The sequence below is a fragment of the Coptis chinensis genome, chromosome 7 (genome assembly GCF_015680905.1).
Source record: "Coptis chinensis isolate HL-2020 chromosome 7, ASM1568090v1, whole genome shotgun sequence".
Lineage (NCBI taxonomy): Eukaryota > Viridiplantae > Streptophyta > Magnoliopsida > Ranunculales > Ranunculaceae > Coptis > Coptis chinensis.
Window position 1 is genome coordinate 78,252,174 of NC_141462.1, and position 72,089 is coordinate 78,324,262.

The window sequence follows — 72,089 nt, forward strand, 5'->3', positions numbered from 1 at the left end:
TCACCGCACTATGTGAGCTATAAAAAGCCTTAACTTCAATTCTGATGAGGCGGGTGTCAAGCGCAAGTTGCAATTGAATGAGCTTGAAGAAATCCATAGCGATTCTTATGATCTCGCGAATGATTATAAAGCTAACATGAAACATGTTCATGATAAGCAAATCTTGCACAAAGAGTTTGTGGTAGGTCAAAAGGTCTTACTTTACAACTCCCGTCTACATATTTTTCCAGGGAAATTAAAAACCCGTTGGTCTGGTCATTTTATGGTTACTGAAGTCACCCTTCACGGGGAATTCACCTTGGTAAATCCCAAGGACAACAGTACCTTTCAAGTCAATGGCCAACGATTGGAACATTTCCACGAGCTTTTGTCCCCTGATGTTGAGGAAGTCCTTTTACAGGACCCTATCTATGAGGAGTGACATTTTCGTTGGTGTACTTCCTTTCATTTTCATATATTGGTAAGTGCACCATTCAGGTAACCGGGCCCTCCCTATGGAGTGTGTGGTTGTAAGTACCGGATCCTAAGTCCACGTTAAACATAATTCATGTTTTCCACTCTTGCATGTTTTCTCGGATTTTGAGTCATGCTCCTCTATGGTGTGAATTATGCATTTATTGTTTTATTGTTTTTATATATATATATTAAATATTTTTCATAAAAAATAAAAATTGTTAAAATCATAAACATAGTAATTTAGGAAGTCTCGGGAATCTGACTTTAAAAGACCCACTTTTAAAACAAATTTTCTAAACTCTGTTGTCTAACATTTGTTTGGGGGTGGGGTGTTCGGTTTTCCATACTGGATTGTTCAACTTTCCATTTGTGTTGCTTAGGCCAATTAATTGTATTTCAATTCGGGTTGACATTATCTATGAATTTAGATTTCATTTGTTTGCATAACTTACATCATGCATGCACTGCGAGGCATTTTCCATCTTCTCATATGTCATCCATGGTCGGAATAGAGTGTTTTATGGATCATTGGATTGGAAATTCTCTCCTTATTATTTCCATATCTCATTTGCAAAAATCAGATTGGTAACGAAGCGACAATTTTAGTTTGAAGTTGCGCGAAAAATCGAAAAAAACCAAATTGGGCTTGGGCCCAATCTCGTGCGCACGTGCCACGCACGTGAATCTCCATCTTCAAACCAACAGTCGCGAGTTTCTTTTCTTCACCGCAATTAACAAGCTTTAAACCCTAGAACCAAAAAAAAAAAATAAAAAAAAAAAAAAAAAAAAAACAAAAAACAAAAGAAAACCTAACTACACCCACGCCCACAATACAATCCCAACTTCAAATCTTCTCCAAACCTCTCCTACACCAACTTCAACCAATTTCAACCACCAAAAATTACGAAAATTCAAAAAATTGGAACTGTCGCGCCACCACCATCATTTTTTTTTAGTAAGGTTGTTCACATTGTTTCCTACACCATATACAAACCCACAAATCAGTTCAGACTTTCAATGGCGCAGAGACGAAGGATTTTGCCGGAGCAAGTGTTTACGGTGACCACTTGGGCGGTTTTATGGTGACGAGCTGGTTAGGAGAGATTGGAGTAGGTTGTGGTACTCGACAAACGATTTTTACCACGATGATTTGGTACGACAATTTTATAGGACGATGGAGTTGGATGGGAATAGAATTTTTGTTAAGGTAGCCGGGAGGAGGAGAGAAGTATCTACAAGGTTGTTGGCTGAGATTTTAGGCATTCCACCTAGACGCCATCTCGATGCCACATTACAGGAATCCCAATTTACTGGGATCGAGCCTTTGATGAATCATTGTTTTGGAAGGGGAACTACAATGCGAAGCTCGCATTGTGTTCGCCGATCGTCTCTGCGAACCAACTAGCCGGGTAGTAGCTCGGTGGATTGGTAGGAATGTCATCGGAAGGAGAAGGTCGGTGACATCGGTCGAACTTCCTTCACGTTTCTATGGATACTCCAGGAGCGTAAGTATGAATTACAGATTCGGAGTTTTTGAGTAATATGATTAGGGGAGTTGGGAAAAGTATTGCACCTCTCCCTATTTTGATAACGAAGATCATGATGACCTTTGAGAGCAACTCCGGCGTCCGATATGATTTGGCAAAAGAGCACAAAAATCCTACTATTTATCACGAGTGTATCCAAAAGACATAGAGGTTGCTCGAAGAGGGGTAGTTGAGGAGGAGCTAATGGGAGGTAGACAAGTTTCTTTATACTCACGATATACTTTGACACGGCCCACCTAGTTGGACCGGAATGGACTTGTTATTCCCCCGTTAGAGGAGAAGACGGAAAGGCCTAACATGCTAACACCTTCTTCCTGAAATGAAAACATCTGCAGAGCATATTCTCGTCATCCCATCCCATCTCAGAAGAAGAAGGCGAGTCTCCTCCCACGGGCACATGATGAGGAGGATGAGGAGGACCGCGACATGTCTTGATGCCGATGCCTTGGAGAGATGTAGGTCGGATCGCAGAATGCATTTCGGTGCTTTATCGTGGCATCGCGTTCCCAATACTATTTGCGAAGATCTCCGGACTTCGGCAGGCTACCATGCATCATAACATCGAGACTCATGCCCAAAGACTAGGATGGCGTTGGGAGGAGATGAAGGCGGAGATGGAAGCTCAGCAAAAGTTCCGTGAAAATATGCGTGAACGCTTCCCACCCCAGGGGGGTTCTTCTTCTATGGAGGTTTCTGTGATGCACGAAGTTGTCGTCGCCAGGGATGAATGGCTCGGGGAGTCATCTCCTTCTCATGTGCCATCCACTACAAACAGCGGTAGCGTTGTTAGGAATATTTTGAGTTGATGTCATTTTCTATTTCTTTTTATTTAGTTCGGATGTTGATTTTTGAATTCCGTAGTTAAATTTGAATTTGGTTGTTAAATGTTGTTTGAATTTCAATTTTAATATAATATGGTTCTTTTCAAATTGTGCATTGTTTTTATTGTTAATCCCACCTTCCCAAATTGTTTAGGGGTGGTATTATTTACTATAGCATGATTTGTTATATGATCCTCCATTTTAGAAGTTGTTTTAGAGTGATAGATGAGAATATTGTCGATATGGGCATACCTATGATTACATGTTGTGGTAGGATGAAATCTAAAAGAGTTTAGAAGTTATTATTCTAAATTCAATCTAAAAGATATTAGGTTTGTTTTAGAATCAAGAATATGGGTTGTTTTCGTTTTCGGTTTTGGAAATTTTTTGTTTTCGACAATTGCCTTAAAGCTTTTTGGCAACTTCCCGATTCGTTTTAGAAATTTAAAACCTATATAAACTTCCTTCATTCTACACTCACAACCTACACTACATCTCACTTTCATCTCTCACCTTTCACTCCCATGTTTCCCCTTTTTCTTCTCCATTTTAACAACTCAAGCCATTTCGAGAGCCAAGATATACGTGGAGGAGTGCCACCTGCACCCTAGGCACTGCCAATCAAAATTTTCTTTAGAAGCGACCAGCTACTACCAAGCCCAAACTGAAGGCCACCCACCACCCAAACCACTAGAATTCCAGTTTTCATCCTGAGCGCAACCCGTCCCCATCCCAGGCAAAAAGTGAGTGTGCCCTGCGCCTAAGTGCCTAGAACTCGAAATTCACCAAGGCGTACCCCGCGCCCTACCCAGGCATAGATCGAGTACACCCCGCGCCCTAACCCCCGTGGGCACGAAAAATTCCAATTTTTTGTGGGTTGTTCCAAGATCATTTGCATCTGTTCTAGAGAGTAGTTTGGTGATGACATCTCCTATAGTGATACCTGAGCAGTCTTTCGAAAACTTGTTGGGAAGCGAGACTTATGGACATTGGTTCCGCGAAAGGATCATGCAGTTAGGATGGAGGCATCTACTGGTAAGTGAAAACGACTCGTATTCACTTAAGCTTACTAAATATTTTTACAATAATGTTAGTTTCTATTGTAATCAGGATGGAGAACAAGAATTCTCCGTCATGGTTGATGACACGCCACTAGAATTCAATAAGTATTTGGTACCGTTAGTTTCGAGAATACCAATACTTGATCCTATTCACATGTGGGGATATATGACCCGATAATGCATATCTCTATGACTATACATATTTCCATGAGTATTATGGGGAGGGTGTTTTAGATAATGGACCAAGGGCGTTATAACATAGCCCTTGGTAGCTTGTCCCTCAATGTAGGCACCACCATGTTATTCATCCTGATGAATATTTTAGGGGATTGGCAATTTACCTCTGAAAATAGTACCGCTGGTGACGTTTTCCTTGCTTTAGTTGAGGGACGTCGCCAATATGACATTCCCCGAGTATTAGTGGCTAATCTTAAGATAGCCCAAAGCATGCAGCATAAGTATCTTCTTATGCCTATTTTGGTTTGTCGTATCATGCTCGGTTGTCTACACCTGATTACGTACTCATTTCACGGATTGGAAAAGGGTCGACATTGTGAGACCCACCAATTGTATTATTCAATCGTTCTGTGCAATGACTTGGCAAGGGTGGAGGATACAACCTCATCAGGTTGCACCTTACACCCCATCCGACCAAGTTGCGCTTGACAGGTTAGCTATAGTAGTCGATAAGTGGCGTGAAGCCTGGCAAATTACCATGGCGTGGCAGGATGCGAAGGAACCTCATTTCTTTATTGAAGATGAGGAGGATGAGGCTTAAACAGGAGTTAAGGTTAATTTTTATTTCAGTTAGTGTCTGCTTATGTCCCAAGCAATTTGATTCTTGTTAACCCCTTAACGGGTGGAACTTATATCGAGTTGCATTAATTTTTATTTTCTATATTAGTATGTTTTAACCTTGTTTTGTAGATGTTCCAGAATTTCACGCATTTTTTTATTTAAATACTTTGAAGACAAAACATACTTCTTGTTGGGGGGGGGGGGGGCATAGAAACACGTGTAATTAAGGCATCTGTTAGGATATAGATATGGATAATATGCACTTGTTTTCTAGTTAAAAAAATCAAAAAATTTAAAAATATTAATAAAAAGTTTATGTTGTACACTTAGGAATATTGGTATTGTTTTCCTTCTCGAGGCCCTTGATAATCTAGAAATCTCACGTAGGTTTTGCATTAGAATAGTTTTTAGAAACTTAGGTTAATATGTAGGTAGTAATCTTTGCATCTATCTATAAATATGTTACAAGAGTATCTATGATTGTTGGCAGTAAGTTTCTGAAATCTAGGCTAGAGTACTTATTCTACAAATCCTATGAGAATATAGCCTAAAGCCTTATATGAGTGCAACATTTGAGAAATGACACAAGGGAGAAGTAAAATCCGGATAGAGAAATCACACGTCCACTTGCTTGATCACTATACCATATCCTAAGCGAGAATTTAGGCCCTCTTTGGATCGATATAGCCAGAAATTCAAACCTATGAATTATTTTCCGCTAGTCTCCCCTCTGAGCCTTTCTTTAGCCTTTCATAAACCACAAATCCTTTACCCTGTTACAAAACAAACAAAATAAAAAAAAAAAAAAAAAAAAAAAAAAAAAAAATGAACCTACCCATTATTTGAATGAGTCTGAGAATAGAAATGAAGAATAGAAAAGAAAAAAACCTTTGAAATCAAGAATTTGTTAGTTGCTTCAAATAAGAAAAGAAAGTTTCCATCCAAATAAAAATAAAATAAAATAAAATAAAAAAGAAAATAAAGAGTTAGAACTCCAAAAATAGAATCAAATGAGTCAAAAGCCAAAGAAAAAGAAAAATATGGCTAAGGATGGAAACAAAGTGTAGAAGCAAAAGTAAAGAACAAGGTTTTCTCTAGTTACATAATATGAAGACTTTATTATCTCAGACTTGTCCTTTTTGAATATCCATTTCCTTCCTTCTTAAACCATCTCATAATCCCCACAACACCTAATAAAGACCTCTAGCTCAATTAGGAATAGGTTAGTGTGATAGTGAGTGGCAGATGTGTTTGATCGACTCCGGCTTTCTTGTGTGTCATTGAGATTGTAAGGTAAAGTGTGCCCACTGCATTAATCGGAGTAGCTTAAACTTGAGAGCGGAAAAATCGAGTGGTTTTGTCTTGATATTTATGTGAGGACCTACTTAAGGACGCTTATTCCGAAGTTTTCGAAAAATGGACACACGCTAGTGCATTTCATAGTATTACTCATTGTATATATGTTTATTCAGTAGATGATTGATTATTATGCATATATTAGCTTAGGTTTCGACTTGATTATTCTTTACTTATTGCTAGTGAGATATATAGATAATTGGGAGCATAAATAAGGAAACAATAGTTTTATTTCTTAATCGTTGTAGTATAGATGAAATTTGTGAGTACCTTCACTGGAAAACTCTCACGAGGCTATAACTCATCCACTAGGGAATTTCTAGTGGTTTAAGGCCTTGTTGCATATGTCAATGCAATCGCACTCGGCAAAACGAGATTAGTTATAACTCCATTTTTTGTCACTTATGCTAATTTCTCATATTTGCTTGAGAACAAGCAAAATGCTGTTTGGTATGAGCCCAAAACTGTAGTTTTAACCCTTTAACAATAATACTTTTAGACCAATTATGCGAGTAATAAATAAGAGTTAATGTTGATTACGTGCTTTTATGTATTTCAGGCATTGAAGTCAATTATGTGCGGAAATGTGCCATTTTGGCGAGATAAAGGAGGAAGGGTTAGTTGTTAAGAAGTTTTGTGATTAAAGGCCAAGATTCAAGGAGAAAAAGCCTTTGTAAAGCCCAGTCAAAAGCTGAAAAGTCAAAGTCAACGCCAAGCGTAAAACAAAGACACAAAAGTCAAAAGAAAACTTCAAGACCGGTATATTTGGACTCAAGCCTCGAAATTTGGCCTACTTTAAGTCAAAACGACCGCTCGGAAAGAGCTTTCCAATGGTCCAAACCTTGGCCCAATCAAAGGAGAAAAAGTAGATGAAAATCCTACTGAAGTCAGATCTAGCTGAAAAAATACGTGGACTAAAGAGATTGGGTTTTGGGCTCGATTTTCCGACCCAAAACATGGCTCCTCAGCCCATGCACGAAAAAATGTAGATCTGGTCTCCTCCATTTCAAGACACAAGAATTAACTCTTAAGATATACTTAGGTTAGGTAGCAAGTAGCCATTAGGGATAATTCTAGATCTAGTTTTGAAGTTTTATTCCATTAATTAGTTTTCAATTATTGTTTTTAGATCTAGTTTTACCTTTCAATTAATTAGTGTTAGAACAAGTAGATTATTATTTTAAGATCAATATTAGTTCATAATAAAGTATTCATTTTCATTCCGATTTAGTTTATTGATTAAAGTCTTATTTAGTTTTAGTATTGTTAAATTCATAAATTAGTTGTCTTTATTTTATAATTAGTTAATCATAATCTAGTTTAATTATTAAATTCATTTGAATTAATTTCGATTTTAGTTGTTAATCATTTCATAGTTATTAGTTTAGTTTTGAATTATTGATTAGAATCTTTATATTATTAAAGTTAGAATTTTTATATGATGTCTTGTTTGAATTTCATGAGAAATGATAGTTTTATGAATCAAGACTAAACCTCCATTAGAGAGGTTTGATGAATCATTGATGAAAACTTGATTATGTAGTGTAGAATCGTTGTAAGAGTCTATTCCGCTCTAGAAGGTAGTTGATTCGCCATGAGAATGGATAGAACTTCCTCACATACTAGTCATTAGTTGGTAGAGATTGCCATGAATGATTAGGGATTAGACCAACCAATTCTTATCGTAAGAACGTAAGAATTTGATTACAACAATCTATGCTAGTTTATTAAGTTGGATTCAAAGTTGATTCAATCCCCCCTAATTCCTTATCTAGATTCAAACCTTAGTATTTTTCGTCATTTCGTTATTCGTATCTTGTAGTTGAATTCATATCGTAGTATAATTCCCACCATTACTCCCATTAACTTTGGCTAGGACTAATAATATTAGAAAACATTAAATACTAAAGAACTAGGAGTGGAACGAATCTTTTACTCCAAATCTATTTCGATAGAATCGAGAGTAGAAAATCTTTGATAAATATAGTCTTCGTATAGTTTTAGTTTTAGTTGCGTTTAGAGTTCAATCTTCTATTCGTGAGAATAAATTGTTAATTTTACATTTATCAGCCATCATCTATCTACATCATCCATATACCATCTCATACACACAAAAGGAGCGCTTGTCAAATGGTGCCGCTGCCGGGGATATAAGTTGTTTATGTTTAACATTTTCTTTCAAGATTAGAATTTTGGATCTTGAGGTAATTTTAGCCGCATCATCCATCCTTTTGAGGAAGAGAGAAACTTGAAGGATATCGTGAAGACAAGATCTACCATCCAGGTTAGTAGAATCTTCATTTTTTTTTTTATTTCATTCTTAGTATAGTTGCATCGTAGTTTAGTTTTATTGGTTTCTAGCATAATTGCATTTAGGACCTTTTCAACAATTGAAGTTGCAAGCCAACACAGTAAAACACCAAACTCTAGTGTTTCTTGTCTGAATCTTGACAAACGGACTATCGTCTGTGGGCCGTGGTATTTAAGCAATCCAAGTGATTCACCATAACCCTAGAAGAGACAGCTTTAGACAACGGGAAAGATACTAGTTGCAAAGCCCAACCCAGTTGTAGGAAAGTAGTTTTATTTTTATTTTAAAAAAAATCCAAAAAAATTAGTATAATTGCATTTTAGTATAACTTAGATTAGTTGCATATTAGTTTAATTGCATTCAAGCATAGTAGGATAGTTTTTCATCATCTTCGCATTACATTTTCTAGTGTATGCCTCGTCGTCCCAATCGTTGTCCGATAAGAACACAACAGTGGACAAGGTTTAACAACCGACTCACAAGAATACTAGACGTATAAGATTGATTCAATGGCCGCATGCAATGATGGAGGTGTTGTGGACCTAAATAATCCTGAAGCTATCCCACCCATGCAAGCACAGCAGAGGAAAAAGCTAAATGATTTCTATTAAGCCAATCATTGGAGACCCACTAACAATATTGTTTTTCGGAGAGAATCTAACCAGTTTGAACTCAGAGCATCAGTAATCTCTATGCTTCCAAAGTTCAATGGTTCAGACAATGTTCAACCATATGTTCACATAAACAAATTTATATCAGTCCTCAGAACTTTCAAGAACCTGAATATCAAAGATGGGAGTATCAAGTTGATTCTTTTTCCGCTCTCACTCGAAGGTAAAGCCTCCGAATGGTTAACTGCACAGCCAATCAATTCAATAGACAACTGGGAGAAGTTGAGAACGAAGTTTATGAACAAGTTTTACCCACCCCAGAAGACTGATGCCATGCAGCAAGCTATCAGCAATTTCAAAGAAAAAGCGATTGAAGAATATCATTATAGTTGGGTGCGATTCAACAATCTGCTAGTCTCGTGTCCACATCATAGATATGACAAAGAGCACACCGCTCATTTTTTCTATCGAGGACTCGATAATGAACAAGTAGATGATACAGTCAATGCACAAAGGCAAGTTTACATTAATGGATGGAGAGGAAGCTTACAACTTTCTCAAGAATTTAGATGAAGAAACACAACAATAGACTACTAGCAACGAGGATGTAGTTAGAATGGAGGGGGAGCCAAAGCAATTTGGTTACCAAGCACATGAACAATCAGATCAAGAACTGAAGTCTACATTGGCCAGTCTAGCCACCAGCATTGAAACTCTGAGTAAGAAATTCAACCAGTTCTCCATGAATCCCTCTAAGATCAACAAATCTCAAGCTAAATCTCTCCCAGTCATGCAAGCTAGCCGATACTGCGAAGTCTGTTGGGACACTTCCCATGCAACTCTAGAATGTCCTGGTTCTATCAACATGCATCAGTTAGAGAGTACAATATGAACTCATTTCAGAGGCCCAACCAAGGTGGTAATAACTTTCAAGGTAATTATTAAAGACGAATCTTTGGACCCCTAGGTTCTCAAGATCAAAAGTTATATTCCACAAACAAGTCAAGTTTCACAGTTGGTTCCTCAACAATAATTATACTCTCAGAAAATTTCAATACAAGTGGAAAGTTAGTGCGATCCTATGAGAAAGTATGCCGCGACCCGCCATGGAGAATGCTATTACTTTGCTATCACAGAAAAATCAGAAGTTTGAAAGTGTTCTAGAGCTTATTGCACAGTCTCAACTCAATCTCCAGCAATCTCAGGCAAGTCAATGTTCTAGAATAGAGTCTCTGAGAATTTAAGGTCTCGACCCAACTCACTATTGCTTTGTCTGTAAAGACACAAGCCACTCAACCTAGCTTATTAGAACCAATATTGAAGAGTGAAAATGTATGCCACATTGGGACAACTTCTAGTACTAATCACCTCCATGATCATGTCAGCTCAGTTACTACTCTCAGATCAGGATTGAAGATAGACAACAAGGTTGACTTACCTTCTCATGATGACATTGTTATAGAGCAATCGGTCAAGATTTCAAATGAAGTTCAAGAGGAAGTGGGAGAAATCCTTTCCACTCCCATTTGTCAAGATAACAAATACAAGATATGCAAGAATGCTAAAGAGAAATAAAAGCAGACACATGCTGATGTGTTTGTACCAAAAACACCTTTTCCTATGTTTTTTGCTCAAAGCAAAAAGGACAAGCAATTTTTAGATATGAAGGAGGCATTTGAGAAAGATAAAATAAATATCCCCTTTCTCACAGCCATCAAGCAGTTGCCAACATATGCCAAATTCTTGAAGGATGCATGCAACATGAAGAGAAGTACTCATGTTCTAAAGCGAGCGTTTCTAGCTGGACAAACAACATCTATTATCCATCAGTGAGCTCCAGTCAAGCTCAAAGATCAAGGAAGTCCTACAATATCATGCAAGATAAGAGAAAAATTCACAAGTAATGCTCTTTTAGACCTTGGTGCTAGTGTTAATCTGTTACCATATCATGTGTACCAAGCGTTAGGCCTGGAGAACCTAAAGCCTACAAAAGTCAAATTGAAGTTGGTTGACCATTCTACCAAGATTCCCAGAGGCATAGTTGAGGATGTTCTTGTTCAAGTAGTCAATTTCTACTATCCAATGGATTTCATTGTGATAGACACCCAGGAGGCCTTTGATAAAATTCCAATTATTCTAGGCCGACCTTTCCTCGCTACCGCAAAAGCTTTGATAAATTGTCACAACGGTGAAATGAAGATCAACTTTGGTAAGATGTCCATGGACGTAAATATCTTTCACCTATTGCATAAAGATTGTGATGACGCCGAAGGTGGAGAGGTGTACTTCCTTGATAGCATGATACAAGAATTCTTCCCATTTGAAGATATAATTGAGAGTGCTCAATCTACAGAAAACCGATGAACACGAGAACCCCACCAGAGGTGTTGCTAGCCATGTTCTTGGAATCTCTACAGAAAATTTAGGATTTAAGTGAGGCGAAATGGAAAATTGACAAAGAGAGTATCATATCTTGAGAAGATGAACTTTACATATCGGGATGAATAACGGACTTCTTCCCAAAAAATCAGTTGCTAGAGAATCGAAACCCAAAGAAGTTTTGGAAAAACAAATGAGAATCTAGAAACCTGAAATGAGTCTTCCTCGCGAAAAGTGGACCATATTGATAAGAAGCATTGCCTTTGTTGAAGCTTCTTCTACACCATCATTGTCTAAACGAGAGAAGTATGTGAACCAGTCTACCACCCACCTTGAGCCTTGATCGGCCCGGACATCCATTATCATTCTTGTGGTGGTAAAAGGCACATCGGATACTATTGTCTTGTTAGAAAGAAAAATTTCGTCAATCTTCTACCGCGGAAAACCACAATGCCTATCACACAATCAACAGACCTGAAATAGTTCAAGGTAGATAAGCAACTTCACCAACAATCTTTCCAGCATATCAAGGAGTATTTTTTACGACCCACAAGGTGAGACCTCTTCGTCCTCCAAACATTCGTCAGATTTGGGTAAGAAAATTTGATCTCCTCACTCCAAATTGATAATACATGATATAATATATAGTCTTAGGGATCTGACTTAAAAAGACCTAACAAAATAAATAAATAAATATATATAAAAAAAACAAAAAAAAATACTGATACATGATTATGAGGACTAATGCTGATTATGAGGATCAATTTTGATTTGAACTAATTGTATTTGATTTTCTCTATTTTGTGAGCTTAACCTTTATATGATAGAGAAAGATCAAAATATTGATATTCGGCATCAATGGTAATATCTTACCTTTTTCTCATCCATTTCATTTACTTCTTTATACATTGAGGTCAATGCATGCATAAGTAGGGGGAGGGTATACTTGAGAAATGAATTTCGAAAATTAGTTTTCAAAAACAAAAATATATTTTTTTTCTATATCAGTAGCATGAGAAAAATGAATTTTAATGGTGAGTTTGGGATATATATTCTACATCACATAGTGTTGAGTATAATGGATAGTTGATATTATTGCTTTCATTACCACTTAGACTATTTATTATGCTCAGACATAGTTCTTGTTGATAAAATTTTTTATCAAGGCACCACCATAGTACTTGGTCAGTTTTGTGTACTTTTGTTAGAACAGAGATTTAACCCCTAGTAAACTGGAAGTAGATTTTTTTTAGACTTAGCCCGTGAGACTTGAGCTTTATACCCATTCTTTGGATAATTCTTATGACAAAATCCGAGTCTTAGTGACTCAACATCTTTAAGTTCTTTATGTCGTTATAATATAGTCTCATTATTTGTTGATTTAGTTAATCATGAAATGACATCAACTGGGGAGATAACCATTAGGTATTGTAGTCTATTCGAAACATAGTATCATACTAATAAGTCAAGTAGTGAACCCATTCAGCCTTTATCCCACCTAGTAGGACCATCATGTTAACCCCTTTTGAGCCTTACAATAAGCCATTTTCTTTCATAAAACCCTTTACCCTTTACCCAACTCCAGACAAGGAGTATAGCCAAAAACCTTTATCAGCCATACCCATATATTTTTGAAAATACGAGGGGCACAAGGACGAAGAAAGAACACAAAAGGAAGATTACAACAAAATATCAGAGAGATACAATGAACACCATCATTCTGTTCTAAATGAAAGAAGTTAGTGGAAAACAAGCATATCCAGTACTAATCAAGGATATACCACTGAGCTATATAAGAAGAAAAAAAAGTTGAACAGAATGAATGGAAAAGCTAAAACAAAGGAAAAATTTTCTCTGCAATATAGGATTTGAAGAAATCTTTCAAAGAAAGAAGCAAAACCCTTAGTGTTTTCAGAAACAACCTTTGAATCCTTTTTACCTTTCCTTCATAAACTAATACCCAAGCCAAGTTACAACCCATGACTTATCACTATAGTATGGTACAAAGTCTAGAATAGGTGAGAGGATGCTAAAGTGAAGGACCCGACACTTCATATGTGATTGACATTCTTTCTATGAGACTACTTTCATTCAGAAGTCCGTTTTTTAAGGTAGTATGTGGGATGTTCGTATTCATTATTCTTTTCCTCACATACATAAGGTAAAATAGTAGACCGTCTTTTGAGAGATTCTTTTCTGAGAGTATGACCGGTTAGGATTGAATGTCGAGATTATTTGCCTATGGTAAACTAGGGATTCCATTTCTTGGATAGGAGAGTATGGGAGATTGACTAAGTACACACATAAGCCTTGATTGAGAATTTTGTCAATTTTTACTATCTCCCATCATAATCTATGAGTCTTTGTAGCAATGTAGTTGGTAATAGAAACCCGTCTATTAGAGTAAATACTAAGTTGGTAAGGAAATTTCTCTCTCTGAAAAATGTCATTATTATTGAACATGTTATTGATTGATTTTGTGGGTATATCACCTGAAAACCCTCACGAGACTATAACTCGTCCTTTTTGGGGAACTTAAATGTTTAAAGCCTTGTTGCATATGGTAAATGCAATCGCGATGCCTACGAAAGTGAGTTAGGATTTTATTTTTGTTATTAGGATGTGATTTTAATCACTTATCACTTTTTATCTTATTTGCTAAGAGACTAGCAAAAGGCTAGTTGGGAGTTGGGAGAAGTGCTCAAAAAGTGCATTTTAACCCTCGATTATGTCTCTTGTTTAGCCATCTTAGTGGACTAACAGTTCTTGTAAGTCATGTTTTATGATTCTTTAGGTGAAAAAGAGAGTTTTGTAGAATATTAGAGAAAAAAGGGTAAAACAGAGTAATTCGGAGCATTAAGGATCACATGGGAAGCCCGTGGACAATCATGGAGAAGGCCAAGGAATTGAAGCTATGAAAGATGCGACTTGGACCTATTTTAAAGCCTATTTGGAAGCCCAAGGCAAAAGGATTCGTTGCTTGGACCAAAGCCCGCAAAAAAGAAAAGAAGGATGGAGCAAAATAGGAAAAATAGACTCTCGCGTCTGAGACGCGAGAACCGACAGTGTAGCCACTTCCTTCATAGTTTTGGAAACGAAGTTGGACTCTGAAAGAAGTTGATTTGTATTAGAAAACAAACCACGGTTTGGAATGCTTCTAGAACTCATTGTAACCCCTATAAATAGAGGACTCTAAGTGCCTCATGTAACTCTCCAATTCACTTATATTCTTGTCTCTAGAACTTGAGGCAGAGAAAGATTAATAATAAAAGATTCGGTTTTAACTAGTCGAGTCTTGATAAGTAGTCTTTCTAGTCTTATGTTCATCGAATCTTCTTCTTCTCGTTCTTCGTGTTCTTCCTTCTTTATGGAAGGCTAATCTTCTCCTTCAAGGGATGAGATGAAGTCAGTACTTAGGGTTTGATAATTCTTCTGGTTCATGGTGTTCTCCAACCAGGTTAGTTCTTTATGTTTTTAGTTATTAGTTTCATTGCCCACACCAGGGGATGGAAGTATAGAATAGAATTTATGTTTTGCAATATTAATATTATGTTAGTGTTCTGTACTTTTTTTCTAGTAGTATAATTCTTTAGAGTTAGGAAAGTATTATTTATGTTGCCCTAGAAGGGGTAGCTCAGGGAGTGGCTGCCTAGAGGAAGTATTTTTGTGTTTGTCTTAAGTGGTGATTCATTGAATGGGTGCCCTATTAGGAAGTACTCCTTGATGTTGCTCTCGGTAATATATTGAATGGTTGTCAGAGCTTACATAAAAGAAAAGAAGATATTAATAGTATAAACATAGGAACAACCTTAAGTAGAGTTATTCGTCAATAATGTTTTGTCCAAGAGGGTATCGGCACTCGCTCGATTGCCTTATTGTAGTCTACTTGTGAGAACAACCATGAAACAGAAGATCACATATCAAAGGTAATGGTGGATTCTAATCTCTTGAATTCTCTCTCCTATAAATTCTTAATAGTTCAATTAGTTTAGTTTAACATTAGAATCTAAAATCTCTACAATCATAGTTTTTAATCCCTCAAACCCCCTTTCCAGTTCTGTCCTTCACATAACATACACTTAAAAGTGTAACGATATCCTACTCATATTTTACTTATTAAGGGATAATTAGGTTTTGATACACTTCTATTTTGTTCAACGACTATCATCTATCTACATCATTCATATACCATCTCATACACACAAAATGAGCGCGTGTCAAATGGCGCCGCTGCCGAGGATATAATTAATTTTAGCCCTAGAAGCGCGTGTCAAAAATATGTCCTAGAACTATTCCTTTTGTAACCATAAAATGACATTTTTTCCAATTAAGGACGAGATTTTTCTCTTCACAATACGCAAAAACCTTTACAAGATTTGATAGACATCCATCGAAAGAATTATTATATATTGAGAAATCATCCATGAAGGCTTCTATAAAATGTTCAACCATATCATTGAAAATGTTAAGCATACAGCGTTGTAATGTACCAGGGGCATTGCAAAGGCCAAAATACATTCGTTTATGCACAAAGATCATCTATCGATCTTGAATCCCTTTGTGATTTCTAAACATTGTTTAACTTTGCATGATAATGGTACGGTAATAAAACTTGAACGCCCTAGTCCCTAATTATTTATTGCTAAATCCTAAAAAAATTAAGAAACAAGCCAAGAGAAATTATGACAAGGCCCCACCGATGTCGCCCGGTACCATAGAAAATCTCATCTAGTCTCCACCGCTCCACGACTCCAGCTCTAAACTGATTCAAAGTTTCAAACATGTTTCGCAAAACTCGTCTAAACTTTGATTAGTTGATTCATTTAGGCTGTGTTTGGTTCACTAAAATCTGATTCTAAAAGAAAACAGATTCTTTGATTTGGTTTTCCATGTAATGATATTCCAATAATTTGGATTTTGTGTGTTTGGTTGGAAATGGGAAAATTTGTTGTAGTTGAGTGTAGTTTGGGAGTATGGGATCAAGGTTTGTGAAACTTGCGCGAAGTAGGGAATCAAAACCTTTTGAAGCCTGCGATCTCTAAAATATCTCCCCCTCTCTCTTGCAAGCCTCCTCAAAAATAGAAAACAACTTCATCTCTATTAATCTCTGTTAAAATGGAGGTTGTTTTCTTCCTTTTGAATACATTGAAGAATCTGTTTTCTAGTTTTTCATTTTCCATTGTGAACCAAACATTCAAAAGTTTTCAATTTCTTTGAAAATACTTTTTTTTTCTCAATTTTCTTTGAACCAAACACAACCTTAGTCTCCACGAATCGATCACCTACCCCGTACGCTTTTCGTTTAAGTTATTCAAGATTTCAAATTCAAAGAAGATTCAATCAAATTTTTAAAAATTCTCGAGGAGTCGGTGTCTAGCCGTCTAGGCAAAAATTAAAGATCAACCTATGAGTCAAATACTGTGTCTCTATGCCATAACCATATTCTCGAAAAAAAACTATTAACTTGGCTCGTTCATCGAAGTCATATGCATGTAAATCTAAACAATATAAAAAAATCTAGGGTATGAGCAATAGTGGTTCTGTTTCTGTCACGGTAGTAGAATCGTAATTTTTCCGTTTTCACGTGGCAATTTCGTAGTTTTACAATTTTTTATTATTTCTTTGACTTTTTAGGAGACAAAATGGTTATTTCGCTATTTTCCAAAAGTTTTTTTTTGAACAAATAATTCCACAATTTTCAATTTTGTGTTTTTTTGCCAAATGTGGTGGGCCATGATGCTAGTGGGATATATAAAAAAATAAACACTCACGGCAAGAAGATCCCATATCCCGGTCTTTTTTTTGTTTAATTTTTTTTTTAAACAGTTACCGTAAAAAAAATTAGTTGCCCCGAGATGGTTGTATTCACTAAAATTGAGTCTTTGTTTGTGTTAATTATAAAAACTCTTCTTCATTAATTTGATCACAAAATTTTCTATAGGGCATGAAAATATTTGGCGCGATATAGCAAAATTATGCTTCTTTTCCTTTTTTGGAGTGTATAAAGAAACTCTAAAGAAGAAAATGAGGTATCCATATGTCATGATGTGTGTTAATTAGGCGCAAAATTTGATGTAAAAAAAAAACACACACACACACACACACACAAAATTCCTCCGGCAAAATGGTTATTTCGCTATTTTCCAAAAGTTTTTTTTTGAACAAATAATTCCACAATTTTCAATTTTGTGTTTTTTTTTTGACAAATGTGGTGGGCCATGATGCTAATGGGATATAAAAAAAACACTCACGGTAAGAAGATCCGGTTTTTTTTTTTGAACAGTTACCGTAAAAATAATTAGTTGTCCCGAGATGGTTGTATTCACTAAAATTGAGTCTTTGTTTGTGTTAATTATAAAAACTCTTCTTCATTAATTTGATCACAAATTTTTCTATAGGACATGAAAATATTTGGCGCGATATAGCAAAATTATGTTTCTTTTCTTTTTTTGGAGTGTATAAAGAAACTCTAAAGAAGAAAATGAGGATGTGTGTTAATTAGGTGTGAAAAAAACAAAAACACACAAAGTTCCTCCGCCGCCCCTAAATTAATTTCAATAACTATTTTCTTAAGAGTCTCCAACACTTACATACACTTTGAAGTTTCAACTTGACATAATTTCTTCTTTGTTTATATATTTTGAGGCTTTACATATTGGGTTATTAATTGGACAAAGCTTCATTTCGATCACCTAAGACGTTCATGGAGAAACTGAAAAAAGTGGCCACTGGTGGAAGCTCAAATTCAGTTGAAAAGTCATTAGGGGAACTGGAAAGAAGGAGAATGCAGCGATATTCACACCAGGATCTTATCAGCTTTACCCAAAACTTCACTAGTCAAATAGGTTCTGGTGCGTACGGAGATGTCTTTAAAGGTCAGTTTCCTGATGGTGTGAAAGTAGTAGTTAAGAGATTGAAGGATATCACCACGGATGTTGGGGAAACCGCATTCATGGCTGAAGTTAGAATATTGAGTACTACTTCCCATCGAAATTTAGTAAGACTCTACGGTATTGTGTATGAACTAGTATTACAACCTCTAATCTCACAAGTCTCTCTCTCGTCTTTTCTTTCTCCCCTCTTCCCTCTTTCTCTTTTCCTCTTTTTATATCCCTCTCTCCTCCATGATCTCTCCTCTTTCCACGTGTCGCGGCAGTTACCTTGCAGTTAAGGTTCCGCTCTCCATCTCTCCACGTCTCACAGCAGTTCCAGAACGGTTGGGATACCGCGGATCTGATCTGGTGCAACCTGACTCCCCCAGCTATACCGCATCCAGTCATATTGTTACCACTAACCTCCTATGTCATGTATACGTCCTATACAGATGCCCTCTCTCGGTCGTATTGATGGTCCACGAACAACAATGGGGCCGAGAACTACCCGGTCTTATTTCATACCCCTTTCTTGGAACGCTTCTCTTTCTGGATCCAACCACTCTGTCCTCCTATCTTCTTTCCCTTAGCACGTGCTCCATGTGCTTCCTCTGTACTGCCACCTGGAAATACGGCGCATGCACCTCGTTTCTTGTTCCTTCGAAAATCGAGACTAATACGTGTCCCCATTTCCTTGGTCCTTTGTTGGTTAATACCATTGTGTCCCTGCCCCTTCAAATCCCGCTCAAATCTCTCTCTTCTCTCAAAACCCTCAAAACCCTCATAAACAGTAACCCCTCACCATCTCTTCAAATTCCCTTTCTTCAAACTCTTCCCTCCTCGTCCCCATATCGTTTTCTTCGATAGCTCTCCAGCTCAGTTTGGTTCTACGCCCTCCATATCTTTGGCCCTCTCTCGTTACAGGTTTGTCTTCCCCCTTAAACTGTTTTCCTTTCCTCTCATTATTTGCGTATTCACTATTTTTGGAAGGTTTGCTTCCATCAGTTTCTTTTTTTCTAAGATTACGCATCTATCTTTTTGTAAACTTCCCTCTTAGTACTGTTTCCATTATGTCTTCATCGGAATGTGAGGCTATCTCCTCCACCCAATCCTCCGCCACCAAATCCGGTGAATCTGGACCCTCTAGCCCTAGATCTAGCCAGCACTCCGCGGACCAATCGAGTCCCGGCCGACTCTACCGATCCCACATTGTTCCATCCATCTACGGAAGGAAACCTTCTCTGCCTCCACCGCCATCTTACTACCGCAGACCCAATCTAGATGCCGTTAAAGCCACTTATGGCATACCTAGTGACATTATTCTTGAACACGGTAATGCGGTGTCACCCATTTTCCTCCTTGGTACCACCGCCCTTTATAGGGGAGATTATTGGCGGTTTGCGCGTTCCCCTTGACTCTCCTTGGCGCCGAGGTGCAGTAACCATTTCAACATTCCTCCGTGCCAAGGCATAGGTAACTTCGGCGTGTTATGTATGCGCCAATCACTACAATGTGACTCACTCCCCAAAATCCAACTCCGCGATATCCTTGCCCACTTCTATATAAAAAAGCACTAAACCGGGGGAGTGTGGGATATCAATCCTTACGCACTTTCCCCACAAAAGAAGTCTTTCCTTCTTCACATCACCACTTCTGACAAGGTGTGGCACCAGTACCCGTTGTATGTGTCCAGTAGTTTTTTATCCGCGGACCTCCCTCCGGAAGTTTCTTTGAGGCATCTCCATTTCCTAACAAGTGGTAAGTAAGCCGTTTTGAGTCGCGGTATTTCACTTGTAGTTAACCTGTCTTTATTCTTGGTGATGTAGGTTGGAGACCCGATTCGCGATCCCAGATATACAACGGTGTTTACTCAGAAATTTTCCAATCCCTCCGCGAACTAGGGAGTGCCCAGTGCGAAGTCCGCGGCATTGATCCGGAAAAAGCCACTCCTCTCTTACTTGACCCTTCTTTAAAAGACATTGGCAAATACCAAGGCCCCCTCTATCGTCTGCTTAAAAGAAAGAAAGCCCAAACCATCCCCACCTCAAAAAGAAAGCCTACCTAAGTCTTTCAACTATACCACCAAAATCTCTCATTCATGAGCAGTTTATTGCCAACGTGCCCTTTGCCGCCAAAAATAAGACTACTACCGCGGAGAACCTTAACCCCTCGTACTCCCGTGTGGCTGAGTGGGAGGACGATTTTGTCCATACTTCCGCCCCCTCTTCTGCTACTAAAATGGACGTGAACAAGTACAAGCTTTGGGACAGCGACTCTGATGGAGATGCTCCTATCGAGGTGTCCAACAAGAGCCCTCCCACCAAAAGGGCTAAAATTTCTTCCACTGCTTCTCAACCTACCATTGGCCACAATGAACCTCCGCGGTCTGCTATATCTTCTCGCCGCCCCAGACAAGAGTCTTCTTCAGCTGGTCCTTTAACATCTGGCCCTGTTGAAGTGTGGCATCCCAAGTTCAAGGCTAGGGACCGCGATGTCACTACGCGAGACTCAGCTTTGGACAATCCAGCTGTTGCCGCCTCCTTATTTTTCAGCTCTCATCTCCCTCGGGATCAAGCTTATGGAGATTCTGCTCATTTCCTTCCCATGGGGGCCTCCATTTACACTGGATGGGAAAAGGTATGTGTTTTTTACTCTATTGATCATTATCTTTTGTGTCCTAACTTCATTGCGTCATATCTTTTGTGCTACCCTTTAACCCAATATGTCTCTGCAGCTAAGTCTAGATATCGGCTATGTGCTGCGCGGCCTTACCAGCACCGTGGAGAACTTGGAGACGGCTAAGCAGGAGATACATGGCCCTGATGGCTGGAAAGCAAAGTATGCCAAGCTGGAGAAGGAAAGGGATGAGTTCTGGGATCAAAGGCGATCAAGATCCATAAGGAGCTCCAGGCGGCTGAGGACAAGCACCGCGACTACGTAGCGGGGGTCAATTCTAAAATGGAAAGCCTCAAAGAAAAGGAGAGACTTGCCACTCAAGCTACTGTAGATAAGGCCGTCCAAGAGGCCGCGAATCGATTCCGGAACCTCGCTGCAAAGAAGATTGAACGGGAATTAAAACAACAGCTTGATCAGCTCAGCGCTGCAGGCCGTCTTCTCCCAGCGCCCACTCCTGTTGCAGATACACCGCCCTTGGTATCGCCAACCGTGCATCCTAAAGCTGCTGAGACGCCTATCCCTGACGCGACGACACCTATGACTAGCGCCGACCCCTCACCAGTGGAAGCGAATGAAGACGCCAGTATGGCTGTCGGTGAAAATGAAAATACTTCTGTTCAAGAACCGGCTACTAATCCTCAACAGTGATTTATGTCGGATTTCTTTCTTTGCCGATGTCTTTGGATTTGTAATATACTTTGAACAATTATTATGTGTTTGTGAGAAACAATGTCTTTTGCTCTTCATCGAGATATTACTATTGTGTAGTATTTGTCAATCGATTTGCCTTGTACTCCTTTTGCAGTGTAATTTATTACCTGTTGTATTTCTATATCGGCATATTTCTACTTCGTTATGCATTGGAGCCATTGAGCTACATGGTATCTTGACTTAATCTCTTTTTCATTTGCATTTGCAAACTCGGTTAGCGTAACATTAGCTAGGGTCGCCCCCATGTATTCGGACGTACATGAAATCCACGAAGGGCTCTTCCCCCCGCACTCTCCATTTGTATAGCCGTGAAGCTATTCAGGGTTGCCCCCAGTTTGATTTGGACATAAAGTCCGCGAAGGGCTCTTCCCCCCCGCAATCTCTATTTGTATAGCCGTGAAGCTAGTTAGGGTTGCCCCCAGTTTGATTCGGACACGAAGTCTGCAAAGGGCTCTTCCCCGCTCTCTTCATTTGTATAGCTGTGAAGCTAGTTAGGGTTGCCCCCTAGTTTGATTCGGACATGAAGTCCGCGAAGGGCTCGTCCCCATAATCTCTATTTGTATAGCTGTGAAGCTAGTTAGGGTTGCCCCCAGTTTGATTCGGACATGAAGTCCACAAAGGGCTCGTCCCTCCCACACTCTCCATTTGTATAGCCGTGAAGCTAGTTAGGGTTGCCCCCAGTTTGAATCGGACCGCGCAGTCCGCCCATGAAGGGCTCTTCCCCCCTGCTCTCTTCATTTGTATAGTTGTGAAGCTAGTTAGGGTTGCCCCCAGTTTTATTCGGACATGAAGTCCGCGAAGGGCTCGTCCCCCCCGCTCTCTCTTGCTGTATAGCTGTGAAGCTTGACGGGACAGTTATATTCACGTTTTATTTTATTCATGATCAACTTCTAACTCGTTTGGAAGAATGATTGTTTATATCATAGTCATAAAAATAAATAATACAGATAACGTGCTATCACATACGAAAAGATTAAAGGAAGGTCCTAGACATGGAACTCTTTCAGCATTCTGATATTCCACGGTCTGTCTATCTTTTCTCCTGCTATAGTCTGCAATCCATAAGTTCCAGATGTACCCTTTTTACTGATGATATATGGACCTTCCCAGTTTGGCCCCAACTTTCCGTCGTTTTCTTTCTTGGTGGTTGGAGTAACACGTCGCAGCACATAGTCACCCACATTTAAATTTCGTGGCTTCACTCGTTTATCATATTGTCTCTGCAGAGTCCGAATACGGGCTATCTCTCTTTTCTTCCACAACATTCAAATTCGCGGCTAATATTCTCTCATTCAAGCCGCTTTCCACCGCTTTCGTTCTTGTTGTGGACTCTATCATCTCTATTGGTATGACGGCCTCTACTCCGTATGCCATCGCGAACGGTGATTCATTAGTGGATGTTCTTGGTGTAGTTCGGTATGCCCACAGCACATGAGGTAAGTGTTCAGCCCATGCTCCCTTCCGCTCCTCTAGTTTTTTCTTAAGGTTATCCATGATAACTTTGTTTGAAGCCTCGGCCTGTCCATTCCCTTCCGGATTGTAGGGGGCTGAGAACCCTTGCTTCACTTTGAACGCGTGAAGGAGTTTTCGGACTTTCTTTCCAGTAAATTGTGTCCCATTATCCGCTATGATTGTATGTGGCAATCCAAACCTGCAAATGATATTCTCCCATAGGAATTTGATCACATTTTCTTCCTTGACCTGTTGCAACGCCACGCCCTCAACCCACTTGGTAAAATAATCTGTTGCCGCTAACATAAACCTTCTTTTACCGCTTGCCATGGGAAGCGGTCCAACTATATCCATTGCCAACATGGCGAACGGCCACGGGCTGAGTACACTGTGTAACGGCTCAGCCGGCGCATGAATCAGCGGTGCAAACCTCTGGCATTTTGCGCATCTTTTGGCATATTCTGTGGCATCTCTCTTCATGTGTGGCCAAAAGTATCCCTGAGAGAGCAATCGGTGTGTGGTTGTTCGCCCCGCTGAATAACTTCCACAATCCCCGTCATGCACTTCTGCCAACAGTTCCTGAACATGCGGCGGCCCTATGCATTTTAACATTGGTCCCCCGAAACTTCTCTTATACAGGTTCCCGTCTAGTAGAGTGTATCTTTGGCTCATCTGTTCCATTCTACGCCTTTCCTGTGTGTTTTCAATCTCTATCCCTATCAGGAAAGTCTTGATGGGAGTTATCCAATCGGGATCAATCTCGGTGGTAAGAGAAACATACTCTCCTTCCGCGGTACTGGGCTTGTCCAACACCCTTATTTCAATAGATCGCCCCTCCGAACTTGGTAATACCGCCGCAACATAAGCTAATGCATCGGCATGTCTATTTTCTCCGCGATTTAAATGGGTAAATTTGATCTTACTGAATTTGCTCACTTTCCTTTGTAGGACCTCCAAGTATTTTGCCATCCTCGAGCAGCGAGCCACAAAACCCCCGTTCACTTGGCACACCACGAGGTTAGAATCAGAGTAAACAGATAATTCCCTCACGCCCAGATCTTGTGCCAAATCTAAACCCGCTATCACAGCTTCATACTCTGATTCATTATTTGAAGCCGCGAACCCTAGTTTCATTGATAACTCCAGCCTAGTATTCTCCGGGGTTACCAGGACTACGTGATAAGAGTGAAATGAATAGTTTACCTACGAAATGAACGATGAATTCACAACGTAAGTAAACTAAAACTTGACTTTTACTAATCAATTATCAAATCTTCTACTCTCGATGCGAATTGCACTAAGTGGAGTAGGAAGTTCGTTCCACTCCTAGTTCCCTAGCACGGATTGTTTTCTAATTCTAAGAAATCAGCCTTAAGTCAATGAGAGCTTTACGAAATGTTATGCTAACAAGACGCGTTATTTTAAATAACTAGATATAATAAATAACAAGATAAAATATAAGCTAAAGATAATCTCTTAAAACTCACGAAATCGATTGTTTGACTCTAGATAAAAAGAAATAGGGGGAATTAAATCCACCTCGAATCCAACTTAATAACCTAGTATAGATTGTCGTATCTCGATTCTTACGTTTTCCACGGCAAAATTTCGAGTCTAATCCCTAGTGTTCATGGCATTCCTACCGGATACTAACTAGCATGTGAGGTCGTCCACCTATTCTCATGGCGAAACACGACCTTCTAGAGTGGAATAGATTCTACTACCAAATTCTATACTAACCACTAAGTTTTCATCAAGGCTTCATCAACCCCTCTAATGGAGGTTTAGCCTTGAGTCATCAACCTAACATTTCCCATTGAATCTAAACTAAACATAATGTAAGAAATTGAAATTTTACTTAATTAAACAATAATGAATCTAATTTAATGACTGGAATGGAATGATAACAAGAATTTAATTTAGATCTAGAATGGAAATGACAAAATTCGAAATTGACAACTAACTATTTTATTAATCTAATCAATCAAGAACAATCATTCAAAGATTTAATCTAAAACAGGAATTGAAATGGAACTAAAACTTAATTAATTAATTAAAACTAGATCTAGAATTCTATATATTAATTTAGGTCTAACTAGCTACCATTAACAAAGAATGAAGCTTTTGTTTTTATACATCCAGATCCAAAAATCGTGCATGGGCTTGGAGCCATGTTTTGGGCGAGAGAATCGGGCCCAAACCCAATTCTTCGGTCCAAAAAGGCCTCTTCAGCTGCAGTTCGCTTCAACAGACTTTTTGTCCACTTTTGCTCCTCTGATTGGGTCAAGGCTTGGACCATTGGAAAGCTCTTTCCGAGCCGGTCGTTTTGACATAAGGTAGGCCCAATTCGAGGTCTGAGTCCAAAGATATGGCATTCTGGAAGTTCTCTTTATTTGCTCCTTTATCTCAAGCTAAAAGTGGCACAGTTCTGCATAATGGACTTTGAAGCCCGAAATGCATAAAACACGTAATCGGTATTAACTCTTACTTATTATTCACATAATTGGTCTAACATTATGATTATTAAGGGGTTAAAACTACAGTTTTGGGCTCTTATCAAACCACCCCCCCAAACAAACATTTTGCTTGTCCTCAAGCAAAGATGAAAATTAGAATAAGTGACCAAAAATGGAGTTCTAACTACTCTCGTTTATTTGAGTGTGATTGCATTGACCATATGCAACAAGGCCTTAAACCACTAGGAATTCCCTAGTGGGCGAGTTATAGCCTCGTGAGAGTTTTCCGATGAAGGTACTCTCACAAACTTCATCTATACTCTGGCGACTAAGAAATAAAACTATTGTTTTCTCATTCATGTCTCAACTATCTATACATCTCACTAGCAAATACATAAGAATAACCCAAAATAACCCTAAGCTAATATATGCATAATAATCAATCATCTAAAATAAACATATAACAATGAGTAATCTTATGAAATGTAATAGCATGTCCGTTTTCTAAAAACTTCGGAATAAGCGTCCTTAAGTAGGTCCTCACATAAATGTCAAGACAAAACCACTCGATTTTTCCACTCAAGTTTCACTACTCCGATTGTGCAGTGGGCACACTTTACCTTAAATCTCAATGACAACAAAGGAAGCGGGTCGATCAAACACATCGCCACTTACTATCACACTAACCTATTCTTAATTGAGCTAGAGGTCTTTATTAGGTGTTGCGGGGATTAGGAGATGGTTTAAGAAGGAAGGAAATGGATATTCAAAAGGACAAGTCTGAGATAATAGAGTCTTCATATTATTATGTAACTTAGAAAACCTTGTTATTTTCTTTTTTTTCTATACTTTGTTTCCATCCTTAGCCATATTTTTCTTTTTTTTTTTCTTTGGCTTTTGACTCCTTTTATTCTATTTTTTGGAGTTTTTATTTTTTTTTTTTTTTTTTTTTTTTTTTTTTTTTTGGATGGAAACTTATTTTCTTTTTTTTGAAAGCAACTTTCTAATTTTTTTTTTTTTTTTGTTTCCACGGGTTTTCTCTTTTTTCTTTCTTCCTCATTCTATTCTCGGGACTTATTCTAAATTGGGTAGATTTATTATTTATATATATATATATATATATATTTTTTTTTTTTTTTTGTTTTTTTTTTTAATAAAAGGAATTGTGGTTTATGGAAGGGCTAATGAAAAGCTCGGAGGGCGACTAGCGGAAAATAATCCATAGGTTTGAATTTAATGCTATATCGATCCAAAGAGGGCCTAAATTCTCGCTTAGGATATGGTTTAGTGATCAAGCAAGTGGGCGTGTGATTTCTCTATCCGGATTTTACTTCTCCCTTGTGTCATTTCTCAAATGTTTCACTCATATAAGGCTTTAGGCTATATTCTCCACGAGGATTTGTAGAATAAGTACTCTAGCCTAGATTTGAAAACTTCACTTGCTAACAATCATAGATACTCATGTAATAAATTTATAGATAGATGCAAAGATTATTACCTACATATTAACCTAAGTTTCTAACAATTATTCTGATGCAAAAGCTATGTGAGACTTCTAAATTGTTAAGAGCATAGAGAAAGAAAACAATACCAATATTCCTAAGTGTATAGCATACTTTTTTTATTTATATTTTTGAATTTTTGAAATTTTAACTAGAAAACAAGTGCATATTATACATATCTATATCCTAACGGATGTCTTAATTACCGTGTTTCTATGCCCCCAACACAAAGCATGCTTTGTCCTCAAAGCATTTAAATAAAGAGTGTAGGAAAAATACCATTGAAGCGCGTGAAATTCAGGAACATCTGCAAAACAAAGTTAAAACATACAAATATAGTAATAAAAATATTGGCCTTGACTCTATAAGAGTTCCACCCATTATGGGGTTAACAGATTAAATTGCTTGGGACATAGCGGACACTAACTTAACTAAAACTTACCTGCATCATCTACTCGTCATCCTCCTCTTCTATATGAGGTTCTTTTCGCATCTGCCATGCCATAACAACTTGCCCGCCCGAGTGGGTGTATCATCAACTAGTGCTAACCTCTCTAGTGTTATTTGGTGCGATGGGGTGTAAGGGGCAACCAAATGTGGTTGCACCTGCCATCCCGCCAAGTCATGGCTCGGAATGATCTTACCACCACGATTGGTGGGTCTCATGGTTTCGACCCTTTCCCGATCTGGTAATGCGTATCTGAGAATATGGGTAGGCAAAGCGCAAAGGCGACAAACCAAGGCGAGGCATAAGAAGGTACTTATGCCTCAAGGTATGGCCTCGCGAGTAGCAACTAAAACTTCGGGGAATGTCATACCGGCGGCGTCCACTCGGCTAAAGCAAAGAAAACGTCACCGGCGATATTATTGGCGATAGTAAACTGCGTTCCCCCTAGAATGTTCATCATGATGAACAACATGGTTATTGCCTACATTCAGCGATAGGCTACTTCGAGGCGATGTTATATTGGTCTTGGTCCATGATCTGAAACACCCCTCCCCATAATACTCATGGAAATAGGCATATTCATATAGGTATGAGTTATCATCATATATATCCCCGTGTGCATAGGGTTAGGGGTAATGGCAACCCGAAACTAAAGCTATCAATTGCTTACTTGAATTTCATAGTCGTGCCATCAATAACAAGGGAAAATTTTTGTTCCCCTTCTTGGGTACAATAAAAAGTAATATTATTATAGAAGAATTCAGTTAGCTTAGGTGAAAAGAGTCGTCATCACTCACGAGAAGATGCATGCCATCCTAAGCTACGATCCATTTCGGAAACGATGCTCCATAGGTATCGGTTCCCATCAAGTCTTCAAATGGTGTTCGGGAATCACTATAGGAGGTGTCATCTCAAAACTACTCGTAGAACAGCTCGCGAAAACACGGAAGAAACCTCGGAAAAATTGGAATTTCACTGTGTTTACGGAGGAGGCGTGTGGCCTTTCATATAGAAGCCTTGGAGTCGCTCTTAGGTTTTGGAATTCTGATGTTTGGCCGGGTCGGCTTTGCTCTGCTTGGCGCGTATTTCTGAGATTTTCGATTCTGATGTTTTAGGGCGGGTCGCTCTCTTGAAGCTGGTAGCCTTCGAACAAAATTCGACAAAAGTGTAGAGGCGGCGCTTCTGAGACGCTGGCAGATGCTTCGTAAGTCTGCAGAAACGAGTTTACAAGAAAACAAAAGCTGAAAAAGCTTGGAGTGAAAGGTGAGAGATGATTGTGGGGTGTATTGTGGGTTGTGAGTGTAGAATGATGGAAGTTTAAATAGGTTACGGGTTTCCAAAGCGAATCGGCAAGTTGCCAAATTGTTTTAAAGGCAATTTCGGGAATAGAAATCTGCCAAACCAAAGCGGAAACTAACCATAGTTTTGATTTCCTAACAACCACGGTATCTTTTAAACTTGGTTTAGAATAGGTGCTTCTAAACTCTCCTACATATCATGCTACCACTACAAAAAATCATAGATATGCCGATATCGGCCTAATTTTCAACTTTGACTCCAAGACAACCTTCACGAAAAATGATCAAAATAATTTATATTAAAATAATATGAAATCCAAGCAATCTAAAACAAACAACTTAATATTTAAATCTAACTACTGAAATAAAATTCCACTAACAAAACAATAAAAACAATGAAATAACACCCACACCTGGCCCGATGGTGAACACCTAGGCGTGTGAAGAAGATGGTCCACGAGATGGAGCCCGGTTACGTGGTGAAGAATGGCTTGAGCCATCTGGCTGCGGCGGCGGCGGCTCATGCCTCTCGGACTCGGTGAGACGGACTCATCCACGAGTGGCATCGTCGTAGCATCTCTATCTGAACAAGCGTGCTTCCATCTCGATCTTGAGTCTGCGCATCATCTTGGGCTTGGTGATTACGGTGGATAATCTCCAAGTTAGACAAGATATCTTCGACCCCTTTTCGAGCATTTCAACTCTCGTCACGAAAGTTTGTTTGCTTATTTCAATTACAATTTGTCTATGTCGGATATCTTCCACAGATCGATAAGCGCATCGCAACCCGGTTTCGCGCATTATCATTAGTTCTAAATTAGAAGTATGACTATCGAAATTATCCTCAACCAACCATGTCATATCTTAGCCTTCATTATTCGACTCAACTTTATTCTCTGCGACAACGGCCAAGTCTCTTGGATGCATTCCTTATAAATACTTGCATTAGAATGCAATTTGATCTTAATAGGGCAGATTTAGCGGCGGCTCTAAATGAGAGCATAATCTTAGTGATCAATCACGGGAAGAGGCCATGCTCTTTCCCACTCCTCTAATCACATTCAAAATTACATCGAGGATGCAGAAATTACACTCATTCGTTTGCAAAATCCGAGAACGCGTCACGGAACTTGAAGTCCGATGTCGTGACTTTGTCTTTCTTAGGGGCGTTCCTACCAATCCAGCGAGCTCTGACCGGTTGATTGGTTCTCCGGTCGTCTGGCGAACGATGAGATATCGTATTGTATTCACCCTCATGACCGTATCTTTCATCAAAATAGGAACTGCGATATCTTGGGATTCCTGAATGGTCGTATCTAGGTTGGTTCAGGCGTGATTCCTAATAGCTCGACCAACAACCGCTCTCGTTACTTCCTCCTCGTTCTGCTATCCTAATGAAAATCTATTTCCCTCGATTCTCGTTTCTTATAAAACTGTTCTACCAAATCATAGTGATAGAAATCCCGGTCGAATACCACAGTCTGTTCCAATCCCTCTTAATCATATTGGCGTCGTAAAATGGTGCGAAATGGTCGGCCTCAAAACGCGTGCTCGGTGAACATTCTTCGTCGTCGTGGCGCCATTGGAGTTTGAACTGATTTGGGGTTTGTAGATGGAGGTGGATGCAAGTTTGATGAAAAACAAGGAGAAACAATGGTGGTGGCGGTGGTGGTTCTGGTGGAGGTTTGAAAACTTGAATTGGTGGGTGGTTTCTTGGTGGAACGGTTGGAGCTTGTGTTGGTGTTTCACAAAGGCGTGGGATGTCTTTCTATTTTAATGTATTCTATTTTTATTTTTTTATTCTATTTTTTTTTTTTTTTTGGTTGCTAGGGTTTGAATTTAAATTTGTGAGAAGCGGTTGGAAAGATGAACTTCGCGATTTGGATTTTGGAAAGGGGCCTTGGTAGCTGTAGGTAATGCGAGTTGGGCCCAAGCCCAATTCGATTTTTTCGACTTTAAATCGATTTTTAGAAGTATAACTTCAAACTAAATTTCCAGCCGTTATCGGTCCGATTTTTGCGAATGAGATATGGAAATGATCAGGAGAGAATTTCCAATCCAATGATCCATAAACTACTCTATTCCGACCGTGGGTGACATATAAGATAGTGGAAAACACCTCAAAGTGCGTGCATGGCGTAAGTTATCGCGAACAAATGAACACTAAATTAGATGGCGTCAACCCCAATGAACTATACTAATGGACCTAAGCAACATAAAGGAAGGTTCGAGCAATCCGGATGCAAGGATCGACTTGCCCACCCCAAACAAATTTTTAAACACAAAATTTGTTTTAACATGGGTCGTTTAAAGTCGATTCCCAAGACTTGTTGGATTGCTAGTTTTATGGGTTTAGATATATATATATCTATAATGAAAAAATTAAAACAATTATTATTATTATTATTTTTTTTTTTTTTTTGAATAATAAGCAAAAACATTAAGCAAAGAAAACATTAAGCATAATTCAATTCATAGAGAAACATGACTCAAAAATCGAGAAAACATGCAAGAGTGGAAAACGTGAAATATGTGAACCGTGGACTTAGGATCCGGTACTTACAGCCACACACTCCATAGGGAGGGCCGGTTACCTTAATGGTGCACTTACCATTAAATGGAAGTGAAAGGAAGTGCACCAGCGACAAGGGTCATTCCTCATATATATAGGGTCTGTAAAAGGACTTCCTCTATATCGAGGGGGCGAAGTTAAGTGAAAATGTTTTAACCGTTGACCGTTAACTTGAAAGGTACTGTTGTCCTTGGGATTTACCAAGGTAATTGCCCGTAAGGGGTGACTCCATAACGAAAGGGACCGGACCAGCGGGTTTTAGTTTCCACAGGAAAAATATGTAGGCGGGGAGTTGTAAAAGCAAAACCTTTTGTCCGACCACAAACTCTTTGCGCCAAGATATGCTTATCATGAACCGTTTCATGTTAGCTTTATAATCCTTCGAGATCGTAAGAATCGCTCACGGTTTCTTCAAGCTCATTTAATTGTAACTTGCGTTTGACACCGCCCTCATCAATATTGTAGTTAAGGCTTTTTATAGCCCACGAGCCGCGGTGTTCTAATTCAACGGCAAATGACATGGTTTCCCAAATACAAGTCTAAAGGGAGACATACCTATAGGAGTTTTGAAAGCAGTTCTATATGCCCATAAGGCATCCGATAGGCAACCGACCCGTCTTTTCCTATCGGGGTTTACTTGTTGTTTCTAAAATCTTTTTGATTTCCCTATTAGAAACTTCTACTTGTCCGCTAGTTTGTGGATGATAAGGAGTTGCTACTTTGTGTGTAACTCCATACTTTTCACTAGGGATGCAACAACTCTGTTGCAAAATGTGTTCCACCATCACTAATGATGGCTTTAGGAATGCCAAACCGGCGAAAATATATTCTTTAATAAAAATACCGCGGTCTTATGGTCATTGCTCTCACGGCAAGTTAGGGCCTCTATCCATTTAGACCGTAGTCCACGGCAACTAGAATATAAATATAACCGTGGGAAGCGAGGGAAAGGGCCCATGAAATCAATACCCCAAACATCAAAAATTTCTACTATCAAGATTGGATTTAATGGCATCATATTGCGGCCGTGATTAAGCCCAGTTGTTGGCAATACCGTCTTCTGCGATGCACTTGGGCATCCTTAAAAAAGGGTAGGCCAATAAAATCCACATTGAAGAACTTTAGCGGCTGTTTTCATTCCGCTAAAAGTGGCCCACCACACTCTTTGTCATGGCGAGCGATAGAACTTCATTATATTCCCACCGGGGAATGCAACGACGAATAATCGATCCGCATACAATACTTAAAAGGTAGGGCTCATCCCAGTGAGTATAACTTGACTCGGCCAAGAACTTCTTCGTTCATTTCTTGTCCAATTATAAGGCATAACATCAGCCGCTAAATAATTTCACGATGTCCATACCATGGTGATGAAAAAATAACATCTGGATGCTCATCGGGGAAAAGAGTCCGGTATGGACTCGGAATCACTACTATCGTCATTTGTAAGTCTAGATAAATTGGTTGCGGCAACTTCGTTTTCGACCCTCTTTTTGTCCTTTATTTCTAATGTGAACTCTTGCGGGGAGAAGAATCCATCGGATTAATCTGCGCTTAGCATCCTTCTTTGCAAGAAGGTACCTAAAGAGGCTGCATGGTCCGTGTAAACTAAAGTTTTAGAACCAACCAAATAAGGGCCGAAACTTATCTAAAGCGTAAATGACGGCTAAAATTCTTTTCAGGTTGTTGAATAATTCCGTTGAGCATCGTTTAATGTTTTACTAGCATAATAAATAACGGTGGACTTATTATCTAGTTTACGTCCCAAAGCGGCACCAAGCTGCATAGTCACTAGCATCACACATGAGTTCGAAGGTTTAGACCAATCGGGGAGGCTATAATAGGTGCGATGGTTAGAGCGGACTTTTAAGGTTTCAAAAGCCTGTTTACTGATTAAAATTAAAATCAAAGATTGCATCCTTCAAAAGCGAGGTTAGTTAAAGGCCTAGCTATTTTGAAAAATCTTTAATGAAAGCGCTATAAAACCTGCATGGCCTAGAAAGGCTCTAATCTCACGGACGATCCGTGGTTTAGGTAGAATTAAGCTATCTTATCTAGTTTGGCTTTATCTACTTGATGCCATCACTAGATACAATATGACCTAATCTTATGCCCTTTTTGACCATGAAATGACACTTTTCCCAATTTAAAAGCGAGGCTCTTTTCTTCACACCAAGAAGACCTTAGGCGAGGTTAGACAAACGATCGTAAAAGGAGTCTCCATAGATAGAAAAATCATCCATGAACACTTCCATAAAGCTCTACCATGTCACTAAATATATGAAGCATACATCATTTGGAAGGTACGGGGGCATTACAAAGGCCAAAAGGCATTAGTTTATAGGCATATGTTCGAAGGGACATGTGAAGGTTATCTTTTCTTGGTCATCAATATCAATAATAATCTGAAAATAGCGGAGTAGCCATCCGAAAACAATAAAAGGCATGACCCGATAGGCGTTCTAGCATCGATCTATAAATGGTAAGGGAAAGTGATCCTTTAGTGTCATAGCATTTAAGCGTCGTAATCAATCTGATTCTCCATTTCATAGGACCTTGAGTGACAACATAGTCACCCCGCTTCCCGTTCGTACCATGGTAACTCCCGATTTCTTAGGAACTACATGAATGGGACTTACCCATTCGCTATCGGAGATTGGGTATATAATACCGCGTCGAGTAATCGCAAGACTTCTTCCCTAACCACCTCTTTCATGGCGGGGTTCAAGCGTGGCGAGGTTCGCGAAAGTCTTCGCGTTATCCTCAAATGGATCACGATGAGTGCAAACATTAGGGTCAATTCCCTTAATATCGGCTAGGGGACCAACCAATCACGGACCGATGTTCCCTAATCACCCTTATTAAACATGTCTCTTCATCCTTAGTTAGCGAGAGAAGATATAATTATCGGGTGACTACCATCGGATCAAGTTGAATATATTTTAACTCGGGGAAGAGGTTTAAGCAGCGTGTGTGGGGCGGAATGTCCGTTGATGTTTCATAAGTGTCCTTATCTTGCGTAATGAAGACTTGCTTAGGTAGCAAGTCTTAAGTATCGATATATGGAGCAACCGGGTTACTACAATTGGTGTGGACTCGGGATGGTGTTGACTTCCTCTAAGTAGGAGTCATTTACAAAATCTGAAGTTCGAAAGAAAGGAATTTGTACATATTGTTTTCGGAAGCGTGTTGTTAAAATAATCTTGAGCTAAACTCTCGATCATGCTAACCTCCCATCTCTGAGGCGAATCACGGTAACTGTTTCATCATTTTAAAACATTTACCTCGGCCCGAAAAGATGGCCAAAAGATAAGGACATCTTTCCATCGCGACAATTTATAAAGCGCGTTGGCGGTTGCCAAGAAGAAGGCGCGTCCTAAAATGATGATCTGCAGTCATTAGCGACTTACGTATCGAGGATAACAAAATCAGCGGGATAGTAGAAATCCTGAACCTTAACAAAAACCGTTTTCCACTACACCTTTAGGATACTTAATTGACACGTCCGCTAATTGCAGCGTTATTTTTGTAGGTTGCATTTCACGTAGAACCTATTTGTTTATACAACTAATCACGGGAGTAAGTTAACACTTCGCCCCAGTCTAATAAAGGCGGTGCGTCGTGTGGGAATCTCTAAGGTGCATTTCTGATGGGGCGACCGGGGTCCTTGTACTTAACAATTCCATTGTTTTGGATAAAGTTAGGAACTGTTCAGTTAAAAAGCGTCTTTAGGTATATTGGTCTTACGCCTAGTAGTGCCAACTCTTTAAGAAACTTAAGCGTGGTTAGGTAGCTTTTAATAGCTTCGAGAAAAGGAAGGTTTATCATTAGATTCTTGAAAGCGTTCCTAATTTCCTCAAAGTTTGTATCCACGGTTAGCATGGCTAATTTTTGAGGAGCGGTGGTTTAAGCTCTATATTTAGTGGATGGCTCGACTTGAAGTGTAACCTTGGCTTTTCTGTTTCTTAGGTTGTGGTTTAAGCTGGGACCTCTACGGTGGTAGGTTCTTCGGTTTCTATTTGGGTATCTAGTTCGATATCCGGTGTAGGAATCTTGATGGGGTAACTATAGGCATAGCTACTTTGTTATCAACCACTCTTCCGGCCCGGAGAGTGGTGATGGCATTTAGGTCACCCTACGATTGTAGTTTCCGTACTAAAATTACCGTTTACCTCAAAGGCTGTGTTCTTTGTTTTAGGGTTTGGTATTGCTTGTCACGGAAACCGCCTTTTGGTTGGGCTTTAAACTTGGGCTAACTGTTGTATGCCCTGATTTATGGATTGTAAAATCTGTTGGTTTGATTGAGTCATTATGCGGAAAAGTTGTTGGGTAACTTGTATAAAGGCGTCGATCTGATCGGTTGTGTAGGTGTAGTAGTCACGGGGTGGTGTATTTGGAACTATCTCTCGTTGATTATTTATGGGTGGGTTGTGATAGTTATTATTATTAACCTAACGATACCTCTATTGGTATTATAATTATTATAATTATTAGACCTTGTGCTTGACCTTGTCGGTGGTTTAAGCTTGGTTGTTATAATTATTATAATTCCCTTGACCTTGTCCTTGTCCTTGTCCTTGCCTAGGTGGAGCTTGGTTATAATTGTTTGCTTGCCTAACGTTTTGATTATTATACCACGGAGGTGTTACTTGTTGATTATTTCTCAAACCGAAGTTGGGATGTTGTCTCAAAGGCGTTAGGAATAGGATAGTTATTAATAGAGTAAACATTATCTTGTTACGGTGGTTGTTGTTCATAAGCTAGAGGACAATAATCGTCGAGGTGCTCTGGACTCAAACAGAAATTACATGGGTTGGAGTTTACATTCATGGCGGGGATAGGCTTTTGTTGAGCGAGAAATAGCCTCTACTTTTTAGTTAGAGATTGATTAGATTTTTAAGTTTAGGATCGGTTTTCTTCTCAAACATACCGGTGGCCTTTCTTGAAGAAGAAGAACTAGGCGGCGGGGGATATCATCACTACCCCCATTATTATTCCGTTTAGTTTGGTCTTCTAAAAATTTGTAAGCCTCAGGGGGCTCCTTTACTTAGGAAACTACCCCCATTCATTATGTCAAGGACTTCTTTATGGTGATGTAGAAGACCTTTGAAAAGGCCGCGAACTAGCGTGTCTTTAGCTAAGTTATGATGTGGACACTCTATAAGGAGATCGGTGAAACGATTCCATGCCTCGAGAAATGATTCATGAGGATTACGAAAAAAAATGAATCTTTGAAAGCATCTCATCCGTCTTTTAGGGGTGGGTAAAATGTTCCATAAACAATTTGAACAAGTTTAGCCCACGAGTCCACGAATTAGGTGCTTGGGCAGTTAACCAAGGCGCCGCCTTATCGGCTAAGGTGAAAGGGAATACCCTCGGTTTAATTTGTTCCACCTACCGTAGGATGATGGAATGTTGTAAGGACTTGTTCAATCCTACGCGTGTCTTTGATAAGGTTTTCATGGTCTAACCCATGAAAAGCGGGTAACAAATTAAATATGTTTGGGGATTCGAAAATCCCCATTGGAGTCTGCTAGAGCGATGCGATTTAGGGCTATCGCTCGAGGCTTTGTAAAAGTCGGAGAGAGGAGTCTCTCTTTCTTGACCCATTATGTCGGTATGGTGTGTGTGATAGTAGTTAGAGGTGTAAGTGGGTGGTGTACTAGATAGACTTGTTTGTTGTCGTGTAATTACGTTTGTTGTTTTTGTTCGACCGGACCTTAATCTCATGCAAGACTAAGTTGAGCTTAACTAAACATGCAACACTCCAAACAATTACGATATACTAGTAGAAAACCTCTAACGGAAATCGCGAGGTATGGAAGAAAGGAATACGATTCGTCCTTGCTTAAACATGAATAAGCGTCTTGTTTTGCGGCTTGTTGGGTGTATATAGCGAGGTTAGAACACTGAAAAATATGAAAGATCAAAGTTTGAATCAAACTGTGGAAATCCGGAAATTTTAACAACTGGAGTGCTTCGGCTCGCGAGAAGCGGCTTCAGCTCTCGAGTAATTTTAGATTCTGATGTTTTTTTAGGTGGTCGCTCTCCAAATGGGGCGGTCGCTTCGGTCAATAGTCGAGTTCGGTGTTTGGCGCGGGTCGGCGCTTGGTATGAAGCGCGTAGCCTCGATGGTAAACAAAATTCCCATTAACTTAACTTAGTTGGCGCTCTCCTTGCCTTGCGGCGCCCCGTGTATATTTTTCGCGGAATTTGTCACGCTTGAAAATGGGCAACCACGGTATGAACAAACAAGGGTGGGTGGGTTTAATGGGACTTAAAATGACTACTTCTACAAGGAAAACAATGCTAAAGTGTAACTAAGATGGCGGCGGCGGATTTTTGATAAGAGTGAAATGAATAGTTTACCTCTGAAATGAGCGATGAATTCACAACGTAAGTAAACTAAAACTTGACTTTTACTAATCAATTATCAAATCTTCTACTCTCGATGCGAATTGCACTAAATTGGAGTAGGAAGTTAGTTCCACTCCTAGTTCCTAGCACGGATTTTTTTCTAAGTCTAAGAAATCAGCCTTAAGTCAATGAGAGCTTTACGAAATGTTATGCTAACAAGACGCGTTATTTTAAATAACTAGATATAATAAATAACAAGATAAAATATAAGCTAAAGATAATCTACGAAACTCACGAAATCGATTGTTTGACTCTAGATAAAGAAATAGAGGGAATTAAATCCACCTCGAATCCAACTTAATAACCTAGTATAGATTGTCGTATCTCGATTCTTACGTTTTCCGCGGCAAGAATTTGAGTCTAATCCACTAGTGTTCATGGCATTCCTACCGATACTAACTAGCATGTGAGGTCGTCCACCCATTCTCATGGCGAAACACGACCTTCTAGAGTGGAATAGATTCTACTACCAAATTCTATACTAACCACTAAGTTTTCATCAAGGCTTCATCAACCCCTCTAATGGAGGTTTAGCCTTGAGTCATCAACCTAACATTTTCCATTGAATCTAAACTAAACATAATGTAAGAAATTGAGATTTTACTTAATTAAACAATAATGAATCTAATTTAATGACTGGAATGGAATGATAACAAGAATTTAATTTAGATCTAGAATGGAAATGACAAAATTCGAAATTGACAACTAACTATTTTATTAATCTAATCAATCAAGAACAATCATTCAAAGATTTAATCTAAAAGCGAGAATTGAAATGGAACTAAAACTTAATTAATTAATTAAAACTAGATCTAGAATTCTATATATTAATTTAGGTCTAACTAGCTACCATTAACAAAGAATGAAGCTTTTGTTTTATACATCCAGATCCAAAAATCGTGCATGGGCTTGGAGCCATGTTTTGGGCGGGCAATCGGGCCCAAAACCCAATCTTCGGGTCCAAAAGGCCTCTTCAGCTGCAGTTCGCTTCAACAGACTTTTCGTCCACTTCTGCTCCTCTGATTGGGTCAAGGCTTGGACCATTGGAAAGCTCTTTCCGAGCCGGTCGTTTTGACATAAGGTAGGCCCAATTCTGAGGTCTGAGTCCAAAGATATGGCATTCGGAAGTTCTGCTGACTGTTGCTCCTTTATCTCGCTAAAGTGGCACAGTTCTGCACATAATGGACTTTGAAGCCTGAAATGCATAAAAACACGTGTCGGTATTAACTCTTACTTATTATTCACATAATTGGTCTAACAATATGATTATTAAGGGGTTAAAACTACAGTTTGGGCTCTTTATCACTCACGCCTATTCCATTTCCTGTATCCGTAGCAGAGCCATCTGCGAAAACTCACCATCCATTCCGTTCATCCCATGGGTCCAATGGGTGCGTGGTTAGTCTCTCCTTCGTGATCCATTACCATCTCCTCACCCCACGTTGGGTCCTCGGTGGGAACTCGCCAATACCTCCGCCATTGCTTGTGCTTTTTGCCGGTTGATTTGGTCTTGAATTTCATAGCAACTTCGGCATTACCGCCCATTTTAGCATTCTTCGACTTTTCTGCCCTCAAGGCTGCTTGAGAGAGGCAGATTTGTTAATACTACCACTGTGTGCCTCGAAATAAGGCTTCAACTTTAAAGGCGAAAAATACCAAAGCCAAAGCGTATTTCTCGGTCGGTTCGTATCGGGGTCTCTGCTTCTAACATGGTCTTGCTTTGAAAGTACACTGGCTTTTCTACTTTGTCAACCACGCGCACCAAGACCGAACTCACCGCGTACTCCGAAACTCCCAAGTACAAATATAGTTTTTCCCCCTGTTCCGGTTGCGACAATAAAGGCGCTTGCCCTAGATAACTCTTCAACTCTTGGAAGGCTTCTTCACATTCCGCAGTCCACTTGAAGTCTTGTGATTTCCTTAATAATCGATATAGTGGTCGACATTTATCCGATGACTTTGAAATGAATCGGTTAAGTGCGCTTACTCTCCCTGCTAAGCTTTGCACCTCTTTCACATTCCGAGGGGCGACATTTCTATCGGTGATCTTATCATTCGAGATTTGCCTCTATACCGCGTTGTGTAACTATGTAACCTAAGAACTTTCCTGAAGTTACCCCAAAAGTACACTTCGGGGTTGAGTTTCGAGTTTATGTGCTGCGGTTATCACGAAAGGTTTCCTGAAGACCTTCCAAGTGTTCCTCCTCCGACATGCTCTTTTCCACCATATCATCAATATATATCTCCATCCCCTTCCTAATCTTCCCTTGAAACATTTTTTCTCCTAATCTTTGGAATGTCGCCCCTGCATTTTTCAAACCAAAGGGCATCCTGGTGTAACAGTACGTGCCACCCTCCACCACGAATGTGGTCTTTTCCTGATCCGGGCCGTGCATCGTGACCTGATTATACCCCATGGATGCGTCCATGAAAGAGAACACTTTGAACCCTGCAGTTCTGTCCACTAACTCGTCCACCCGCGGCATCGGGTAACAATCCTTTGGGCACTCCTTGTTCACATCCGTGAAGTTAACACACATCCTGACCTTACCATTCTTTTTTTCGTGTGACCCGCGACTACGCTTAGACAACCATTTTGTGTATTCGACCTCCCTTATTATCCCGGCCCCTTTCAATCGTGCCACCTCCTCGCGAATAGCCTCGGCATATTTTGGGCGTAAACTTCTCATTTTACGCCTAACCGGCTTGGCACTTTCATTCATGTGCAAATGGTGACATGCAAACTCGGGTCTAAACCCGCGATATCCTCAATGCGCGAACACACTTGAATTTTTCTGTCAAGAACTGCACCAGACTTCTTTTTCCATTCTTCGGGCAAATCAGTCCCTATGGATGTAAATTTCTCTTCAACTTCCGCGCCCAAATTCACTACTTCAATCGCATCCAATGTCTTTGGTCCCAACGGCGACTCGCACCCTTTTGTCACTGCCGCTTCTGTAATTGCTCTGCGAATCCTTGTTCTGTGATGGCCCTTTCTTTGTACCTCGGACGAAACTCCTCACCGTGACTGTTGGATGTTACTGCATAGCGCCACTTGATCCCCGATTTCATATGTTCCCCATTGGGGGGCGGATCACTTGGTAATATGTCGTGGAATGGCTTTCATTTAAGTGAATCCATTTTCTTCCTAAAATTGCGTTATACTGTGACGCAGTGTCCACCACCATGAATCTAGTGAATACCGTCGACGGGCCTGCAGTCACTGGCAGCGTAACTTCCCCTATGGGCTCTGTCATACTGCCGTTGAACCCATACAAGTTGGTTTGAGGAACCTTCAACTGGCTGCTGTCGATGTTCATCTCCTCCATGGCCCCTTTAAACAACAAATCAACTGAACTGCCGCAGTCTATCAACACCCTCCGAACTAGATAATTTCCCATTGTTATGGTAATTACCAAGGCGTCCTCATGCGGCGTAATTATCGGCTTCAAATCTTTTGGGGTGAACATAATGATCCCATCGGGCCGTCGTGACTCCAGCTAACTAACCCGGTACACTCACCACCTCATTCACTGCCGGGAGGCTTCTTTGTCTTCCTTACTTTGTCCCTATGTGCATTCCTCTCCAGAGTCTCTCCACTAAAGATGACATTGATCGTACCCAAAATTCTGGCCGGCTGGCACTCTATCGGCTTGACGCACCTCAGCGACAAACTCTCTGAGCATTCCTTTTTCAATCATCCTCTCTACTAACCATTTCAAGGCATAACATTAGGTTCGTGGCATAGTTTCGGATTTGATGATACTCGCAGAATGGTTTCCCTTCTATCTCCCTTGGGATACTTCGCGGCCCCTCATAACTTTGGTGCTCCTTAATTAGAGTCAAGATCTCCTCTAATGGTCGGTTAAGAGGAGTCTGTTCCATTTCGCGGTATGGCCTTCTCTCTCGCACCTCTCTTCTGCCCCGATCAAGTGTTCTCTCTGGCCCTCGTTTCTCCCCTCGGTAAGATCCTCTTTCTCTGTCCTCTATTATACCTTTACCCCTTCGATCATCTTTCTCAACCTCCTGCACTGCCTTTCCCGACCTCTTATGTTCCTTTGCCGTTCTCTGTATTATATCCTCATATCGTATGTATTTCTCTACCTTCGGGTATAGGGCATGCAACGTAATAATTTCAATCTTAGACACAGACTCATGAACTCTGGTTCCCGATCTCAAACCATGCTAGAAGGCTATGACCGCCGTATGTTCATCCAGACTTTTCACTCTCAGCGTCTCCTCCTTAAATCTGCATAAAAACTCCCTCAATGACTCCGCAGCCCTTTGCTTAATGTTAAACAGGGCCGCGATATCAACCACCCTTCTCTTCTGGTGAATGAAGTGATCAACAAAGGCACTTTCCAGCTCTTCGAACCCTTTTATGCTCCGCGAAGCTAACCGATAATACCAGTCCGAGGCTCCTCCCTTAAGGCTGGCCGGAAACATCATACAACGAAGCCCATCATACTTATTCTCTTGCCATAACGGCATCTGTTGCGAAAATGATGCAAATGATCGGTTAGGGGTCTCCTTTCCCATCATACCGCTTCAAACTGGGCTGAAAAACCTCTTAGGTACCGAATTTCATATTGAATCCATGACCAGATTTTTGTTGAGGCTCGCCACCTCCTACGTCTTTGGCTCTGGTTCACTCTTTTCGCTACCACGATTCACTTCCCCCGATCTCTCGATCATAGCCCGAACCACCCCTAAAGTAATGCCCATTGTTGGTTCGGCGTCCGTAGTGGGTACTCTATATTCTCCCTTCGGCTTCAACCCCCTGGGCTCCCCATGCTCCGTTCCACCCCGTGTAATCTCCCTCTCCTTTCTCAACTCATCATTCTCCTCTCTTAACCTAACTATCTCCTCCTGCAGGAGTCTGGTAGCGTCTGCCGCCACATCTGATACTTCTTCTTCTCCTACCCCTTCCATCTCAGCACTCTCTACTTCCTCAATGGTTTCTCTGACTGGTCCTTTCTTAGGTCTTCCTACTCCTCTCTTTATTACCGTAGCCATTTTCTCTTCCTTCCCCACAGACGGCGCCAAAATGTATGAACTAGTATTACAACCTCTAATCTCACAAGTCTCTCTCTCGTCTTTTCTTTCTCCCCTCTTCCCTCTTTCTCTTTTCCTCTTTTTATATCCCTCTCTCCTCCATGATCTCTCCTCTTTCCACGTGTCGCGGCAGTTACCTTGCAGTTAAGGTTCCGCTCTCCATCTCTCCACGTCTCGCAGCAGTTCCAGAACGGTTAGAATACCGCGGATCTGATCTGGTGCAACCTGACTCCCCCAGCTATACCGCATCCGGTCATATTGTTACCACTAACCTCCTATGTCATGTATACGTCCTATACATATTGCTTTGAGGCCGAACTGAAAGCGCTTGTCTATGAATACTTAGAGAATGGATCTCTGGATACAATTTTATATGAGAAACGCCTTACTGTAAAGTGGGATAAGTTGTATGATATTGCAATTGACACAGCAAAAGGGCTCTCTTATTTGCACGAGAGTTGCGAGGATGTAATAGTTCACTATGACGTAAAAGCTGGTAATGTACTGCTCGACAAAAATCTTCTACCCAAGGTTGCCGATTTTGGGTTAGCTAAGGTTACTAAAATGGATTTGAGTCATATCTCTTCGATTGCGTTTAGAGGGACTAGAAACTATGCTGCCCCAGAAATGTGGATGCAACTGCCGGCAACTTGCAAAAGTGATATTTACAGCTTTGGGATGATGTTGTTTGAAATTTTAGGGAGGAGGAGGAATCTTGATGACCAAAATTGGTTTCATGGACAAGTTTGGGCAGAGTTTGCTAAAGAAAAACTAGACAAAGTTTTTGATGATTGTGGTATTGAGGACAAGGACTAAAAAATGCGAGGACATTAACTACGCTTGCGTTATGGTGTACTCAGCACGTGCCCAATGACAGACCAAGCATGAGCCTGGTGGTGCAAGTTCTTATGGGGAACATGTAACTTCCTTCGCCTCCAAATCCACTATATCCTTATAGTGTTTCTTCAAGCACAAGCACAAGCAGTAGGGGAGGTGTTTCCACTAAAGTTAATCAACCGGATTCTTCTGTTGCCTCTCCCATTACGGTTGGAAGGTACAATCACTAGCTATGCCATTTTTCTTTCTGGATAAGGGTCCAACTGCTCAGACGTTTCAAAATGAGTATAACTGTGGTTAACATAAAACATTATTTGCTAATGTAGTAGCCAAATGGCCCAAACTAACAATTCTTTTTTCAGACCGTACGAGGATAAAATTCAGGCAAAAAAAGACAATTCGACTCATAACAAGGAACAATAAGGGTGCGTTTGTTTACCAGGAATCAGACTTGAGGAGTGGAATTAACTGGAATTCCTTTTATTAAGTCTTTGACAGACCCCTGTTAATCCAAAGGAATCCTAGACTATGGGAATCGGTTTTTTATTTCTAATCCAAAAAATGGGGAAATAAACTAAAATTGAGTCTGTTAGAGGATTCTATCGGCAACCAAACACATTAATTGAAAGTAGGAATTGAATTCCGATGATTTCTAAACGTTTGCCAAATACACATTTTGTAAGTTGGAATCAAATTCTATTCTAATAGATTCCATTCCAATGGTTTCCTACTCCATTCTATTCCTAATTAGTTTCCAGTCTCAGTTGCCAAACACACTCTAAGATGTTAGAGAAGAATTCACCAAGGAAAATCCCAAGAAAGAAAGTAGTTTACCTATTGTGGAGCCCAGTGCGAAAGAAAGTATGAGTCAAGGTGTCGATAGCCATGTTTTTTGGGTTTTAGGCCACAAGACTGCTAATGTGCGCGATCTTTTTAAGTTTGGTTGTAAATTAGGACAAGGTCAAATTGGAAGTACTTATTTATGTATTGAGAATTCAACGGGTATTGAGTATGCTTGTAAATCTATACAAAAGAGGAAGTTGATTTCTAAGGAGGATGTGGAGGATGTTAGGAGAGAGGTTCAGATAATGCACCATCTTTTGGGACATAAGTACATCGTGTCGATTAAAGGTGCTTATGAGGATTCTTTGTATGTTCATATTGTGATGGAGCTTTGTGCTGGAGGGACATTGTACGATCATATAATTCGGAGAGGACGTTGTAGTGAGAGGAAGGCAGCTGAGTTGACGAGGATCATTGTGGGGGTCATTGAGACTTGTCATTCTCTTGGGGTTATGCATAGAGATTTGAAGCCTGAGAACTTCATGCTGGTTTACAAGGACGATGATTTTTCTCAAGGCGATTGATTTTGGGCTCTCGGTTTTCTTCAAACCTGGTATGATGTTACTGCTGTTACGTTTCTACTTTCATCAAAAAGTGTTTTGTTAGTTTGTAAGAATTAAATATGCATAATAAACTATGGTACTCAAGTACTTCTGTTAACTAGTTCATTTATGGACTAACTAAAATCTACATGTGGCTTTCTACTTCAGGTCAGTTTTTCACAGATGTAGTTGGATGCCCATACTATGTTGCTCCTGAGGTACTTTTCAAGCGTTACGGGCCAGAGGCTGATATGTGGAGTGCCGGAGTCGTTCTGTATATGTTGTTGAGTGGCGTGCTACCTTTTTGGGCAGGTCTGTGAAATATTGGTGTCCTGCAATTGTTTTGATTCTACTGAAAAATGTTACCTGTTTTGATTTCAGAGACGCAGCCAGGGATATTTGATATGATTCTGGGGGGTGTAATTGACTTTGAATCAGACCCATGGCCTTTAATCTCTGACAGTGCCAAGGATCTTCTCAGAAAGATGCTCTGTTCTCAGCCTTCGGAGCGCTTCACTGTTCATGAAGTATTATGTGTGTTATGTAACTATAATTATTCTTTGCACAGCTTTAAATTCTTAGATGATGGTCGTATGCTAGTGAAATGAGGACAACCACTTCAAAATGCTTTTGCAATTGAACACGTCATCAGAGAAAAGTATTACTAGCAACCATATGCATTAGTTAATTTCTTATTGGGCTTGGAACCACGGTTTAGTTGGCCGGAATATTGGCTTCTGATTTTGTGATCTGGAGGATACTTTTATGAAGATATGTATGGTGACTGATGTTTTCAATACTATTCAATTGCGTAACATTATTTTCTGCATCTTGCAAGGATCTGTTTATATCACATTGTACTATTTTTTAAAATTTATTTCTATTTTTAGGTCATCCTTGGATATGCAAAAATGGAGTAGCTCCTGACCGTGCTAAAGAGCCAGCAGTTCTATCTTGCCTAAAACAATTCTCTGCAATGAATAAACTGAAGAGAATGGCTGTGGCGTGGGTAAGTGTTTTCATTTTATGTTTTTTAAGTGAGATGTAAAATACCTGTTAAGAAGTTTTCGTATGTTTATATGCATACCTTTGGTATTTCAGGAATTTTATACTTGAATTTACCATGGGCTGAGGATCTATTTCTTAGTCTTGCTGTGATTATGTTTCAACTTTTTTTCTTCATACTGATTTTACAGTATGGTCCCTGAAAATATTATAGTCCAGTGAATTTGATTTATTGTGAATAAAGTAGGACATGAATCACAAAGACCCATCCTTTTCCCTTTGCCGTTCTGCTATATAAACTGTTTCCTAATTAGCATTGCACTTTCTATAGACTCACATTCTTTTGCACGCTTTAAGTGGTGTCCACTTCCATCGTCTTGAAATTCCAAATTCAATGGAACTTTTGTCGTAGCTTCTAGTGCATGGATTTCTTCAGTTCGAGTTTTCCTTCGATTTACTCATTTTTTGAATGTTATTCTTCATAGTGATTTTTTTAAAACTTTATATTGCATAATTTGTTATTTGACTTTGACCAGTGCTGATATGTTTTGCCTTTCGTTTTTCCAGATTAAAATCTTCATTCCTTCCTAGATTAAGTTTTAATGTTATTTTTTTTTTCTGTTTTTTTTGTTGATCTGTTCTAGGTTATAGCTGAAAGTCTATTAGAAGAGGAGCTTGCTGGATTGAATGAGATGTTTGCAGTAATGGACACTGATAACAGTGGTGCAATCACGTTTAATGAGCTAAAAGCTGGTTTGAGGAGATATGGCTATACCTTGAAGGAGCCAGAGATCCGTGATCTGATGGAAGCAGTAAGATTTTATGGTTAATGCGGAACAAATTATAATGGATTACTTTTATACAATATTGCTTGATCATGAACAGTTAGAGAAAAGTAGTAATTCTTCCTGCATAAAGGTTGTGCAGTTGTGAAGGTTTAGTAAATACTGATCTATCATTAGTTAGATTATTTTCTCCTGTACTTTAAAATTCACACTTGAGTTCATTCCTCTACATTTTAATTATTGTTCACTTCCATTTGATTACGTCCAGTGGCCTACCGGTCAAGCCTTGGAAGGTTGGCCCCAAGGTCTTGGGATCTATCCGACCTTCCGTGCAGAAAAAGGGGGTGTGTGGGGTTCAGGAACTAAAGCTCTAACTATAAAGAAAAAAAGTTTTTTACTTCGTTACTCATGATTACAATTTTTGGAAGCTGTTGCAGGCATTTCTGAACTGATCTGCTTTGAATAAGATAATCTATTATAAGAACTAATTTTTGTGAGATGTGCAACCTGATGGAAAGAAACTCTGCAAGAAAAAATGACCTTTTCATGACCTTATAGATACCTGGACATACTCCCTTGAAGAATTTGTTGAGAACTTTAAAGAATAAAGGCAGAACAGCTTTTGTCCCTGTAGAAAAATATGAGTAGTACAGTAAGGTTTTAGTCCCACATTGAGTTGGTAGGAGTCAGAGTATGTGTTCTCTACTTATTTAAGGTGAGCGAGTCCCTATGTTAAGCTGTCCAAGTTTAATATTCTAAATATTTAGGCTTTGAATTGGTAATGGCGCCCTAGGGGTTTCAAGTTTTCCGGTGAGTCTCTATGTAAAAGTATTAGAGTTTAATATATCAAATATTTAGACTTTAGCAGGCCTATTTGTGTCAGTTGTTCGTCCAGTTGGCTTTATATGGCTGCCTGCTTGAACATTACGACCAGTATATATGGAAGTATTCAAAGGTCGTATTTCACTTTTAAGGCATTTCTGGACGGTGATAAAGCTCAAACAGAAAATGCTGTTACGGTAGCATAAATGTACGCTTTCTTCTGTCTTTGTCTTATGTTTGGACCTATTACACTCTTAGTCTGCCACTGATCATTGTGTTTCTTTCTGGACTAATGAAGTTAGGCATCAACATTTGAGGCTGTACCATTTAGCTGACCTAGCTTATTTTATTTTAGGCTGATGTCGACAATAGTGGGACCATTGACTATGGAGCAACAGTTCATTTGATAGGTGAGGAACAGTTCATTGCAGCAACAGTTCATTGTAGCAAGCTTGAACGTGAGGAACATCTGGTCGCAGCGTTTGCATACTTTGACAAAAGCGGAAGTGGTTATATTACATTTGATGAACTTCGGCAAGCTTGTTTAGAGCATAACATGAGCGATGTTTATCTTGGAGATATCATTAGTGAAGTTGATCAAGATAATGTAAGTGATGGTTTTGTCTTTTGAAGGTACATGTAGATAATAGTCCTTTTCCCTCCTTATTTCACTAAAAGTTTTCATTTCTTTTGAGATAGACATGAAAAGGATCACCTCTAGTTGTAGAAGAGTTGAAGACCCGGAAATATAAATGGCAATTGCCTGATGGATTACCGTAGACTAGAAGGCTGTGATTTATTTACATCGTCTGCATCTTGATCTAGCAGTTAGGCTTGATATTTTCCTTTTATGATAGGTGCCCCTGCATTATCTTTCTCAATATCAATGTAAAAAAAGTCTTCTTCATCTATCTGCAGCTAAACAAATGCTATTCCTCCATATCAGTCTGTCTAACACCATCCCCACTGGTAATTACAGTATCTATCTATGTTTCGATTCCAGTACTCAAATAGGCAAATCCACATTCCACATTTCATTCTCTAAATATGATTCCACACATGGGGTTGATCCTAGATGTGTTTAGAAAGAATCATAAAGTTACATATCTGTAATTTTTTGGGACTATAGATCATATTAGTATTGACATTTGAGGTTTGCTTAGTTATACATATGCACCATGTTTACGAGGGAGTGCACTGCATCATGCAATGGAATTAGAGGGAAAATGCTAACATGAAAGTGGAAGAACCAACTGAACCAAGCAATGAACCGGGTCGTTTTGGACCAAGACCGACAATTCCACCTATCAAACGCTTGACACTGGAAGAAATGGCAAAACGGTGCAGGACAAATCTTTGTTATAAGTGTGATGAAAATTATTTCCGTGGGCACCGTTGTAAGATGAAACAATTATTCTTTGATTGAGGGAGATTAGTTTGAAAGCGTAAAGTAAAGGGAAATGGAGAAGTATGACTATTCCTTTCTAATGGAATTTGACCTGATCAAAGTACTCGTTAGCTGAAATAATAGAAAACAAGAATCTGCCCCTGCTGAGACAGGCCTTGATTCCCTGTATGTCTAATTTGTTACTCTATAAATATATAATTTACCCTTAATTCACTACTCTGTGTTCTGTTTCAGGATGGTCGTATTGACTATGGCGAGTTTGTCGCTATGATGACGAAGGGAAATGAGGTGTTGGAAGACTAACTGTACGAAACATTCTGAATAAGTGAATATAAGCATGAGAGACATACCAAGAGCTTTTTAAATATTGATCTTCTCTTCTTCTGTACAGATATTTGCTAAATTGGTTCTTTTTATCCTTTTATTTCTTTCCGGCGTAAGCTGTACCATTCAGTATGACTGTATGACAGTGATATGAAATTAAACTAATCTAATAGACCAATTTAACTAATTTAATCCTAGTTAAACCACACAATTATCGTTGAAAATAGTTGTGGCAAATAGGTCGATCCCACAGAGAATGGTACTAAGGCAATCGAGTACTAAAATATTACTTAACTAATTCGAACAAGATTTTTATGGAAATTTGGATTTACTACTACAATTTATTTAACTAGTGTCTATGAAAGCAATAAAATTTGGCTTTAAATCAATGAAGAAAGCACCAAGGCATGTGAATCGACTCTAGACCTTTTATAGATTAAATTGGTTAGTGGGGTGATGGTGACAGGGTTTTATCAAGTGATCAATATGTGGTGAACAACTGGAAGGGGGTGGCTCCAAAGTCGCAATATGGGTTCTCCCCAGCTTTTAATCCTTGACACGCCACTCAATAAAGCTTCTGCTGATTTGAGATTTGAGCTTGAACATATATCTTCCTTTGCCTGATTGGGGCCGAACTTTCTAATTGTTGTTTGGTAGAATTGAATAATGTTTTTGTTGTTTAAGTTGGTGAGGTCTTACATGTTTGAACTCCCAATTCTTGAACAAAAATTGGGCGGTAGTGACTTTATTTTACCTGTTGTTGTGTGTAAAGATCATGAAGTATTTGGGTTACAAACTTGCAACTTACAAGAACCATTACAGGAGGTGTGTTTTGTCAGATTAAGAGTCAATGAATTTGCAACTTTCCTTTCATTTGAATCAAAATTAATTTTTTGATTTGAATCAAAATTAATTTCAGCAGTTCCACGTGACTTGCGGAAGTGCTGACTGATAAACGTCAAGCTCAATTTGTCTAGTCGTAAAATTGCAAAACTATGCACATTTTGTAATACACATTAGAACTGAGGGATAGAGTTCGGGGCAGAGCTTCTTACTGGTCGAGTGATGGACAATTGGACAGTGTGATACAGGGGGTGCCTGGGAGATTAACATATAGATTGTCCTCAGCGTTGTGTTTTATTACAGAAACTAAGGTAAATCAAGGTACAACCATTCCAAGATGGTTTTCCTATATATTCCGCAAGGACGTTCGATTCAGAATGGGTCATCTCAAGTCATCGGGAGAAATGGAAACTGATTTTGTGGATGCAGTTCATACCGATGACAACTTTGTGTAGAGATAGGTTTTGTACGTACCTCCACATTCATACCCTGGCTAACGAACTCATTAGGGACTTAGTCTTTATATTAAGTCTAAGTGACCGATCCTTAGCCACTTGGACGGCTCATAGTTCTAGTTAGCCACCTGGACGGCTCATAGTTCTAGTTAGCCACCTGGACGGCTCACATGTCCACTTAGCCACTTGGACGGCTCACATGTCCACTTAGCCACCTAGACGGCTCACAGTTCTAGTTAGCCACTTGGACGGCTCACATGTCCACTTAGCCACCTAGACGGCTCACAGTTCTAGTTAGCCACTTGGACGGCTCACATGTCCATTTAGCCACCTGGACGGCTCACAGTTCTAGTTAGCCACTTGGACGGCTCACGTGTGAAGTAGACATCGGGACGGCCCAGTCAGTCACCTGAGCCGGTCACATATTCAGTTCACCAGTCCTATCTAGTAAGAGTCCTTGTGCTATCAGGACTCTTATTTTCTATTTCTATAAATAGGACTCTTCACTTAACAAATAACTACGTTTTTAGAGACTTGATTCGGATACATATTCCTCGGATAATGAGGCGACCATTAAAGGCACAACCGCATCTCATTCTTTATACAACATCTCCCCTTGCAGATTCAATAATAGTGTGCGGGTGAATTCCTACCCAAACATAATTGGCCGTCTGCGGTTCTTGTTAACGTTCTCTCTTCCACATTCTCTCTCAATCTTTGTTAATGGCTACTATAACAAGATCTCTAGCGAACAAGCAGGCAAGAGCACAACCATCAGAGGGAAACAATCAACCAAATGCTGAAGTTCGTGTCGATCAAGTTGCATCAAACCAACAGGCTCCACCTTTGTTGCTTCCAGTACCAAGACAACGCAGATCTAAATTTCCAAGGTCACAGGCTCCAGTATCTTCTCCTCCTAATGATACTAATTAAGCTAGATGCATCCGTCTACGATGCATGCAAATATGGTTGCATATCCAAATGATAAGGACACAGGTGATGAAAAAATGACTCTGGATGCTCTGCGTAACAAACTTAGAAGGGAAAAGGAGCATAATGCAGCCTTGCAGAAGCAAATAAATGAAGGGAAGCAAGTACAGATAGACAACAATGATACTGCTTCATCTATTCCATCAAGAATCCCAAGATCTGGAGAAAACCGCAGTATATTCCACCGCTTGCAAAGCAATAGCGAAAGATTCCGAACCACTGATGATGTCCTTGAAAATCGTCCAAATCAATCCAGGCCACGACATATTTCAACCAATTTATTAAGGCGATTGAGGACTCCTGATGTCAATGGTCGTAATAGCAGGCGTGATAGACAACATCACAGGTCACATACTAGTCGTCGTATCTCCCCAAGTGAGTCTGATTCACACCGAACAAGCCACCAGCCATACTACCGAGGTAATACAAACCTCGTAAGCCAGGATAGCAGTACATTACGGCGGTCAGATCGGATGATACCACCCAACATTAGAACTCACTTGGGGCAATCAAGCTGCGACCTCAGGCAAGATCTGAATCACGACCTACGACTTGACTTGAACGAAAGGAATTAGTGCAGAAGACAACTGGAAGACCGACATAGAGATAACACTCATCATATAGATTACTCTCCAGTGCACCGAGACACTTCAAACTTCCGTCATAGGTCTCGCAGTCCAGAGCACCCAAGGTTTCCAGATATGGGCAACAACTGGGGGCAGGCGCATATGACACAAGGTCGAGAAGTTCAACCACAAATCGTCCGTCGCCAAACAAAAAGAAGGAGATACAACAACTCACGGGGCGCCTGGCAGCAATAAATCGTTTCATCTCCAAATATTTTGATAAATGTCGCCCTTTCTTTTCAGGGCGTTAAAAGACTTCGCCAGATATGGAATGATGAGTGTGAAAATGCCTTTCACCAATTAAAAATATCTGGTTTCACCTCCGCTCGGCTAGTCCAGCTACAGGGGAACCTGTAGGAATTTACTTGGTTGCCACAGACACGGCGGTAAGTGCCGTTTTATTTGTTGATGGCGAAGATGGGAGTCCAATTTTTTTCATTAGCAAAACTCTAACGGGGCCGGAAACTAGATATTCAAGAATTGAGAAAATTGCTCTCGCTTTGGTTCACTCTGCAAGACGCCTTAAGCCGTACTTTCAAGGACGATTGGTCAAGGTATACACTGAGTACCTTATTCGCAAAGTCCTCCATAATGCACAAGAGTCGAGTAGACTGGCTGAATGGGAAAGTTACTTGAGTGCATATAGCATTACTTTCGAACCGCGCACTTCTGAAAAAGGTCATGTTCTTGCATCTTTGATGTCAGATTTTCCAATCGATGATATGGTCCCTGAAAATAATCAAGACGAAAGCCCATCCATTGATGAGGCAACAATTGGGGGCAAGCAGGTATCATCCACATCTATTACCCCGTCTTCAGACGTCTGGATAGTCTACACAGACGGTTCACATAACAAGGTTGGATCCGGGCTCGGGTGTGTTTTTATTAATCCTGATGATTCAGTAATTGAGCGGTCAGTTCGTTTCGGTTTCAAAGCATCTAACAATGTAGCAGAATATGAAGCAGTCCTTTATGCCATGCGTACCGCTTTAGAATTTAACGTTCGAAGCTTCGTGTTTTACGACTCTCGATTAGTAGCAAGTCAATTTGAAGGCTCTTTTGAAGCACGGGATGATAAGATGGCAGCATATCTAGACTTAATCCATAGGCTTGCTCGTCAATTTGATGACATTTCAATCATTCAAAGACCTCGAAACGACATAAGACATGCAGACGCCTTAGCATATCTCTCTGCAGCAGTCGCTATTGATGGACCAAGAAACGTCAGCATTGACTTCCAGCAAGACCCAAGTATTGACTTGTCAATTGAGCAGCTCACTGACATATACATTAACGCGTGCTGTTTTTTCACTGCTTCTTCAGAGCCATCACCTTCAAGTATTCATGTTGTGAACACAAGAAAAAGAAAGTATGACAATGATGACGTTTTGTTGCCTAACAAATTAAACATTGACTCCTTGCCAGATGGAGGAATGTGTACTGAAGGTGACACAGAAATTGTTCAAGGTGACCAGAATGTCGACAAATCAACAGAGGAGCCACACATCTTTAATCTACCTATGTTAGAAGCACCAACTGAAGACTGGCGAACCCCATTAATTACCTTTCTGAGCAACGGCATCATCCCTTCAAACCCCAAACTCGCTGAAACGGTCAAGCGAGACGCTTGGAAATTTGTAATAGTATCTTCGTCAAATGGTGTTCTACAATTGTACAGAAAAGGACAACCCTTGTCTCCCATGCTCAGATGCCTCACCAAAACCGAAGGTCTACTTGTGTTGCAAGAAATTCATGCAGGCATTTGTGGCAATCACGCCGGGTCGAAATTTAGCTCATAAAGCAATGACATTGTGGATATTGGTGGCCTCATATATGCAGCTAGATGCCAAACATATTTCTCAGACATGCGTTCCTTTGTCGGCACTACAACATAGGCATCCTACCCGCCACGTAATTACATCCAATTTTTTCTCCATGGCCATTTGCAAAGTGGGGTTTAGACATCATCGGCCCTTTCCCTAGAGCTCCGTGAAATGTGCGCTTTTTGCTGGTTGCTACTGACATTACTTTACTAAATGGGCGGAAGTACAACCTTTAGTGCATATTCAAGCTTCCGATGTCAAGTGTTTTTTGTGGAAAGATATAGTTTGTCGTTTTGGCATCCCTGCTGAGTTAATATCTGATAATGGCAAGCAGTTCGATGCAACCGAAATACACAATTTCGTGCCAATCTCCATATCCAAAGATAATTTTTCTGCTCCATATCATCCTCAAGCTAACGGACAAGTCAAGCAACAAACAAGTCTATCCTAGCTATCCTTAAACGCCGCCTAGAACAAGCTAAAGGGAAATGGACAAGAGAACTACCAGCCATGCTTTGGGCATACGAGAACCACCCCAAAACGCTTCAACCGGTTTGTCCCCATTTAACTTGGCTTATGGTGCGGACGCAGCCTTACCTATCATCAAATATTTGTTGAAACGACTCGCACCACTGCAATTAAAGCCGGGTTGTAATGACGAAATGGTGGCTCACTCTAAAGCTAATTTAGATGAAATTCGCCAAGAAAGTATAGCTCGCCTACTCCACTACCAAAGCTTCAAATGAAAAGACAAGATGACAAGAAACTTTGCCTAAAAGTTTTCCGGAAGGAGATTGGGTGTTATGCGAAAACCTAAAATCATCGACATGGGGAAGCTATGTGAAAATTGGGAAGGACCGCTTTGTGGTTGATCATCCCGCCCGAAAGGATCATATTTCCTTCGCACCATTTCGAACACCTTTCCCAAAACCATGGAATGCACTCCATCTTAGGCGCTTTTATCGTTAGGTTTTGTTTGGTACTTACCATATCAATAAATTAATTGTTTCGCTTTCTAGTTTTCATGGTTCATTGGAAAATGTCATCGTGACATCTTTTCATGTTTGCTCAACATATCAATGATTAATAAAAGTTCATTTGTTAGCATTTATTTCAATTACCGCTTACACTTCGGGTATATATTATTACTATTTTTTTATTATCGAGTTTGTGTTTGCAATACCAAACTCGCGGCATTCAAAGTCATGGAGTTTGAGTTTCATGATACCAAACTCAGGCATTCAAAGTCATGGAGTTTGCGCTTTGCAATACCAAACTCGTGGCATTCAAAGTCATGGAGTTTGTGTTTGCGATACCAAACTCGCGGCATCCCAAGACATGGAGTTTGCGCTTGCAATACCAAACTCTGTGCATTCAAAGTCATGGAGTTTCATGCTTGCAATACCAAACTCGGTGGCATTCAAAGTCATGGAGTTTGCGTTTTGCGATACCAAACTCCTCGTGCATCCCAAGACATGGAGTTTGTGTTTGCAATACCAAACTCGTGCATTCAAAGTCATGAAGTTTGTGTTCGTGATACCAAACTCGTGGCATTCAAAGTCATGAAGTTTGAGATTACAATACCAAACTTTACACATTCATATCATGGAATCGGTAATTGCAAGAATGTGATCAGATACATTCAAGCCATGAAATTTGGTCTATAACCAAAAGATATACAATTAACGCCATAAACAAAGTTAACATTTCAATGTTTATGCTTTAGTCAATTATAAAAGTTATATGAGCATTACGATTTTATTTACCGATTTAAACAAATCGGTGATAAGATTCCATTTTCGACATTACGCTCAATCGATATAATGCTAAATGACGCCTTAGACTTTTTCAATAAATGATCGATTGGAATATCCAAGTTAATTGGCTTATTCATATCAACCTCTCAAACAATATCATCAACAGAAGAGCCGATTTTTTATTTTTTATTTTTTATTTTTTATTTTTTATTTTTTATTTTTTATTTTTTATTTTTTATTTTTTATTTTTTATTTTTTATTTTTTTATTATTATTATTTTTTATTATTTTTTATTTGTTTTTATTTATTTATTTATTTTTTTTCCCCATTTTTTTTCTTTGCCACATCCAATCAATTCCATATGGCAAAGAGGGGGCAATGTACGTACCTCCACATTCATACCCTGGCTAACGAACTCATTAGGGACTTAGTCTTTATATTAAGTCTAAGTATATTAAGTCTAAGTGACCGATCCTTAGCCACTTGGACGGCTCACATGTCCACTTAGCCACCTAGACGGCTCATAGTTCTAGTTAGCCACCTGGACGGCTCACATGTCCACTTAGCCACTTCGACGGCTCACATGTCCACTTAGCCACCTAGACGGCTCACAGTTCTAGTTAACCACTTGGACGGCTCACATGTCCACTTAGCCACCTAGATGGCTCACAGCTCTAGTTAGCCACTTGATCGGCTCACATGTCCACTTAGCCACCCGGACGGCTCCACGCTCTAGTTAGCCACTTGGGACAAAATCACGCGTGAAGTAGACATCGGGGCTGACCCGATCGACCACTGAGCGGTCACATGTTCAGGCCTTCACTGGCCCTATCTAGTAAGAGTCCTTGTGCTATCAGGACTCTTATTTTCTATTTCTATAAATAGGACTCTTCACTTAACAAAGATCTACGTTTTTAGAGACTTGATTCTGGATACGTAGGCAGCCATTAAAGGCACAGTCTCATTCTTTATACAACATCTCCCCTTGCAGATTCAATAGTGTGTTTGGGTGAATTCCTACCCAAACAGGTTTCACCCGAATTTCCAATCACTTGGGAAAATTGCTTACAGAGATTTAGAATGTTTGTTATGATGGAAACACTATGGAAAGGAAAGGAAAGGAAAGGAAATGAAAATAAGAGTGGTCCACCTTTTCCATAGTTTTTAAAGCGTTTGTTTATCTATAGAAAGGAAATGAGTTTTTCCATATATAAACAAAATCATGGAAATGGAAATGGTTGTGTCCTTAGCTAACTCCTGAAAATTTTGTGGAAAGGAAAGAAAAGAAAAGGAAATAGATAGCTAGGAATTTACTACTAACACACCCATAACCCAACAATACAATTATTCTTTTCCATAGCTTTTGCAAACAAATATGATTATTTTTTTCCCCAGTTTTTACTTTCTTTTCCCCAATTTACCAAACACATACCATTTAAAATTATTTCATTTCCATTCCATTTCATAGTGGACCACCCATTTTATTTACTTTCCTTTCCATGAGTTAAAATTTAACAAACACACCCTTAAGCTACCACAGAGGCACAAACAGTACTATGCATCGGTGAAATTCTGCAGTTTGAGTTGTTGGGTCGGGTTCACAAGCAAGAAACGAATGGCTTACTCTACATTTTTTTTTTTTTTTTTTTTTTTTAATCTGCTTACTTACATTTGTGTAAGCAAGTAGGTGGACTTCGGTTCAGCGCACTGAAGGAGCATGCAAAGCAGATCCTGGCGAAACCTCTAAACCGAACTCATTCACAGAAAGGTTGAGATGAGGAGAGCCGGGGTTTGCAAAGGACCAAAGCATTGTAGCAGCTCCCAGCGACAGATGAGGAGCTGGTTTGACTAATATTGAGATGGTTAATTTGTTATTATTTTTATTGTTTACCATTACTGAGTGGTAGTGAACTTTTTAGTCAGTTTTCCTAGCTAAATAATTCTTAGCTGGAACCGAGGCTAGTTGGAGTTTCTCGAGAATAGAAAAAAAGAGATGTAGTCGCATACTCGCATAGACTCGTACAATCACTAGGGCATGAGAATTTTCCTTCTCAAGTTATGCTTAAAGGTCAAGGTTTCGTTTCTTTTGTTCTTCTTTTCTTCCTCGGTTTCTTCGCAAATTGGTTATTGTTACATCTTTTCGTAAACAAAATGGCTTTGTATGGATGAATTGCTTCGACGAGCAAGGTTTGCTCAGCTGATCTTAAACAACAGACTCACTTCGGATGAACTATGAACAGTAATATCTTCACTAAGTAGATGTCCACAGACGGTCCTTCAGACGTTTGCAGTGTAAATCTTGATTCCATGAAATATTTTAAGGGTCTGTTCTTTTTGGCAATGACCCAATAATACAGCTAGCAAATATATCTATATCTATATCACCTTTCACTATATTAAAGATGAGTACATTCTACGTGGACAGTCTCTCTCCTAGGTGGCACTCTTCCAAGAGAGAGTGAGAATGAAGCCATGTGGATGGTTTGTTTCTTTTGTGGAAAACTCAATTAAAAGGCTTCATGTACTCTCTCTCAAATCTTGAATAATTTACAAAATTAAACTCTTCGGCACTTCTTCACCACCCTCTCTCAAAGACACCGAGAAATCTCTAGGTCACTCTGTTCTTCGTGAAGACCATCTCTCTCCGAGCAATAAAAAATAATACCTCAACGGGCTTGGGCGAGATGCATTGAGAATCAATAAATAATTTCTTTTGTTGTTTGTATATTAGAGCGAACCACTGAGAATCAGAGAAGTTTGGAACAAAGGTAAGATCACCTGTTTATTTTCACTTTACTATGTTTGTTAATTTAAGTATCTTATTTTGTCGTTTGTTGTTTTAGTTTATATATGACATGTTAAGATTTATTCCTACGTGGTTTTTGGTGTCAGTGTGGATTTAAAATTTTAGTTGGTAAGAATTTCTAGATGAAAATACTTATTTCAATGTATATTGAAAATTAGCCAACACATGTATCATCACCGATAGCCTCTCCTTCACTTCTTCTTAGAAGTCAAGTTGCACCAAATTGTTAATATATCTCAGTTTAACACATTCTTCACTACTTCCATTGTTGATACCATCAAGAATTGAACAATTACTAATAAGTTGAAAATTCACCATTAGGTTATTCAAATTTAGTCATCTGAGATTGCATTTGATTCAAGAATTTGTACTTTTAGGCATGTGCTCAATAAAGAATATTTTTCCTCATTACTAACACCAACCCAAAAAGATCTCTCAGAGGCACAATCAATCAGCGATCTCCTATCCTCTCCTCTCCTCCCATCTCCCTTTCTCTCAACTCTCAACCCCTAAGCCCTGAAACCACAAAATGATGCAAAATTGGATAGTGATGGGGGATTTTAACGAAGTAACAACTCAGACATAAAAGTGGGGTGGTCGACCTTTTAACTATGTACAAGCTATACCTTTTATGGATATGATTGCAACTTGTGAATTGATTGATTTGGGTTTCATTGGGAACATTTTCACATAGACAAATAAACAAGTTGGACGACGGAGAATATGGGAATGACTCGATAGAACTCTGGTTAATGCTGCTTGGATGCCGTAGTTTGTGAATACAAATGTTTATCATCAAATGTCAATGACTTCTGATCATAAGTTCCTAGTTATCAAAGTTTGCACTGAACAAAATAACCTCCCAAGACCTTTTCGATTTGAAGCCATGTGGTTACAAGATAGGAGCTATACAGAGCAAGTTCAGTTGGATTTCGAAGTTGACGTAGTGGGCTCTCCCTCTTTTAGTTTGTGTAACAAGCTAAAGCAATGTCAAAAGAACCTCAAATGGTGGAATAAGAACATTTTCGGACTTTTAGACACCAAAATGAAAGAGACACAGCAGAAACTTGAGCATATTCAATATGATATCCTTACTCACAACAATCCTGGTGATGATTTGTTTGCAGCAGAGCACACACAAATTGAAAGATACAATGATCTACTGGTCCAACAAGCTACTCACTGGGGACATAAATCTTGCTTAGACTAGTATAAGTTCGGTGACCTGAACACCAAGTATTTTCATGCTTTAGTCAAATGTCGACGACAAAAATCTTTCATTCACCGGATTAGCGACCCTACAGGTGCTATACTCACAGAAAGGCAGCAGATTGGAGATAGATTGACGAAATTTTTGCAAATTTAATGACTACTTCTACATCTTCTTTTGATTCTGAGATTCTAAATGTTGAGACACCGGCTTTGTCAACTGATGATTTTCATTATCTTGCGAAGCCAATTGATAATAAAGAGATCTTGTTCGCTTTAAAACAAATACACCCTTTCAAAGCTCCTGGGCCATACGGTTTCCAAGCAATTTTCTTTCATCAATTCTAGCACCTTGTTGGACCACAGGTTTGTGATGCGGTAAACAAATTTTTTACCCAAGGATCATTTTCACTCCAGCTAAATCATTCTTTCATTGCATTAATCCCAAAAATTTCACATCCCACATCCCTTGAACATTATCTCCCCATTAGCTTAACTAATGTTGTGTACAAATTAATCTCAAAAATTATTGTCAATAGGTTAAGACCTATTCTAAGGAAAATAATCAACCCTTTTCAAACAGCTTTTCTTCCACAGAGAAGTATCCATGACAATGTTCTTTTAGCAAATGAGTTTTACAATAAAATTAGGGGTCATGGCAATAGGAAATCCAAGTTTTTGCCTTAAATATTGACATGCAAAAAGCTTTTGATAAACTTGAATGGTCCTTTCTTAAAGTTGTACTTACCAAATTTGGATTTCCTATTGACTGGATTAACTGCATTATGTTTTATGTGGAGAAGGTCTTGTACTCTATTCTTTTAAATGGAGCTGCTCATGGTTTCTTCAAGCCAACAATAGGTCTTCGACAAGGAGACCCCTTATCTCTATATCTTTTCATTCTCTGCACGGAGATTTTGTCATTGAATTTTCTGAAGATGCAAAGAGAAAGTTTAATTCATGGTTGCTGGCTTACAAGACATTGTGCTGCTGTTTCCCACTTTATGTATGCCGATCACCTCTTTGTGTTCGGGAAATGTGGTCTGCAGGAGCAATATCACTTGAACAACTTGATGACAAAATATTGCAGAGTATTTAGCCAAACAATTAACGGAGAAAAGTCTCAGATTCTTCATCATCCAAAACTTCACAGGAGGCTTGTTTATTTTCTCCGAAAATCCTTCAAAATGCCATCCACTAGTTGTATGCCGACCTATTTGGAAATACCAAATCTTACTAGCAAATGCCGCATCCATAAATTTGCTCTGTTACTTCAGCGATTCCAAAATAAACTTGCTGGTTGGAAGTCAAAGACTCTTTCAAAAGCGGGTCGTCTGACCTTGGTAAATTCAGTTTTATCTTCAATACCGACTCATACTATGTCTTGCACATTGCTACCAGCAAAGATGATTGATACTATGGATGTAATAAGAAGATCTTTTCTCTGGGGGCCCTCTCCATCTAAACGCAATATGCATTATTTTTTTTGGAGGCTAGCATGCACTGCCAAGGGTAATGGAGGGCTTGGTATCAAAACCTACAACTTCAACATTATGCTCTGTTTGCAAAAAACAAACTTGGGACTTGTTGTAGCAAAATTCCATGTGGGCGATATATATGAAGGGTAAGTACTTCCATTCAACAAGCTTTCTAAATGCAAAAATTCGAAGTAATGATTCCATCATGTGGAAGCAACTTTGTGCGGTGAGAAAGGTGATTAGAGCTGGAGGTATCTGGAACATTGCAAATGGTTCATCTATTAATGCATGGGAGGATGCTTGGATCTTAAATGAAATGAACATATGTCGATGCCATTAAAACCACAGGCATGTGATTTGGAGTTAGTTGCTAATTTTATAAACCAAGCTAACAACGCATGGAATTTGGAGTTGCTATGTCAATTTTGGCCGGCTGATTTTGTTAATAAAATTGCTTCAATTCCGTTGTTTCACATGACTGATAGTGATAAACTGGAATGGACGTAGACCAGTTCGGGGTGCTTTTCTGTTAAGTCAACATATAATGGATGTCTACAATTGGTGAATTCTGGGAGTAGTGTGGTAGGCGAACAAAGTTTTTTGTTCAAATTTGTATGGAGACTCAAGTTACCTTTTCGAATCAGATTTTTCTTGTGGCAATGCTTGCAGGGTGTCATCCCAACAGTTGGATCATTTGGCATCCTTTCATTTTCAAGTTTATGCGCAGTGTACTTTATGTGAGACTACTCCCGAGACTCCATCTCATGTTTTCTTCGAGTGCAGCTTTCCAAAGGCTGTATGGTGTGATACAAATTGCATGTCGATGATTGACGATGTCAACTACTCTTCTGTTCAGGATTTCCAACAAAGAGTTTTCCAGATGTTTAATATAGTCAGGAAGCAGCCTAAAGGGGATATTCAAGTTTGCCTATTAGGACTGGGTTTGTGGTTCATTTGGTTTGCAATAAATGATTCATGCTTCAACCACAAGGCTCCAAATCCTATTTATTTATATCAGAAAGATTCATGGATAGCTGCAAATTCTTAAGGACATTTTAGATGAAAAAGCACAAAAGGAGCTCATCACTATATACATTAAGTGGGATCTACCTATTGAAGGATGGGAAAAACTCAATACAGATGGAGCAGCTCTTGCGAATCCGGGATTCGGAGGTGCTGGATGTGTTTTACGCATGGCTAATGGTCAATTTTTCATGGGTGTAGCGATCCCAATTCTTCACACCTCTAACAATTTAGCTGAGTTTTTGGCTATGTTATATGGTATCCAATTGGCGGTGAGACTTCGCATCCGCAAGATCGTATTGGAAACTGATTCTCAATTGTTGTACAAATCCATGGCTGCTACCGCGATTGATTCAAATTAGATGTTGAAGAAAATTAGCAGGGAAATCATTTCTTTGTTACAAAATTTTGATGAGTACAGTATTCAATGGTGCTATAGGGAGGGAAACTCATGTGCTAACTGCTTTGCTTCTCATGCTGCTAGTTTGGCATCGAAGGATACGTGGAGGCAACATCCAAATGCGGAAAATACTTCGTGGTTTTTAGATGACTCAAGTTATTTACCTTTTTTCTTTTCTGTATGGTTGTATCGTGCACCTATTTTTGCTGCTTCATCCCTAGGTTTTGATGCTTGGTGATTTTGTAAATATAGACTTATAAGTAAATAATGAAATTAGCTTTCAATAAAAAAAAAAAAAAAAAAAAAAAAAAAAAAAAAATAAGAAGCTACATATTATCTTTTTGAGGGATTTATTTCAATCGGGTTGGCGTGACGCCTAAAACTTGATCCCAACATTTCAGTTAAGGCTGCATTGAGACTATGAAAAAAGCTATTTATGAACTAGGGTTGAAGATAACAATTCCCCTATAACATGGTCTCTGCGGACCCTGTATATGAGTAGGTTCTCCACAGAGGACGCAGGTGGGTAAAGTAGCATGATAAACAATAGATATACATTATACATGTAAAGAAAGGATCAAATTTTTGACGATGCTATTTAGAAGTACACAGTGTAAATTCCCCAACATCAACACCCTTAGAATACATGGACACAACAATAGATTCTATGTAAAAACCAACTTCTTAGAATTAAGAATTGGAGATGATGAACCTTTCGGTATAGTGATATTGAACTGTGTAATTTTGAGAGTTTCTTGGAACGAAGTTGAATCATTATTTGTTAAAGTTATTTTGGCGATGTTGAAGTTGAAACCACTTGGGAAGGTCTTTTGTTTACGTTAGAGGAATTATGATTAGGGGGATTAGAGAGAAGGTTTTGTATTACCCGTGGCGCATGTGAGGTTTTCAAATGTAATAGGTTTGCAAGTAGCATCAAAGAAGGATTTTTATTTTATTTTTTTCTTCTTGGATCAGGTAGGGGCTAAGTGCACAAACACTTATGTTACCCAACCAAGTTAATAATTTGAGTCCAGTTGCAAAGCACACTTATGTTGGTCATGTAGTTGCACCTATTACATGATCGAGACAATGTGCTACTGCCAATACTGTCCAATGCAATAACCTAATTAGGCTTCGCTTCCTTTGGTCCTTCATTCCTAGTGAGTGTAATAATAAGCTAGACCTGTAAACTCATACTGTAGCTGAGTATATTACCTTATATTTATTTGTTTATTCATTATTAGTGTTTGATTCAAGGTATCGATTTAAAACTATTAACTTTGTTATGCAAACTTAGGGTAGGGTAGTTTTTTTAGGTTGTTTTGGGATGGTTAAGTATTTTTTCATGTCTAATCCACCTATTTTCCCTGTGTGATCACGATGCAGTATAATGAAGAAATCTCTATTCCACATCCATCCCGATATCCCACTAAATGAAATTTGGAGAATTTAGACTCTGATGAAGAGTTATTCTCAAGGTGCGTGCCAAGGGCCAAATGGTTAGAAGTTCACCTTATTTTGTCTACGTAGCCTGCGATTTTATGTCATTGCTGACATTAGTTTTTTGCATAATCAACCTACCCAATATGATAGTTGATACAAAATTTTGAAAGTGGAATGGCACTGACTATATCAAATTTTGGATCTTGGATATGACTACAACCAATGAAGCTATCATTTATCATTTATCGTAGTTAATGGATTTGTTGTTATTGTAGTTGATTGTTCTGTCAGTCATAGGCTACCACCAACTTGGATATATACTGGATTCAATCACCGCTAATACTCTCTTGAATTGTAAGTAATTAATATGAATTCAACTGTTGAATCTCTTTCTCTCTTTAATTTCCTTATTAAACCAATTCTTGAAGCAATTCAGTGAATCAAAAGTGTTGTTTCACGTACCCTGAATGTCGATAAAACTATGAAAGGATTAGTGCAAACATAACCAAAAGCACTAGATGAAGTTTAGGCTAGAACCAATAACACTACCAGATTTTGAGATAGTATAGATTTGTTGTTGTTTCTTGTTGGAGGTGTTTTGCATAGGTATTTGGCTATGCGATGCCAACAGATTGAATAGTAACAAAATCATTAATGGAACTTGAGCTTCATGGGAAGGTAGAGTCGAGATTGATGCTATAAATTATGATCCGCAAACTTAAAAACTGCAAAAGAAATTGTGTCGATGATTTTCATTAATGAGACTGGTGTAATGTTGAACAAAAACTTGGTTTGTCCTGTATTCCAATGCGAAAATTCAGCTACAAAGTCTTAAGTGGAACTTACATGCATTGTGTATGCATGCCTATCTAATCATCAGCATATCTATTTATACCTACAATTTTAGTGTCTTTGACCACTTAATTAAAGAAAACACTCCCAAGGAAAATTTCTGAAAGAGCCCGGCCATATGGCCATGTAAAATAACTTGTCTTAATATTAAAGCTTTCACAAGGGGTATTTTTTGAGCTCTATTAAAATTCCACACTATCTCCTATTAAAACAAAAATTTCTCTCCTATTTGAAAAACGAAAATATTTTTCTACAATGGGAATTCCTCTCCTATTATAATGGGAATTATTCTCCTATTAAAACAAATTCTACCACTTCTAATTAAAGCGGGAATCCTTCTCCTATTAAAATAGAATCTTTCTCCCAATTGAAAAAATGGGTTTTTGAAACTTAATTAAAACTTCATTAAAAATAGTTTGTTAGAAAATTAAAATAGGTTAGCGACTAAACGGTAGTCCCAATTTTCTAAAAAAAATCTAAATGTTTTCAAAAGAGCCTGTGCGTATGCAGAGGCCTACAAGCTCCCACAAGGGATATTTTTTGAGCTCTATTAAAATTCCACGTCATCTCCTATTAAAACAGGAATTTCTCTCTTATTAAAATGGAAATTTCTCTCCTATTTAAAAAATGGTAATTCTTTTTACATCGTGAATTCCTCTCCTACTATAACGGGAATTTCTCTCCTAATAAAACAAACTCTAGCACTTCTAATTATAGCGGGAATCATTCTCATATTAAAATGGGAATTCCTTCCCTATTGAAATGGAAAAATCTAACATATATAATTAAAACGGAAATTATTCTCCTATTAAAACATGATCTCTCTCCCAATTGAAAAAAACGAGTTTTTAAAACTTAATTAAAACTTTATTTAAAATAATTTGTTAGAAAATTAAAACGGGTTAGCGACTAAAATGGTAGTCCCAATTTTCTAAAAAAAATCTAAATGTTTTCAAAAGAGCCGGTGCGTATGCATGGGCCTACAAGCTAGTCTTAATATTAAAGCTCCCACAAGGGATATTTTTCTAGCTCTCTTAAAATTCCACATCATCAACTCCTATTAAAACGGGAATTCCTTTCCCATTGAAAAGAGAAATTCTAACACTTCTAATTAAAACAGGAATCTTTCTTCTATTATAATGGAAATTCATCTCCTATTGAAAAGAGAAATTCTAACACTTCTAATTAAAATGAGAATCTTTCTCCTATTATAATGGAAATTCATCACCTATAGAAAAAGAAAAATCTAACACTTCTAATTAAAACAAGAATAATTATCCTATTAAAAACGGGAATCACACTTTTAAATTAAAACGGGATCCCTCTCTCAATTAAAAAATGGGTTTTAAAAAATTAATTAAACCAATTTGTTGAGAAATTAAAACGGGTTTTAAGAACTTGATTAAAACAATTTGTTAGAAAAGTTTAAAACGGGTTAGCGACAAAAACAAAAATCACGATTTGTTATAAAATTTATATATGTATAGCTCATCTTAACAGCCTATCCTAAATGTTCAGATCTTACGGAATTGGTGCTCATATCTCGCTCTCAATTAGCAAAGGAATATCCCGGGGGGTAACATTGTAACTTTCGCTTCTAACATCAAATGCTCTCTCCCCTCCTATTCCCAGCAAGAGAAATCAGACGACAAATTAGAGGACTTCTCTCCATCCAGTGGCGGAGCCACGGGGGCCCAGGGTACCCCCTGGCTCACCCTCAACTTTCGCAAACAAATTTTTTTTACTATTCACATATTCACAGAAACCAAAAAACCATATCCGAAAAAGACTCAACAGTGAATAGTGTAACTGTGTGTCTGTGTAAAGTAAAGTACTAAAGTACTTGGGTTAACACATAACAATGTTAGCTTCGAAGTCTAACTAAAAACCCATAACCCATAACCGACAAAAGACAAAATAAAAAGAAGACACACAAACCGAAACCAAACAATTGAAACAAACAACAAAACAAACCAGCTTTTGACTCTTTATCAAAAATTTAAGCAAAACCCACAGGTACCCCACTTTTCTACAGTTCCACCTTTCCTATTATTCTAATTAGCTATCCTAATTTCTAAAGTTTTATAGGTAAGCCTAATATTATTAAATTTCCTGTCTTATTTTTTTTATCTTTTCATATTAAGTTGATTCCTAAACCATGTTTTTTAATTTTTTTGTATTCTTTTTGCGAATTTATTAAACCACATATTTTTATTTAATTTTATTCTGTGAATATCATAATAACATTGGTAGTTTATTTTAATTAGTGCAATTTCAATTCAGTTGATTAATGGTTTATTTTAATTATTTAAACAGATATGTTAAAATATTTGATCAAAGAAAAGTCGTTGCCCACTCAACCTACTCAACCACCTAATAAAACAAATATTGTTGTCAGTGTTGAAGTAGGATCCTCCTCAAAGCGAAGTCACCAAGAAATTGAGGATGGTGGTGTTGAACAACCCACGTCAAAGCGGGTTCAACGTGAAAATCGTGAAAAATTTGACTTGTCTAGTATTCAGGGAGACCCTGCACTGAGGAAAAAGATTTCAGATTATCATCCTAATAATCAAGACTTGGTGAGAAGAGCATATTTGCTTAGGGGTCCTTTCCAACCTAATCATGCTTTTCCTCCAAGAACACGAGGCAAGAGGATCCGACGCTTTTAGAAAGAGTGTTATGAGGAGTTTAGTTGGTTGGAATATAGTATTCATGAGGATGCTGCATTTTGTCTATATTGTTATCTTTTTAAACCTAATAAGGGGGCACAAGGAGGTGGGGATGTTTTTTCTCATAGGGGGTTTACTAATTGGGAAAGAAAAACCAAATTAAAGGAGTACGTTGGAGGACCAAATAATGCTCATAATATTGCTTATAGGGCAGCACAAGCTTTGTTAAATCAAGAGCAGCATAACGAGACATTTCTTCACAGACAATCTGACCAAGTTCGAAGGGATTATCGAATACACCTAACTGCAATAACTGATTGCATTAGGTTTCTTTTGAGACAAGGTTTAGCTTTCCATGGTCATGATGAATCAGATGAGTCGATCAATAAAGGTAATTTTCTTGAACTTATACGGTTTCTAAAAGATCATAACAAAGTCATTAAGAAAGTTCTTGATAATGCTTCTAAAAATCGAAAAATTGACATCACCTGATATCCAAAAAGATATTGTGAATTCAGCTACTGTGGAAACTACAAATGTTATTCTAAAAGATTATGCAAATTCATTGTTTGTTATTTTAGTTTATGAAGCACGTGATATATCAATTAAGGAGCAAATGGCAGTTGTTTTGCGTTATGTCGATAAGAAAGGTTGCGTGATTGAGAGATTTTTTGGAGTTGTGCATGTTAAGGAAACTAGTGCATTAACACTTAAAAAGGCAATCGATGAGTTGTTCTCCAAGCATGGGTTGAGCATATCTAGACTGCGTGGACAAGGGTATGATGGGGCCAGCAATATGCAAGGTGATTTGAATGGCCTAAAAGCACTTGTAATGAAGGAGAATGAGTCTGCATTTTATGTTCATTGTTTTGCCCATCAGCTTCAGTTAGCCCTTGTAGCAGTTGCAAAGAACCATGAGTCAATCGCTAACCTTTTTAGTATTCTCTCTAATGTGGTAAATACTGTTGGAGCATCATGTAAGCGACGGGATATGTTGCATGATGCAATGAAGTCTAAAGTTGTTGCAGCGTTACAAAGTGGAGAAATTTCAAGTGGCAAAGGGTTGAATCAAGAGACTAGTCTTAAACGATCTGGTGACACTCGATGGGGCTCACAATATTATACATTTCTTGGCATGATAACCACTTATGGTTCAGTAGTTGATGTGCTTGATAATGTAGTAGAAAATGGTTCAAGCTCGAAACAAAGAGGTGAGGCTTACAGATTATTAGATTTAGTGCAGTCTTTTGAATTTATCTTCAATTTGCATTTGATGAAAGCGATACTAGGAATTAGCAATGATTTGTCAGAGGCTTTGCAGCGTGAAGACCAAGACATTGTCAATGCCATGGCTCTTGTTAAAATAACAAAGGTACGCTTACAGATGATGAGAGATGATGGGTGGGATAGTCTCCTGACTAAAGTTTCTTCACTATGTGTCAAACATGATGTGGTTGTTCCAAATATGGAAGAGAGGTATATGGCTCGAGGGAGGTCTCGACGAAGAGCAGAAGGAAACACCAATTTACATTATTATCGTGTTGGATTATTCTATCAATGTATTGATTTGTAAATTCAAGAGTTAAACGACCGGTTTAATGAAGCAAACACAGAATTATTTCTTTGTATGGCATGTCTTGATCCTAGTAAATTGTTTGTTGTTTTCGATAAGCAAAAGTTTATCCGTTTTGCTCGACTTTATCCCGATAATTTTTTAGAGATAGATCAGATGGAATTAGCGGATCAGCTTGAGAATTATATCATTGATGTGCATTCCGATACTAAGTTTGGTAAAGTAAATGGAATTAGCGGCCTAGCCAAAAAAATGGTTGAGACGAAGAAAGACATTGTGTACCCACTTGTTTATTTGTTGATTAAGTTGGCTTTGATTTTTACTCCGCGGGCGACTTTCGGGAGAAGGGTATTTTCTGCTATGAATATCATAAAGAATCGTCTGCACAATCGGATTGTGGACTAGTGGTTGAATGATTGTTTAATAACATACATTGAAAAAAAAGTTTTTGATAGCATTGATACCGAATTGATCTTACAACGCTTCCAAAAGATGAAGAAGGATGATGAAAAAGAAGGCCGCCGAGGACAACTATGAATAAGTACTTGTTTAGATTTGATTTTTTTTTTCTAATACATTAATATATATAATATATGTTTTTTTTTTTTTTTTTTGTATGCTTGGTTTTTGTCTGGCTGGCTCACCCTCACTTACTTTCCTAGCTCCACGGTTCCGCCACTGTCTCCATCTCAAGTGAATTGAAAATTTTCCCTCTCAATCCTTCCTTTTTTCTCTTATTAAAATTAAACTTTAAAGAAAACGAAGCAAGGCGAAAATTAAACTTGAAGGGAAAGGCGACTTTGAAGAGAGAAGACTCAAAAAATGAAACTTGAAGAAGATGAATCCAAATGGTGATACACAGCTTGAACTCGAAGAAGATGCAATGAAACGAAAAACAAGAAAAGTCGTATCCTAGCTTGCTGCTGCTCAACCCAATTTATGACTTCCAATACACCATTGAAGCTTATTCAGAATGAGATTTTGGGTATCCAACTATCATGGAATTTTGGGTATCTTGGACTCACCAGTTAAGGCATTATATGAAACATGAATGCTGTTAGAATGTCCATAATTTGTTTCCTTGGAATGCATATCTTGTTTAGAGTACGTATTGAGTTCTTTGTATAAGTCTGTAAATTGTTTGTTGAATGAGTTCTATGTATATTTCAGCATTACAAACTAAGAAATTTGTCCACAAATGTTAAGTTTTTTGTTTCAGTTTCACAGACACAGACACAATGTGTTTTTGTCATGTATAAAATTTTCTTCTACCTCCATTGAATTGATTATGGTCTTCAAGAAATTCGTTCATTGTTTATTTTCTTTTTTAGATAATCCAAGTAATCTACCTCCAAGTTCTTAATGCAGGTCGTTTGGCACATAGTAACATAAAGTGACAAACATTCAAATAAACAACTATGCCAAATCCACCTTTTCCATGTAACAAAGAGTAATATAATAAATCTGATTTCCATTGTCGAGAGTTTCGCTTCTTCGAAATCAGAAATGGGTTTACAGATTCAGAATTTGGGTTGCTTCATTTCATCTTATTTGTGAACTTCTTTTGTTAGGAGAGATTTGTAGAGAAGAATTGTGTTTTAGTGTTGATTTTTGGGAGAGATGAATAGAGGAAGGAGGAGTCGGGTGGTTTTTCGATTTAATTTTGAGAAAAGAAAGTAAAATGACCAAGTTACCCTCGACATTCCTTTTGTTAAATGGGAACAATATCTAGGCGTTGGATGGGCTAGAATCTAATGGATGTGGTGAGCTGTTAAGATAGGGTGTCAATTTAACTTGTCAAAGTAGGATAAAATTGTTTTCCACTTTTGAATATATATATAAAAGGTCCAGAAATGTCTAGTTTTTCATTCATCTTTTGCCAGTGTTAAAAATTGTCAAACGAGTTAAATTTTTGTAGAGATGTTCTTTATAGTTAGTATATCATATGCACAAAAGATTAGGGTTTAAATCATTTTGTAGGTGGAGTTGTGGGTGTTTTAGATTTGGTACTTATTTAAGGTCCTTTTAGGAGCCGGGCTGTATATATATATATATATATATATATTCAAATCCCACAAATATTATGTAAAAACCTCTCTTTAGTCTTAGCCTCTCCTGTGGGCGATAGCAGTGGTTCCCCTCCTCGTTCCGCGTGAGAATAAATAAAGAGTACCAACCCAGATCTCTTCTCAAACCCTGGCCTCTCACACTCAAATCTCACCTCCTTCACAACCCAAACCTCGTAGATTATTTTAGATCTCTCAACTAGAAGTGATGAAGAAGAAGAAAAAGAAAAAAAGCTTCTCTTTTTTCGTCTTCTTTGTTTGTATGTAGGGGTTTCTCTAACCCTTTGGAAGATCGGCACTGGTCTTGCTCTTCAGTTTCATGAGATCTGGGTGTGGTTTATGGGGTTGGCTTTGCTGCCCCTTTTCCGAATTTTGTAGATCCTTTCTTGTATGAAGACTATGAATAAGTCAGATCTAGATTTTTGTTGGTGTTCTGCTGGTGGTGTTTGGTTCAAGTTGGTTCTTCTAGGTCTAGCATCTCTCAATCGGTGTCAATGTCATGGGTTTAGCCCCTTGAGTCCGAAATTCTGGTTTGGCTTTAAATTTTGTTTGTCAAAAGCCATGGCTCTCTCCCTAAATCAACCCCCTCTCCGGATTGCTGGTTTGGGTACCTTGGTCAGGCCACTGCTCTGTCAGAAATTTCGTAACTTCATCACCTCCACCTCCTGGCACCCACCCCAACAAATCTTCCGCTCTGCACAATATTGTTTC

General features: G+C 38.9%; 1 pseudogene across 1 annotated transcript; it reads left to right on the plus strand.

The window, feature by feature from the left end:
• The first annotated feature begins 44,410 nt into the window (after positions 1–44,410).
• On the plus strand, positions 44,411–49,552 carry LOC147489081 (calcium-dependent protein kinase 26-like; annotated as a pseudogene). The gene is made up of 8 exons (XR_015201245.1): positions 44,411–45,032; positions 45,190–45,333; positions 45,403–45,555; positions 45,912–46,030; positions 46,671–46,838; positions 47,989–48,240; positions 48,552–48,602; positions 49,276–49,552. The product of XR_015201245.1 is annotated as a calcium-dependent protein kinase 26-like (transcript).
• Positions 49,553–72,089: the final 22,537 nt, after the last annotated feature.